Here is a 72,089-nt window from a genome sequence, read left to right on the forward strand (position 1 = left end):
GTTTTTTATTAAATACTACATAGGTATATATGCAAAATGTATAAATTCATAGATCTGATAATAAGTGATGATAAGTGATGATTTCAATAATCATCAGCCAATGTTGACGATGTTAATTAAAAGCAGATGTGCTTCAAATAAGAATAACCTCTATTACATAAAATTAATAATCGTACTCATGTTATAATAGATCAAAATCCTTAATTAATCGATTTTAATCTTGAACAAATTATGTTCAAAATAAAAAAAGAATTGCTTATATATTGCAACACAATCTTGTTTATAATAGAAACTTAGAGGTGCCCGCAAATGGAAGAGATACTATTAAATGTCAATTTTCTGTTAACAATCAAAGAATCTATAGTTCATAAATAGTTGATGTTAATTACACAAGCCTAAAAAGATGTACTTAGTTATACAAGGCAACTATTTGATATTGTTAATATAAGACGATATCAAGACCATATAAAGACCATATCTAATAAACAGATCTCTTATTATTGATAGTAATATATACAAAATGTGCAAAGATATTACAACTGCAATACATGATGGAGCTCAGGAAGTAAGATAATCTAGACTGATTTGATTATATCGTAGCTTTAGGAAACTGTTTCAAAGTATTACTGCATAAAGTAAAGTTATCCCCGTAAGCGTGCTTTATTTTGTTCGATATTGGCTGCAATAAGTTTTCGCTTAGAACTCGAGCCTCACATCTTGTACCTTGCTCGACGAAGAGATGAGTCTGCAGCTATATAACTGTTGGAAACATCTTTGACTTCAGCAGGTCATTGTCGTAGGCTAGAAAACTGAAACTAAATGTTCTTCTGTATACCAACTCATCACCACTTTTTTTCAACCTTTACATATGATATATAGTGTAGATAAACTGCAGAATTAGCTAAAGAATGTTGTTATCATTATGTATTGTTAGTTATAGTCTTTATATATTAAGATGATCTCACAAGACTCATTGCTTATTCGAATTTCACTATACAGGTTAGTACTAACATCCGCTTACTAAGTTTGGAAAATATATGAAATGCTTTCCTAATTGTCTATTTATATTTCACAGACAGAAATAATCAAGCATTTTCAAATGCTTGCTGCAGTAACAGAGTCCTGCCTCTTAAAGACACACACTCACTAGATGGGTTTGGCAACACACCTAAAGCAAAGAAACTTAGGTACACATGTTATGTACCTGCTCAGTTTTATGGAAAGCACGGTAAAAATGCTTTGGTATTGCATAGGGTCAACAGGAAATAGCTGAGCCAAAAACCGTACTGATCAAATTCACAAAAGACGTTATATATTTCAATATATATATATATATAGTGCAATTATATTATTAACCATTTCAACTCACTTACCCATACTAAAAACTTATCCCCAACACCTTTCAACTCAATCGATGAATTCAGGATCCACATGCTACCAAAAGAATAATCATGATAGCATATCGATATTGTCTGATTATAACAGAGTAAAGCGAGTCTAAACAAGTGTTAAAAGCGTTTAATGGCTGTTAAAGACCTAGGAATGAAAGAACACTATTAAGCAAATATTTTAACATGACCTATTTTTGCTAATGCTGTGTTATAATTGACCCCTTAGATATGTTCTGATTAACACATAATACAAAATTATTAGGTTTTATTTTTAAATAGCGCTGCATTTACCTTTTGATTTGTTACTTTTTTCAAGAACTGGAGAGTTTGAACTAATAAAAAATATATCTGAATTTTTCTGATGCGTATCGGAAGAATAACATTTTTCTTCATATTATTTAGATTTAAAATAAGTAGCTGGATACATTAATTCTTTTCTTTTTGTTTACCCAAATTATAGTAATAAATCCGTCAATATATTATGTATATGTGAGCACAAATATTCAGACACATGGATATATATATGTATATATATAAGAATTATTTTGTACTTTCGTGTAAATAAAAGATCTCATCGGTCGATAATAATGAATTAGGTAAACTAAACATATATGTAATAAAAATTTTATAGAATTTAAATATTTTCAATTAACTAGAATAAAACAAATTAGTCGGATTGTTTGAGAATAGTGTGAGGTGAGATATTGTGGGAGATGAATTGTTTCAAAGGTTCATTCAATCAGAATATTTTTATGGATATTTAAGAAGAAGAATTAAATAAATGTAAAGTTCACACATACACATTAGTTATATATATTAAAAATATAATAATTAAATATTACATATTTTGAAATTCATTTTCGGTATTGAACACAAACGAGATCTGTTTGCTTTGCTAGTGACTTAATTGAGTTCTAATAAATGCATTTGACCAATTTGGGGCGTTTAGATACTAACAAGTAGACAAACAATTACAGCTCTTACAACTATTAAATTATTGAAATATGTAGCAATTACGGCATTTAGCCAAAAGTTAGTTACTAACAACAGTAAATACACTTCGTAATTGGCAAATCGAGGCAAATCGAGGCAAACGACAGTAACCTAAAAAGGCGCTAGTAAACTACTTCAACATTCTAAAGAAATACACAGTCATTAAAATTTTAATCGATCAATGAAAATAAAAATCTGAATTAATAAAATGGCCAAATCATAAAAAAAATGCACATTTCGCAGTTTTTATTAAAAATAAAATACTACTTACTATGTTTTTTTTTATTGAAGTAAAATTTTTGGAGAAATTTTTTAACCAAAAATTTTGCTTGTCTATCTTTCAAAATTTACTTAAAGCATTTAAATTTCAACAATAATAAAATTGTTTTAACTTTTACATATTTAAAATCCACACAAAATCAACTGGATGTTTGTATACAGGGTTTTCTAACGAGGGATTAGGAAGGCAAGTAATTGATAATTGAGTGAAGCGAAAGAGTATCTACCGATCAGCCACGGCAGCCAATCAACCAGATATTTAAAATTGCTACAGACATGAGCCTTTATCTATCTAATTTATTAGTGTTCCAACCAATAAGTCATTTATCTGAAGCAATATTATCTATGACTAAGAATAACTAAAGCTTCCTATATAATTCATATAATTGGAGGAAGTGGTAAGTCTGAATGATTAAGAAATAATAAAAATTTTAATTATATTAAACTTATCGCAACCTGCAACATATATAAACTTGACATTGTCGCTAATTTGAAAGAATCTCAGCTCTGCGAGATCAGTAGAAGATATTCTTTATATTGTTTGAATTACAACTGACAGTATGATTACGATCACAGTAGATCTGTTCCACGAGCTACTCGTAGTAACTTTGAGTAACACTGCACTTGGTTTATTCCGTTCGTATCGAATTACATTTCGTTTTGGCTTAACTTGCTTAAGTTCTTATGGTACATACCGACTAACTGAGCTTTTACTCGTACATTTTATTTCAATCAGCCGTTATGTTTAGAATTAAAATTTTTGTATTGTTTATTTGCGTGGCACTAGTGTTCTCACCAGACTTTCCATAAAGCTGTTCCATGAATATCTGCACAAAGAGCATAATTTGGCACTTCATTTGTGTTACGTTCTCAGTTTGTACTTTACTTGTGTTTTACTCGAGTTTTACTATAAGTAGCTGGTGGAACAGACCTAGTATATATTTGATTTCGCCATATAATTAAGGCACTAAACACAGAGTAATTCTTTATAAAAATGTATTTGGAAACCTTATACGTTTTATTTTTCCGAAGATGACTAATTAAATAAAAGGAGTTGCACATCTCTAACTCTCTTATAATTATCTTTAACAATTGTTAACTGTGCACAATTTTTTGTTGTTTGATGCTAAATAAGCTATACCAATGGTACTAGTTCATATCGTATATAAGGTCGCCACTCCAATCTAAATATGCTTTATGGTAATTTGGTTATTCGCAGATCGCAAATTATATAATTAAGATACTGTGTGGTGACTACGTTTGCTTTTTATGCAACAAAAATCCTCTGCTCCTTATTTAAAACGTTCCATATATTTTAGTAAAGCAGAGTTTAACTGCTAACAATAAAGGTTAAATGCTAAATTAGCATTTACAAACTATCAGACTAATAATTAAAATATTTGATGGAAAAATAGATCAATTATATCTATTGCTAGAGGCACATCACTTTTAATCATACCGTCAAGGACCCAGTTAAGCATGATGAATGGATTATCCTTGTAATTTAGAAAAATGGAACATGCTGATTACACCGTCAATATTTTTTGACAGTTAATGGTGCACAATCTCCCCCCAAGTCTATAATTAAAAACTCTATCAATAGCAATTTTTTATATTAATTTTATTGCAGTTAAGTATTTATTGTCAATTATAGACATACATACATACATACATAGAATATATATCCATATCGACGTGAATGCAAATCGCTTCAGAAAATTTGCCAGTGAACATGGCCAGTGTTCTTGAACATGGCACCTGAGGCAATGCTGCGCTGTGAACTTGTTAGTCATCCATTATTCTTGACTTTGCATAAAATGTATATTAGTTTTGCGAAACATGGCAGTGGAAACATTGCATGAATAAAATTTAAAAATTGATTAATCGATTCATTCCGTTCGAAAATCGAATAGGTTTTCTTGTTCGATGATTTGTGCAAAGTGTGATGACTTTTGATCTAAATTTGATAGAAAATGTGTACGAGCTTGTTTTTAACACCTTTTCAATCTCAAATACTTTGTTTTGTGTTTTTGTTTTTATTTGTTTTTATTTGCACATTTATTTATTATTTTTTGTATAATTTTTCGATTCAAACGATATGCGAATGAAGTGTTGAACTCGACTCCAATCAGAAATTAATTTATTTTATTTCACGAAACAACCGTTTAATGTGTTCGAATGATGAATAGAGCAACGGTGCAATAAACGAAAAACGTGATTAAATCAATTATTCAGATTTTAAATAATTATTTCAATTCAATACCATACATACAATACTTCCGAAGTCCAAGGATAGAAGTTTTTGTGGAAACAAAACATTTGAAAAGTAGAAAAACATTTTGAAATCGATTATAGACAAAATAACGAAACGTCACTCTTAATCGTTGTATAGGTAGAAATAAAAACGTGTACAATCGATGGACATCTGTATTATGTGGAATGTGCATTGTTGAAACTATACCCAGTTTTTCATACACATTATATTCTTCTAATCAGATGGAATTGCTGCAGCCATCGGTGTTCACTCTACAGAACTTGCACTGTATTAAATATATTTCTTACGTAAAGTAAAGACTATAGGCAAGTTAAGAAGGTAGTGCTAATACAACTGCCATCACTTCGACTCGGAAACATTTATTGCTCATTGTGATCCTCTCAGAGTTGCAAAACAAATCAGTTATATTACTTACTTTATTTATCATCGGGTTTCGGCCTGATATAGCACTTCTCTCCAGACATCTCTAACATTCGGGCTACATTTTCATTTTACGTGATACGTGCTAAACTCTGTGAACTTTAATTGGTTAGGATGGGATTCACTGTAGGCACTATTAGTTCATTGCGAAGCGAGTGCTAGGTAACTATTCATTGATGTCACATGGAGGTTAAATGACAACTTGGATTCAGCACCATCAGTTAACATTTTACAAGTTAAATGTGATAAAACATATTGCCATGAATACTAGCTTCCAGCGGTTCGCAGAATCATTATTTATTATCATCACCATTATAAAATATTTGTCTAATCAATTGAGGGATGAATTTAGATATAAAGTAAAATTATTTCTGAGCACATATGTGGGAACTGCTGAGGAATAGGGAATTTAAATCCAATACACCTTTTTCTTATTGTGTTACACTAGTAGATAATATCAGAGCATATTATTATAAATCACCTAGGCATGAACTCAAACGTATATTAGGTCCTAGTAAAGGATAAATAAAAAAGAAAACCGTGAGTTGTATCTGTTGTTCTGATAATGGAGAATTTTTAAAAAAGAATTGTGTTTTTGTTTTTACCATGTTTTTATGGTAGTGAAAATATAGTTTACATTGTTCTTGTATTGGTACTAATGGTACGTGATGGTTTTTTCCACTATACGCTTGAATAGTCTTAAAATATATAGTAGATATCGTCATACGATGTCGCTTCACATTTTATAATTTTAGGTGTTCATGCAATCAATAAACCAATATAACCAATAAACAATAGAATATGGAATCAACAAATAGAGTCAACAAATTCGAAATAGTGTCAAAAAAAAATCCAGAAATCAAAAAGAAAACTTATTGCAACTAATGTGTCTAATTTTCTTTTCTGATTCTTAGCATTTTTTTTTCAATTTCAAATTAGTTGAGTGGAGATAGAAATTTCTGTTGCGGAGCCTGACCCTTTTAAGATTGAAGATACTGAAATTGATTTCCCGAAATATAATCCAAAAGTCAAATCGACCAAACAGGTGAAATCAGTTGTAAAGAAAAGACTTCCTAAAACAGCACCAAATTCAACAGCAGTCAAGTCAATTTCAACAGGAAATTCTCAATTCCCAACTCCTAAGCGGATCTCTACGCCTGAAAACATTCATACTAATGGTATTGTTTCTGACAATATAACGAATCGAAATCTTTTACAACCTGTAACCTCAAATAAGAAAGTAGGCAAAGTTGTACCTATTGTACTCCGTCGAACCAACACGTGGAACTCTTTAGTCAAGCAATTTTTAACAAGAAACATTAATTTTAGCGAGGCAAAGAAGGTCCGTTTGGGCATACAAATAACTCCTGCCACCATAGATGACCATCGCAAGATAACAAGATATCTAAATGAGATTAGTGAGCCATTTCACACCCACTTTCTTCCTGACGAAAAACACCTCAATATAATAATTAGAGGTTTAGAGGGTCAGAGTATAGATGATATTAAAGAAGATCTTGCAGGCCAAGGATTTAGTATCTTTGAATGCCATTTTTTGAAAACTAGACAAGCTGCCAGCAATTTAGTTAAAATCAGACTGCCAGCTGACCAGAAGAACATATATAATGTTTCCAGTATTTGTCATTTAAAGGTGATTATTGAAGCCCAGCGCCCTCTAAAAGGTCCCCCACAATGTCATAACTGTCAGCAGTTCGGGCATGTCGCTACTAACTGTAGAGCCACACCAAAGTGTGTTAAGTGTGAGGGCTCACACCATCACCAACAATGTACAAAACCACGCGATGTTGCCCCGATTTGTTCGAACTGTGGTGGTGGCCACCCAGCCAACTATAGAGGATGCCCTTGCGCTCCGCAAATGCTGAAGAAAAAGAATGTCTCCACACCAATTTCTACGGTCAGTTCTAAAGTGCAGCCTTCAATTTCTTATGCCGATGCTTTGAAGAAGGGAAGTACAGCTGAGCAAGTTTCGTCCAATTCCCACTTGCTAACCTCCCACATGGAGAAGCTTTTAAATAATATGCAGATACAACTTAGTACAATGATGAAAACTATGATGGAGTCCTTGTTACAAAGTTTAGTGCCAACCCTAGCTTCTTAATGAGTTTGTCATCATATCGACTTAAAATTGTGACGTGGAATGCCAATTCCATTATTAACAAGAAACATGAGGTCATCCAATTCCTGCATGATTTTGAAATTGACATTATGTTGATCCAAGAAACATTTCTGAAACCTGCTATCCATTTTAAAATTCCCAATTATGTTGTTTACAGATCAGACAGAAACTCAAGAAGAGGTGGTGGCACAGCCATCGTGATTAAATATGGCATTAAACATCATGCTACAATTTGCAACCAACAATCGCTCGAAACAACATCTGTACTGGTTGAAAGCCAACTTGGTAATATAAATTTTGTGTCAGCATACAGGCCACCGAGTTTGCAAATTCTCCCTAATGAACTTGAGGTTATCCTCAACAACGAGACACCTACTTTCTTAGCGGGCGATTTAAATGCATATCATAGCAGCTGGGGTGACAGAAATTCAAACAGAGCTGGCAGGGATATTGATGGGCTCGCCACTGAACACTTATGGCAGATTCATGCGCCAGGTGAACCGACACATTATGGCAGAATCACAGGCCACGTCATTGACTTCGGAATTTCAAATAACTTAGAATCGAATGTGCACGTAGAGGTCCTTGATGAACTGGACTCGGATCACAAACCAGTTCTTTTTATTCTTGAAAATTGTCCAGCAATCAACATGAATCTCACGTACATAACCACTAACTGGGACTCATTTAAGAATCAGGTTGATATTTCAAATATAAATAATTGGCCAGTAACTTCTGAGGATCTTGATGACTGTATCCAAAAACTCACTCTCAAGATTAAGGAGGCATTGGATAATAGCTCCACCACCAGGACCAGAAAACCAAGTAGCTACTTTTATCTGCCGCATTACATCAAACAAATTATTAGACAAAGGAATGCGATTCGAAAATTTGCTCAAATAACTGGAGATCCTATGAGAAGAAGAGAAGCCAATCGTCTCTCTAATGTAATCAGGAAAAAAATTGGCAAATATAATAATGATAAATGGTGCGAATTTCTTTCAGGAATTGATACAGGTAATAAAACCTTCTGGGCTTTGAACAAGTATTTTAGGCTTAAACGTAAACCGGTAGTGCCGCCTTTTTATGTAGCTACCGGCATGGCTTTCTCAGACATAGCCAAAGCTGAGGCCTTTGCAGATTCTTTGGAGCTGCAATTTCAGCCCAATACTGATAGTGACTATAATTCTCTGGTAGAAGAAAATATTGCCGAAGAGGCTGCTAATCTTAGGAACCTGATGTCAGATGAAAGCATCTCACAGTGTTCCAGAGATGAGATTAAATGTATTATTTCGAGTCTAAAGACCAGATCGGCACCCGGATATGATAATATCAGTAACAAATGCCTACGTAATCTTCCAGAAGATGCAATCCAATGCATTGTTAACATCATCAATTGCATGCTTAGGCTTGGCGAATTTCCAAAGGCCTGGAAGTTGGCCTCAGTCGTAGTGTTTCCTAAACCGGACAAGAATCCTTCATTTCCGCAGAACTGGCGTCCTATCAGTCTGCTCCCAACTATGGGGAAATTGGCAGAACGAGTAATCCTGACTAGGCTTAAAACAGCGGTAAATGCCCTAAATATACTTCCTGACGAACAATTCGGGTTTAGGGATAATCTCTCCACGGAATTACAACTAGCCAGAACTGCGCAGCTGATTCAAACCGCTCTAAGTAAACGGGAGTCAACCGGGATGATTATATTTGACATAGCCAAAGCTTTTGACAAGGTCTGGCATGATGGTCTAATAGTCAAATTAGCCCGTTTTGGGATCCCTAGTGGTTTGACTAAAATCATTGGTAGCTTCCTGCAAGAAAGGTCCTTCCGTACTAAAATTAATAGCACTCTTTCGTCCGCCCGATCAATTGTAGCAGGTGTACCTCAAGGGTCGCCTTTGTCTCCCACATTGTTTAATATATACACGGCAGACATCCCCACCTTAAGTCCCACATCAATGGCGCTTTACGCAGACGACACATGCTTGATCTACTCGGATCGGGATGCCTTAAATGTAAGCAACACGTTACAGGGAAATATAGACCTTATGGTGGAATACTTCCAAAAATGGAAGATTAAAATTAATAATGACAAAACCAAGGCTATATTTATAACTCGAAAAAGAAGACAGCATCCTCCAAGAGTGAGCGTTTGCGACACGGAGATACGTTGGGAGGATAACATAAAATATCTGGGGGTCACTTTTGACAAACGGTTCAATTGGCTTAAACATTTGAAATACAAACGGAATAGCTGCTCTAAGATTCTACATTTATTAAAGCCGCTATTTAATAATTATCACTTCAACTTTACAAACAGAAAGTTACTTTATACGCAAGTAATTAGGCCTGCACTTCTGTACGGATGTGTTACATATAGCAAAGCCTCAAATACCACCTTAAAGCAATTACAGATAGCTCAAAACCTGGCCTTAAGAAAACTGTTTAAGATTCCATGGTACATTAGATCTACGGACATACATAGAGATCTTAGGATTGACTCAGTGAAAAAATATATCAGAGACAGAGCTTTAAAATTATTCACTAAAGTTGATACGCTACTTAACCCCGCCATAACAATCCTCAAGTCCACTTCTGGACTCTCAGGAAGATATGCTGATTTAAGGTCCGTCATCAACTAAAAGACAAATAAATGATATGATTTTTTAGCCTAGTTAAAGCCTAGTGTGGGGTAGTGATTAACCCCCCAGTCATTATAGAGTAAAAGTGCGTAATAGCACTAACTCAAGAAGAAGAAGAAGAAGAAGAAATTAGTTGAGCACAATTTCAATTACAATAACTTATTTTTAATTTAATGTTGACAGCATAATTTTGAATTTATATTATTATGCCAAACTAATAAAATTTCAAATTTAAATTTTTTATTTTTTTTGATTTAGGTTTCATTAAAAATAATATATATTAGATGTTACATTTTTTTTAAACAACCAAAAACTAAAAATTAAAACTCCGAAATTCTAATATTTATTTGTTGAGTATAATTAATTAAAGTGAAAATAACGTGCTTTTGTTAATTTAAAAACATTTTTGCAACAAATAAAACTGACAAATACACTTACCATTTTTTTACAACAGGTGGCGCTTTAGTCATTAGAAACCATTTTTGCGAACTCACGCTGCTGACATATGTGCCGCTGTCAAATTGTATTAAGAAGTGTCACGCAATTCGTGCAGATTTCATTCGCTTAATGAAACTCTGCTTTTGCTAAATTAAATATTGTGAAGTTATACAAATTAGCTATAATCTAAAATGTCTGGAAGAGTTGCAGCTGTATTATTTGCTAGGAAAAGCCATTTTGTAGCAGCTTTGCCAAAAAACTTACACATTAACGAGTGAGTATGCCGCTGCGCCTAAACAAATAAAAAAATAATGTGACGTAATAATTTAACCAGCTTACATATAATTTTACATTGCTTTACATGACGCAAACTATATGTGTAAACATAAATAATAAATTTTTTTTAAAATAGAATTATGGCCAACGGTGTGCTGCCACATAAATCCATAGCCATGTGCAGACTTTACGGCTCTGAGACTTCCGCTGAAAAAACTAAAGTAGCACAAACAGAAGCAGCCCCACCAAATACCGGTAAAGTAGAAGCCGTGGACAAATTAGCACATGAGGTAGAACATATTACGAAAGAGCTCAATGAACTCAAAGCGAAAAATGATGATATCCTAGATAAGTACAAACGTGCACTTGCTGATGGTGAAAATTTACGTGTCCGGTTGACTAAACAAATTGCAGATGCAAAGGTTTTTGGTATTCAAAGTTTTTGTAAGGATCTGCTTGAAGTTGCTGATACGTTAGGACATGCTACCGCTGCCGTACCTAAAGATGCAGTAAGATCGCTTAAATTTACGAAATGCATTCGTTAATTTCTAAATTTTAGGTAAACGATAAAAACCCACATCTTAAAAGTTTATTTGAGGGTCTCAATATGACGCAAGCATCATTAATGCAGGTCTTTAAGAGACATGGACTTGAACCAATGGATCCCATTAATCAGAAATTTAACCCCAATTTTCATGAAGCTTTATTCCAAAAGGTGTGTACACCAAAGTTATTTATATAATTTATTATTTTCTACAACGCTATTCACTGCAGAATTCATAGTTTCTAATAAAAGCAAGACACAAGCATAAGTCATAAGCATAAGCCTTATCTAATGCGAGAATAATTTGGCATTATCAGCAGATAATTTCATAATTAATTCGGTAAATAAATTTTCTATAGCACAACTTGTGAGTTGATAATGAAACTGAAATTTTTTTGTTGAATGAAGTCTTTAAAAAAAAACTTCTACACAATTTCTTAATTATCACATTTCGTATATATAATATAATTCTGTATCACGACACTTAGAATTATATAAAATTCAAATGAAATATAAATTCATCAAAGATTGTTTGAGCATCTGTAACTTACAAATACTTTCTCTAGCAAATTTAAATCTTATCTTATTTCGACAAAGAAATTTTTGTCAAATATGTCGTCTAGTGATTACTTATATTAAAAAACATTTCCATTAAACAAGATCATACATTGTTATTAATATTTATTTTAAGCAGGGATATACGTTCTTCTGTTTTAAGTCAATGCGAATATAATTACTTTCAATATTTATATATGAGATATTTACAATGCTAAATAACGAGTTTGGTAACCTGATATACTTGTGTTGCTGATGCTTTGTTGTGCTCACGTTGTTGCACTGTTACCACTTCACTCGGCTACCGAGTTCGTTACTCACAATGGTGAATACACCCCCTGTACATGTATCTTATTTAACTCTTTTATCAAAAATAACTTAATATATATTATAAAATTTTTTAAAAAATAATTTAAAAATCATAATTAATAAACAAAAATATATTTTGATTTACCCACAGGTGGATACAACTGTTGAGCCGAACACTGTTGTGGAAGTGACCAAATTAGGTTATAAGCTGCACGAACGTTGCATACGACCTGCTCTTGTCGGTGTATCAAAACAATCATGAAATGGTTGTTGTTGATCTTAGTTTAGGACTAATATAGAAAATTAAATTCCTTTGTAAAAGAGAGCAAAACTTGTAGTGTTAACTCAAATATGTCGCTTGTATTATTTCGAGATTCTTCTTGCGACATAAATCGAAAAATGTAAGAAACGCATATTTTGACTTGATTTGTATTAAAAAAATTAAAAGTATGTTATGTTGTGGTGTATATATTTACTTCTATTTTATTATGTAGGCAATATAAATTAATGCTTTATACTTTTAATTACATATTAAAGCATTAAATCTTTGCTAACCAATGTACAAAGAATTTACTTTTACAAATTAAGAATTTATTGTTTATTAAATAGATTAAAATAATATAAAATATGTTTTATATTACGCATTCAAACGTTTGAATATGTAAAAATTTACAATTTATTTTTTGTTAGAATATTAGAAAAATTAACATGTCATTGAAACGCATTTGTCTCGCCAAGGAAAGCAATTAAGAAATATTTTGCACTTCATTTATAGTTTGTGTTGTTATATTAATATAATATATTGAAAGGTTTTGATTGTCGCAAGATACTACCGAAATTATTTCAATGTTTTCGCCGAATTCAATAATTTCTTTAAATCTTCATCTTGTCCAATTGCCTTCTCAACAGCAGCAATTAATTGCGCATCGATTTTTGTATCTCTGTCATGCGCTAGAGAAAAAGTGCTAACTCTTGTCGCCAATTCTGCTAATTTGGGTTTGCTTTGTAGAAATGTTTCCAATTTCTTTTGTGGTATTTTAGTTACTCTTGCCAGTTGTTGTATATGCGGCAGGAGTGCTTTTGGTGTCGCAATTTTAGATGAGTTCACATTTTCCACGACGGATACAGTTTGTGGACGCATTGGTATTGGGTAATGATAGGGTAAAGGATTACGTATCAGCATTGGTTTTTTACTAAAATTACCAACAACAACTGGCAGTGGTAGGTTTCGATATTGTGTAGCAAACCGCGTAATTATCTGAGGCAAAGGCTTTGTTTGTGTTACTGGAGGTTTTATTTGTGTTATTGGTGGTTTTATTTGTGTTGTTGGAGCAACATGAACTGTATCGTGGTGCGGTAATAAGTTGCTGAAATATTTTGACATGCGTTCCAAGAAACCCAGTTGTGGTGTTGGTGTGATTTTTTTGATGGGATCTGTTACTAGTACTAATTTTTTATCATTAGAAGTATCTTTACCATACACACTATCGGTTTCATTTTCATCATTTTCTACTGCTGTGCGAGCATTATCTGTATAGTCAGCGGACTCTAAGTACGCCTAGAAAAGTAAATGGATTTAATTAAGTAAATAATAATTTTTTTATTTTAAATATATTTACTTTCAGAAAAGCTATGCCCTTTTCTGTGGAAGTAAGTTGTCTGATTTGTTTTATAGTTTCTGTGGGACTTTTAGTGCCTAATAGTTCACCTAGAGCGGATATGGTGGGTACTTCATCCATAGATTTCAAACCCAATTTATTTTTGGCTATATCTAAAAGATCTTTTGGAAATTCATCTGGGTTAACTATGTTGCCAGGCAAAACAGTTGTAGAGGGAAATTGGCTCATAGCTGGTACAATTTCATACATTGGATATGGTTGCACAGCATGATAGTATGAAAGTAGATTTGAAGAGTTCTTCACCTCAATTGGTAACGGCGTTGAATTTACTGTATTCACCGAAATTGCACTATCATCATCAAAGAATTTAGGTATGAATGAGACGCGACATAATCCCAAGTTAAGAACCGTAAGCAAGTATATAAACTATTAAAGAAATGATTTAATTCAATTTTTAGATGGTTTAAAAAATATTTTACTTACTTTAAACCACATAACGAAAACACTGAAAATACTATAAACAAAAATAAAAAAACTTAAACGCTTGTGTACCCGCACTGACAACCAAAGGACAACTAATTGAGAATTCTTTGATATGTAATAGAAGCCACTTTCTGAAGCTGATGAAGCTAGCAAAAGGCAAAAGAAAACTCCGTGCAGGAAATACGTAAACAAATACCTGTCGTTCACTTCCACGAACTATCCCCGTAACATGAAAATGGTTAGCTGAAGTATTGAAGCATTGTTGAATTTTCTACCTGGTAGGTAGAACTCCTCATTGTTTGCTCCATGCTGTGTTTGTGAGGATCTAACAGCGCACACCTTTTTATAATTCTATACGTTTTTGCTATTTTTTATAATTCTTAAATTTTTCAAAGCAACAATTGAATTGTATATTTCTATAAGGAATCTTTCAAATGGTTTTGTGGAAAGATGTATGTACTTTTCACATTGTGTCACTCTCTTCTAGTCCCATAAAAGTAGTTAAATGGCAGGTAAAGATTTTGAATTTCAACCTAATTGTATATATCAAATATTTGCTTGTAAACAAAAATTTCTTAAAGAGCATCACAAACGATTTCATATGTTTTCCTGATACTTTATAATCCTCACAATTTTTATTCAAACCAGTCACTTAGGTAGACCAAAAACGAAATGGAGAAATGGTAACCATTCACCGAAATAGACAAAAAACGGAATGGTAAGGTAATGTTGTTGGCAATGGCAGAATCCTTAATATTATTAACTGAAGACGTTATCAGGTGTTCGATATTTTTTAACTGAAAAATTTTGTAATAGTTATAGCGCTTCTAATATAAATTCTAATCGATCGAAGTTTACTTTTATTAATTTAAATCAGCTATCTTAAAAGCTCGTATCTTGCATAAACTTTAGATGTTTGTGAATATTAAAATCTCAAGGAAATGACTTTACAATCGAAAAGAAAATTTTTAACGACCTATTTAGTTTATATGATCGTTATGGAATACATTCGAGAATCACTCAAAATGTATTTATAATTATATAAGTTACATGGTCCCTTCTGCTACACAAACTTAATGTACTCTTTGCGCAGAGTGTCTAGGGTATCGACCTTGCATACATAGCTACACACATAAGAAAATGAATGCGTCATTAGAGAAAGCACGTGTATTGCATTATACAAACTTGGGGTTTATGCAATTCTCTGAATAATTAACTATTCAATTTAGAGAAATTATGGTATGTTTACAGCTTTGAAACATATTTCGAGATGTTGTCAATAATTTAAAAGAACTTTGTGCAAACACCTCAAAACGTAAGGAATTTTAATCATCTATACGTTATTAAAATGCTTCATTTATCTATCGCCAAGTGCATAGGATATAACCTAAATTAATCGCGGCAAATCCTAAAAATTGGCGAATATTTTTACTATTTCCAATGACAATTGTTTTAGTAAATTTTTGGAAAAACAAAACCATTAACCGGAGTTGCTTCTTTATATTTGCTAAAATATTTTTATTCTTTGTCCTTGAAAAGCACTCAAATATTCAAAATCCAAATAAATGAGCGTGCATAGGACACAATTCTGGTCTAATTTAATCAAAATTAACATGTGGACTTTATAATTTAATCATATTTTAACTCCACTTAGTATTTCAAACGCACGCTGAGAAGGGCAAACTCAAAATGAATGTCGGGAAAATGACGAAAGCAATATCTGTTCCATTACTGGGTTGCCATGTGATATGAAAATGATTTCGAATATACATTTACAGTGATGCATGTTATAGTCGTGAAATATTTTCTAAACAAATATATATTAGGTGCTTTCGGCAGTTTTTAAGTGTGGCGAAAAACAATAAGTTGCTTATAGGCTATAGACACTTAGCGAGATATTGGCAACAATGTTGCAATCGGTTAAATGTTATGTTCTCGCATTATGTATAAAGAGCACTTTTTGTATAAAAATAAACAATAAAATTAAAACTAAAATTTAAAGTAAATAATTAAGTAAAAGTAATATTTACCATGCAGGAAATTTTGCACTTTCCTTTAATAACAAAATTAAAATAAGTTTACAATATTTATGTGTTAATAAGTGTAAGCTTGTTAGCAACTAATAAGTTAAATATTTTAAACCGCTTTTTAATTATAAAATTTTGTAAATATTTATGTGTATATTTATTTATTTTCCACAATTTTGCATATTTTTAAAATATTTCCTTTTCAAAATTTTTAAATTTGTGAAACTTTTTAATTTTACTTAAATTTTTGTTTCTAATCTTTGACAGAAGACTGGAATATTCGTTGAAATTTCGAATGAAGGTTCACAATAGTTCGCTTATTACGTTTGTAATATTTTGAAATGTTAAAGAGACTTTACTCCTACATTTCAAGCAAAATTTGTGTTGATGTGTGAATCAGCTGTTTTGGTTTGAATTTAAATTTTTGTATTGTTTGTGTGGCGGCAATGGTGTTCTCACCACATTTTACACAAAGCAGTTTGTACTTTACTTGTGTTTTACTTTACTTTTTCTACGAGTAGCTCATGGAACAGACCTATTATTTGCAATTCACAAATATGATAAAAAACCAACCTTTTATATTTCTTTGGAAGATGATTTCGACAAATATGTTGCCCTGTTCGAATAACCACAACTAATTAGTATCCTGCTGCGTTTTGTCAATATTTTATTGAATGTGTGAAAATTTTTAACAGTATATTTTTGCCTATGAAAGTAACATTTATTGATTAGTTGGGAATTCATAAGGAAATCATACTCTATTTTGTTCCATAATATTAAAAATTGCCTTTTAGAAGAAAAATGTTGGGGTAAGTTGAAGTCTTCAGATAATTATTGTGCGCAATCATTTGATATATACGAATACAGTATTATTTATTGTCATTTAAAATTGCACTCAGTTATTATTCATTATATATAAGAAAGGCAAGCAGATGTTTCACGATCATTAAACTATTATGTTATATGTTCACAGTATTAATTTTCAATTAAAAAATTTTAAAAGACAACACATTGTGGATGCTTCTGCACTCTTGCAACCTTTATGCTTCCGCTCTGCTGATTTCCTGATAGGTTGGCTGTTAATATTTTGATAATGTGCAAAAAAATTTGCAACCCTGAAAATTCAGTCACATCAATTTAAATGCGAATTTAAACGGCGTTTGATTTTTGCGATTTGAACAGGCGATCAAAGTAAGCAGGAGGTTTGTCCAATCTACTGTACTGGCATAAATGATTTAAAGAAGTTTCAAGGATGCATTTACCTAACATCTTGTGGTCAAATTCCAGCTGGAAAATAGTATTTCATTAAAGGCAAGAAACAGAGAACTGTGTGCATTCATGTTTGCATTGTCACAAAGTATGTTTATTTGGTAAAATGTGTACAATATATTTATTGTTTAGCAATGTTAAATACGTTGTAAATGGTAAGAGCAAGCGTTCTTTAAGAAAGATATTTGGCTTGGACGATATTGCTTCGATTGTTGGTAAGTAGATCTGTGCAGTATGTATGTAAACAAAGGCTTACTAATATGAGTATTTGTATATAATTTATTTAGAACTTATAAATGCATATTTATATTTTGACATTATTGTTATAATTGTCTGTATTATATTTTATTTCACGTAGGGGTTGTACAAGTCCAAATCCATTACCTTTACTTCGATTCTCCGAAAAGTGGATATGGTTAAGTTCTTCTTTAAAAGTAGTTTCGGCAAGTATGTTTTTTGTATTCACAGTACATTTATATTTGATTACCATTATGGAAACTTGATAAGGGACATTCAATTTTTAATACTGTTGTAAACAATCATATGAGGATTTATAAGTATAACGAAATTTTATATCCTTTATAAATTTATATTTCTCATCCTCGAACACTATTATAACAATAGTAACATGATATTTGTTGTCGCATTTACCTGCGGATTATTAATGTTTGATTTTATAAAAGCATAAATTCCTAGTAAAATCCCGTATTTTGAAAATATCCAATTAATATACTTTCCAATTATCACAAAAACAGATAATCCAGGCGGTTTCCCTTGTCACCTATCGCAGCTCATTGAAAATATGTTAAAAATGCAAGAAACTTCAAATGCTTCTAAATGTTTGCTGGGATTGTATCACACACTATTTTAAATTAATTTCTTTGCTTGCATTTAAGTTATAAAAAAAAGTGTTGTAAATTATTTCTTTTTGAGAATAATTGAACAATTCCAAAAAATTATTTAGAAAAGGGCAAGTAGATATGCCTTCACACTTCATCATATTAATCGTGATCACTGGGAATGCTTTTATAATATGTCTTTTATGTTACATTATATTAATAGTGTGTTCAATATATAGATAGTATGGACACATTCTGAGAAACTCCCACATATTTCCATTTTGAGCCCCCAAATAACAGGCGCGCAACAATATTAAAATGCATCTTGCAGTTTCATTTATAAACCACTTGCTGCTTATAAGCAAACTAAAGTATTTTTAAGTGAACTTAATTTGTTATAAATTATTTTATGCAGTGTATACGTGTCTATAAATGAAACTGTTCATGTCTTACAAAAAAGAGTTAAAAATTATTAATTTTTATTAGGTGAGCAGTTTGGACTGGCAGTGTCCAAACGAAATCTGTGTATACGCAACGAGTCTTTTATTGAAATAATTCTACGGTGGAGAATATTAAGAAAGCTTCTCTATTAAATTCCCTAGAAATATTGAGTTGCGTTTATTCGCTTTCTACTTGGAGTGTTCGCCTAATGTTTAGCAATATAAACTTCCTGGAAAGAAAACAATAATATAAGCCTTAGGCACAATTTTTTTATAACCCTAGAGAGAGAGAGAGAGACACAATTATTGTTATGTACTTTCTTTCCCATAATAATATTTGTTTAAAGTTCTTTTGAAAAATTAAATAAATCATACTTTTTAGTCAGTTAATTGGGGTAGGTCATTCATTTGTTTGCTTTTTCCTACTTAAAAATATATCAAAATTATAATTGAAAAAATCAATAAATTCATGTTTTCTACCAGGCGCAGAGCAATCACAGTTCACTGATGAAGTTCAAAAATGCAGTGAGAATATGGTTTTGTGTGCCTGTGAACATACCTGACCTATTCCAACTTTATATTCCGCTTTGTTTACTGTGAAATGATCGTGCGTCATGCTGGCTGCCGCAGTAAATTCGTTTTTGTATACAAACATGATTATATTGTGTATATTTGTATATATACCTATACATTTCTACATATATATGTATTCATATATGTATATTTATACTCAAAAGATAATAGTCTGTTCACTTGCATGCCAGCACAGCACAGCACTGCCTCTGCTTTTGTATTGACAAACAAAACTGAATAATAGCGATAAAAATACTAGAGGTCAACAAATAAAATAGTGCGTAGATCGGTTCTATAGACTTTACCGTTGCTGTACATACATATGTAGTAGACACATATATTGATAGTTATGGGCTATGCCAATAAAAAGTATTGGGCGAAAATACCGATTATTTTAATCGATTTATATTTTATTATTGGAAAAAGAATTTGTGTGTCCAAATAGGTCTTCACTTCCTAAGATATTACAAATTCCTGAGATATCTTTATTATTTTCTGCAATAATTAGGTTTCTGTTTTTGACCATCTTTATAACCCCTAATAAATTATATATTAAAATAAAAATATTGCAAGTTATGACCAAATAAAAAATTTCTATGTTAGTTAAGAGAATTAAATGCTGTTCTATTGTGTAGGGTAAATAAACGCATTACCAAATATATTTGTTAATAGTGCGTAAATGCCCACATCGTTTGAGTTTTAAAATATTTTGAAAAGGGCATGCCCTTCTCACAAACGCTGTGCACCTATTAGATTGTTACAGTTTGTTGTTTCTGATCTTTTATATCAAGGTTTTTGAAATAAATGTCTGAAGAGCAAACAAATAAATAATAGACATTTATTATTATAATTCCAAAGATTACCTAAATGCCACGTAGGTATATCCAAGATCCGTACTCTATTGAAATATTTTTTGTAAGGGGAAGTCGCGTCTTCGCGAACATTAGGTGAACAGCAAATTTGTAAGAAACTCAAGACGTACGCATATCTGATTATTTTATTTTGAAGAAAATAAGTTTTTGGTTTTATGTGCAGCGCCTCTTGCACATAGAAATGTGAAAATATATTTTTTATTTGAGTTTTATGCGTAGGTATGATATTATATGTATGTCTGGTTTACCCACAGCAGACAAAGTGACCTTTGCTCAGAGAGTATTTTTTTTTTGTTTTTTGAAATATAAATTTAATAGTCTGTATTTCATTAACATACTTATCACATTTTATGTTTTCTTAGTAAGTTTGAGATCTTACAAGTAGATTTAGCTTAGATCAAGTGGCTCAACTGAGTGTGACCCGCACATACAATGATTTAAGCATTATTATTGCTGTCGTGATGGCATGCAATTTAGCCAAATGATGTGATGAAGATCAGCTATAATTATATTTCAACACAATGCTCAGTCGCATCTTCATAGAGTTCAACGATGTGAAACGAACTGTAACATTTCAATAGGATCTCAGAAAACTCTATAGGCATACTATGGAGTCTGTGTGATCTGTTTTATCTGCTTTCTCACACAAAAAGAATTAAAGATTTTTGGTTTAAGGTAAGCAATGCCCTCTGCTCGTAGTAGTAAAACGTAGTGAATTGTGAGAATAACCTTTTTTGAACTTTATGAAGTTTGTATACAAAATATCAACTTGCTTTTTATGATAGTATGCAAACTGAATATAGTTCTAAGTGGAGCTGAAATAGTTTACAAAATATTTATTTTCTAAATACTTATTTTTATAGTTATTTAGGAGTATCTGTTAGAATGAGATATATAGATTTGTTAGATATATAGATTTGTAATTATCCAAGTTTAAACACTCTTCATATAAACTTATTAAGAACTTGCCAAATAAAGTTTGAGATAAATTCGTACGTTGTATAAAGATTTTCAACAATTATTAAAAATAAATTTAAAAATATAATATATCTACAAATGAATACATTTAAATCTTAAGGAAAACATATTAATGAATCAGAACATCCCAAAGCTTATATTGTAGATATACCAAATTTAAACGATCTTATAAATTTTCAGTATTAGTATATAACTATAATTAGTTGTCTGAATGCATAATAAAGCAAATTGTTACATATAGTTCAGTTAACTTCTGATATCTTCTTCCTTGAATATTGGCAGCTAGGCTTTCATTAATTTGTCAATGAACACATAAGGTCTAAAAGAGCAAAGTCAGACCGTTCATTCTTAAACATTTATTTTCTAATTGACATTTTAATATATATTAAATATAAAAGTATATGAAACTAAAAAATATATTAAATATAATTAAAATTTTGCATTATTAAACCGATATAGTTTCTACTTCAAAAGCTCGAAGGAAAGCAAGGTTCTCTAATTGTTAATAAGTAGGACTTATAAATGTAAACACACATAAGTTAATCGCCTCATTGTAAAAACGTTATGGAAACAATTTAAAAAGATTCATATCTAGCTTAAAATCATTTTAGCTTTATTTATATAGTTCAAAAATAAAATTAAATAAATAAATTAATGTTACTATAGTAGTCGATTCAACTAAAGCATGTAACGTCTAAAATATCTAAAGTAAAAAATTTATATTAATTTGTATAAAATCGCAAAATTTCGAGTTTTCTTACAAATGGAACAATTAGTTATTTTCTATATAAGTTCTTCATTTGGTTGAGTTTTCGTTCTAAAATAAAAAATTTTTAAAAATTAATTTAATTTTTATGTACAAAAATTCATTAAATTATAATATATAATTATAAAATTATAGATTCGCTTACATGTATTCCTAAGTTTTCATTAAAGTAATTCATTTTCTTAAAAATAAGAATTATAAAATGGATTATTTGTATGATATATTTATATCATATATAAAATATACCTTTAAAATCCTTTTAAAATTCCGCATATATTGATTCTTCAATTATTATTAATACATATTGTTGTTATTTTAACAGCATTAATCATATTTCTTATTAGTTGTGGTTTTTAGTTAATAGGAGAAAGAAATTCCTATAAGAAAGGGTTCAAATAACTTATTCTTCTATATAATCTTTATACTTACCAACAAATCGTGATGTTTTTTTAATATATCAAACGATCTGATCTAAAAAATTATATTGTATTTTTGAGACTAAGTAAGAGATCGATCATCTGATCTGAATATTATAATATGTAAAGCAACATTTTATCCGTAAGATTCTGAATATTATAAAATTCCAAGCAACATTTTAATTGTAAAAATCTGAATATTATAATATGCCAAGCAACATTTTAATTGTAAGAATCTGTAAAGATAATGAAAATTAACTTACTTAGTTCACATTGATTAAAAGTGTAAACTATATATAATATATTATATATATTATACTATAAAAAAATAAAGTATATACCTAAAAAGATCCTCGTCTATAAGTTTATATTTCATTTAAGTTTCTATAAGCTTTATTTTTAAAGCCTTATAAATGTAGATATATCATTTTGTTATTTTTTCTGAATTGATAATGTCGTATCCGTTAGGGTTTTTGATTAGCAATAAAAGTTTCTTCAAAAAAAGTCTACAAATAAATTTAAGATATCTTACAAATGAATTATATTTTTCAATACCTGGTACTTTATATCATATGTCACATCCATTAGGTTTTTCAACCAAGAAATAAAACAGTTGCTTCAAAAAAAACGTGAGAATAAATGAAATTGACGATATCTAACAAATAGTTATCCACTGTATTTTTACTTACCGAGTACTTTTTATTATTTGTCATGTCTATTAGGGATTTGATCCGTAAAAAGGAAAGTTTCCTTAAAAAGTCTAATAATATATTGAATTAAAGATATTCTATAAATAAATTCCACTTGTACCTACCTGGTACTTTTTATCATAAGTCACATCAGTTAGGGTTTTTAAACAAGAAAAAGAAAAATTTTCTTCACAAAAAGTCTAAAAATACATAAAATTGAAGATATCTAAAACCTGAACTGTATTTCTACTTACCTGGTACTTTTTATCAAATCACATACATTAGGGTTTTTAACCAACAAAAAGATAAAGTTTCCTCAAAAAACTAAAAATCTGTTAAATTAAAGACATCTAACAAATAGTTATCCACTGTATTTCTACTTACTGAGTACTTTTTATCATTTGTTACATCCGTTAGGATTTATAATCGGCAATTGAAGATCTCAAACAAACAGTTATCAACTGTATTTCTATTCATATATCCGTTAGGGTTTTTGATCAACAAAAAAAAAGGTTCCGAAAAAAAGGCTAGAAATACACAAATTAAAGATTTACTACAAATGAACTGTATTTCCATTTACTTTGCATTTTTTATCATGTCATATCCGGTAGGGTTTTTAATCTTCAAAAAGAAAAGTATCTTCAAAGTAACTGTAATCATTCATTGAATTGAAGATATCAAACAACTTTATATCGATTTACCTGGTATTTACTAACATTTGTCATATCCGTTAGGGTTAAGGAAAGCTTCCTCAAAGAAATTCTAAATGTTCCTTAAATTGAAGTTTAATAATAATTATTTTGAACTTTATTTCTTCTTACTCTGTATTTATTTACATAATAGGTATGTCATATATGTGGGAGGATATGTGTTTAAATACAAGGTAGCCAGCCTTTTTGACATAAAAATTTTGTAAATTATGATTTGAAATAATCAATATATAAAATCATTAAAATTATATGAAACCATTATTTGTGGTTCCCATCATAATCTATATCAGGGCTGTCCAGACCAGATGCGATCGCGGGCCAATATAAATCAATGTACAGATTGGAGGGACGCAGAAATCAACACATACGTTCATAGTGGTTTCCGACAAAAATAAAAATACGGTTGTAATGATAAATTCAGTTTTATCGAATCTCTGAAAGGTTACAGGCTCCTCGGGGAGGTATGCGGATCTGCGGTCAGTTATTGTTTAGTCTAATGAAGTGATAAACAATAATCCAGTCAAGGCGTAGAGAGGGGTTATGAAGAAACCTCGCAGTTAATAGAGAGTAAAAGTGCTCAACATAATTTTATTTGGTGTACCAAAAAAAAATGTGCGTAATTGTAGTAGATTAAAAACATGTCGCGGACCGCACAAACATTAGCCGCTGGCCGTGCTTTGGACAGCTCTGATCTATATTATAACGGAATAACAAATATACCTCAGATATCCATTTTATGAAATCACTTAATATAGTGTATAGTATAATGGAATAGCATATAACATATACCTTATATATCCATTTTCATAAAATTTTTAACTTTATATTCAGTGTTTATAACCGCGGCGATTCTCCTTGAGGACATAAATATTTTTTAATATGTAGACGGTAACATCTGAAATGGAAAAGATATTGTTAAAATTTTATGAGTATTAGTTCTAGGAGGATGACCTACCCTGTTATGGAATAACATGTATAATTAATTAATATTAATTTTTCAAGTATTACGTCATTGTTGATTCTTCTTTTTTATAGAAAGAGGAATAGGGTTTGCTTTTAAGAATTCTTCATATTCTTCATATTTTTTTATCAAACTTTTATTAGAAGCTTCTTTAAAAAAGTCTGAAATTAATTAAAGGCCGACATATGTTAAACGTTAAATTTATCAAATATTAATGGTCAAATTTTTTAATATCCACCGACCTGATATTTCATTTTATATTCTAATATTACAAATAAGGTTCCATAACCATGCTTGGTTATAGTTAACTGTAAGGCAATATTCGTTGGATTAGAAATTTACGAGATTAATTATTTTCTCACTTACCTTATTTTAGGAACTTTTTAAAACTCAACGTATTCGTAACGAATTTAACTAATATTATTTATTTATTATAATATCACATTTGCTATTATAACTGCTAATTGGTTTTTGCCGAAAAGTTATAAAAATTTGTCTACAAGAAATTTTGAAGTTAACGCTAGAATTTTGAGAAAACACAATAATTTTTAGTTTTTTTATTCTACATGTTATTTTTTTTTCAATTTCATTGTTTACTTAGATTATTATATTATTATTTTATTTTATTTAAATTAATTCTATTACATTTTTCATAGGGCTCTGACTTAATGTAATTGAAGGTTATCTTCTATTAATCTACGGTTTAAAAAGCTGGTTCTACACGAAAGAAAATTGTTACCTTTCTTTCTCCTTACCCCTCTTCTTACCTTTCTTTCTTCATAAAAGCTGTGATAGTATATATTACTGCCTTAAAGCCAATATTGATTAACTCTGGATTAAATTAGCTATTGGTACTAGATAATAACGTCGTGAAATTTATAATCAATTGGTATTCAGATAATTTATATGTATATAAACATAAAAGGCTCAACTCTCAAATTAAAGTAAATTATCCAGTTGATCGCACATATGGTATCCCATAATTATTTAAAAAATTGATATAAATATTTTATATCTTTAATACGTATAGAGTATTGTACTAAACAATCAATGATAAATAAATGTTCACTAAATCAGATTAAGATGTTTCAAATACAGAAAGTGAAAATGAAGATGAATTATTCAAAAGTGAATGTGCAGCACTAGACGAGAAATGAGGACAGAAAGTAAAAGATGCTCACTGAAATGTAACGAAATATCACAGAAGCGCAGAAATGCAGTAAGGTCAAAGTATCCGTATCCTTTTCAGATAGCAAATGTCCTCTAAAGATTGTGATAAAAAAATGTAAGTCACTGAAGTGATAACGTGTTTAGTGACTCGAATTATTAAGGCATTACACTTACAACGGTTGATGGAAGAGATTTCCTGTACATTTACAGGCACTTGAGTGGGTGTTTACTCAATCAGAACATTTGGAATAGGATAACAGAAACTGAAAATGGTGAACTTCTGCCTTTTATTTGGACTCTTCTTTTTTTCCATTTTCTTGATTTGCACCGCAGGAGTCAAACTGTTGTTTTGGGAATTTGAAATCAAACTAAAATTCTGTGATATACTCGCATAATGTGCTACGTAATCTTATACACTCAATTGCATTTATTGCACGAGGGCCACTACATAAGTTTAACAAGGCATTGAAGCTTAACATAAGAGAATGTTTAATAAAGCAATATTTGTTGATCTGCCCAAAAATAAGTTAATCATCAAATAAGATGCCTTTGGATAATAGCATTCAATTGTTGAAAATACTGCTTAGTCAGATATTCTTCAATATTTCACAGATAGTGAAACTTTGTATTTGCGTTCGATACTTTTATAGTACCCTCGTACAAATTTTCATTTGTGCATTTTCCACATGAGATATTTATTTCTATTCGTTTAATTTTGTGGGCGTTCATTGGTGTGAAACATTATCACAGGATACCATAAGTTAAAATAGACTTTAAAAATAATTTTTGATCTCAAGAACTATTTGATTTGACTTGAAATAAAGATGTGAGTTTATGACATTATAGAATATTCAGGCATTGCGTGCACTGTGGACATACATATACTACATGTGAAATGATCTATTAAAGTTGACGTTTTCCACATCTCTGGTGCATGACCTGTTTGTAATTTTTCAACTTCAGTCATATACTGTTGGGTTTTGAAGTTTATGAGTACCTATTCAAAAATCTGTAACTATTTACATAAAAATAGCAAAGCTGCTGTTAATCAGTATGTCATGTCTGCTCACTTCCGGATAATCTCATTCGGAGTCTGTACTGTATTGGCGATTAATTTTTTGCGAAAATTGTGAAATTTAAAATTAATTTGAATAAGTGTAACATTTAAGCAGGCGAACAGAAGCCGCTGCAGTTTAACTGCTCTTTCAAAGATCACACTTCTGAAAGGTCATGGTGCATATCCCCGAGAATGCAGCGTGTACAAATATGTGGGATATACGTATGCGTGTATTTGTATCGAAAAATCTTTAAGAGTCATTCAACATCATTTTTTGTTTGTTTATTTTTCATGTAAACTGGGCATATGACGAGAGAATCACTTAAAGAGCCAAGTAAGTAAATACGTTTTGAAGCCTTAGGCACAGAATGTGTATTAATAAACAATGCACATTCTGAACACAAATATATATTTTATATAAGGAACCCTTTGCGTGTAAATGTGAATGAGTCAGATTTTTGTTGCCCACAGGTAGAATTTCTTACATCGAATACATGAGAATGTTCATGCTAATGTAAATAATACAATAAATGTTGACACTTTGTGGATGCTTGGCACTTTACAAACCTACTTCCACGCAGATAATTGAAATATGGAAAAGAAATCTTTTATTTATGTCTACTTCAGGACTAGTGCATGTATGTATAGTCACACACATTGTGGTTTCGAGTGATAAATTGTAGAAACCGCAAAAGACTGCCTTCAAGCGTGACCAACTGTAACATTACAACAGGAGAACAGAAAGTTCGATAGTGTAAATCTTCGCAGTCAGCATCAGCTGCACCAACTGGAAAATTAATGCAGCGGGTGGGAATAACGAACGTGAGATTCACAGATAGAGATTCATGCATGCGAACGTTGTGATGTATTCAACCATGACACTGCTTATTTTTTTCAGATATACTGAAACCATTTACACAATTATTAATGCCTCAACTTAGTTTATGGTAAACAGATTTTAATGGATTCGGTACGTTAAAGATAACCTTGACATAATTATATCAGAAATGTACTTATTATTTTGTGAACAATTGAAATATATAAAGAAAAATGTAAATCATCTGTTTTTAGTGTTAATAAACGATTTCTTAGATTGATATAAAATGACTATACTTTCAAAGAATTTTAAAGAATATTCTTTCAAACGTGGTCAAGATCCCCATAAGTGGTTTTTTAACAATTTAATCGCAATCTTTAATTTAATGAATATCTGCAATTTATTTACATGTCAATATATATAACTATTCTTGTGTTATATCCAATTATATAATATTAGTATGTTTTTTGTTTCAATTGTTGTATATCATCTTTAAAATTCAAATATCTACAAGGAAAATAAAGATTAATCATTTTCATTTTTGTATTGGAATGAACTTCTTACCATCATTAGATTTGTGCGCCTGTAAAAAATATTTAAAGATAAATATTTTGATTAATGTATCAGTTTTGAAACATAAATCCGTCGAAAACATAGAAATGTTTGATAGAAATAAAAATTGCTAACATAAAAATAATTTTTTTTAAATGAAAGTTAAGTTTTTAAATAAATCTAAGCAGTATTTTCCATTTCAGGACACACATTATTTATTAGTTTATTAGTCATTAGAAAAATAAAGACAACCATTGCAATCTCCTGTTGAAATTTTAAAAAATGAAATGTTATTTGGTGGCACTAAATTATTGTGATTATTTGAGTAGTAAAACATAAAAATCCTTGTTGTTCTCCATTTAAAAGAAGTCTCATTCATTCTTTAGAAAATCGATTAAAGAGTTAATTAACCACCAAATTTTAACAGGAACTCAGAAAAGTTATTAAGATATAATAATTCTAAAATTCATAAAATCTATTCAAAAAAATCCCTAACAGCAGGTAAACAATCTCTGCTTTAGAAATTGAGATTAAATAAAATTCTCAAATACTTCGAAGTTCGAATCCACATTCTTAACATAAAAGAATTTTATGAAGACAAACAAGGGTTGACTCATGCCATGCCACGTCATGTGTAAAGTAGAATAATAAATAAAAATAAATCCATTATTGTGAAATATAAGAACATATGCTCAGGATCGTTTTTCCTGTTATCCTGGTAATTGAAGAATAGAAAATCAATATTTCAATTGATATTGATATTTTTTATTCAAGAAATGCAAAAAATTGAAGACAGTTTTCATAATTTCAATAGAATTTAATAATAATTATAATTGTAAATTTTAATGCAGATTTGCAAAGTTAGTAAATGTGGGTTTTTTTTTGAAGTTTTTAAATTGTTTTGTGACAACAGAAATTTACAACAGTATTTAAAATTATTGAAATATAAAAGCATCTAACATTCCACCTAAAAACTGCACTATATTTGTATGCATTATGCTGTCCTCTTTCTGCTCCAAATGACGTTTGGCATCTTGTTTTCCAATATTTTTCAAAGCTAATTCCTCTAATGACATTTTCTCCTCATCTTGCAGAGCCTTATTATAGTCCTTTAGCAGATTGAAAATACCGTTAACATCCTCATTATTACGGGTTTCATTGAGATTGTAGTCATTAAGTTTAAGTGATTCGCTCCAACATTTCTTATGTAGATTTGACAAGATTTTTGTTTCCAAATCATTTTTCCTATAGTTAATATTTATTGAGTAGTAGTGTCTATTTAAGCCATGTATTAACGCCTGTACAGATGGTTTTTGCAAGTGACCTAAATTTGATGTAGTTTGCCTGGGTTCTTGGCTCAAGACCATCGTATTTGGATTAATAAGACGAAATGCATCAGCAACCACTTTACCCTTCACTGATTGTATTGGATCAACAACTACTGCTACAGCACGTTCCGATAACGCTTCAAAAGATTGCTGCGTATTTATATCTACACCAGATAACCAACAGCCAAATCCTGGATGAGAGTGATACCAGCCTACAACCATTTCAGGCCGCCCAACTTGTTTTAGCATTTCTAGCATTTTAGCTTGAAACACTGGATCGACTGCTTCAACTGATACGCCTGTACCAGTTTGAGGCATAGCGAAGACATCAGACACACGGACTGTATAATCATCTACAAATTCCCCAAGCATGAGACCCATAACTTCCATTGGCACACCAGCGCGACCATGCTTTAACATTTTAAGTAGTGCCAATGACGAAATAGAGACTTGTTCGGCTGTATCTACAATGTGGATGTCTTGCGGTGGTTGGTGTGCATGCGGGCGACTAAGGCGAAGTAGACGATCCATGGTAATAAACGGCACTACACGAAATTAAAGACAATTTTCACTAGATTATACTGCTTTTAATATATTTAATTAAAATTGAACTTACACAGTCCTTTTTACCTCTAGTGCTTAATAAATTTGATGCTGTCCAAACGACACACTTTCGCAGCCGGGCAATTTTTCAAATGACAGTGCAAATTTGCTGCAGTTGCTACAGAAAAAGGTATTGCCAGTAAGCAAATATGTAAATTGATTATAAATAAAGTCTGGTTGTCATATAAAAAAATATATATTTACTTACATGATTTAGTAGGTTGTGCTAGCTTTTATGTTAAGAGTTTTTGCCAATTGCAAAAATTAATATATTTATCACAAACTAAACAGTTTTTGCAACTGTTATAAAAGTTTTGTTATAACAGTGATGAGAAATTTTCTTAACAAAAAAACGATTTAGAAAGATTTATAGAAATATTAAAAAACTATTTTAAATTAATGTTTTTGACATGTGCGTTGTTTAGATTATATTTTATGGTAGATTTTATTATTTTATAAAGAACTAAAAGTGATACGAAAAAATGGCAACATAAATGCTATATATTAAATTATATACTGAAATAAATACATTTTATGCGTTGTAATAAATAAATATAATTCCTAAAAGAGTGTCTCGAAATTTCTTTTAAAGCTATGTAATAAAACTTATAGTAAACACATTTGGAATAATAGCGACAGTTACCTTAATGATAACAATCAGTGGCACTCTGATTATCCCAAGAGTATATGTATTTCCCAAGGATTCATTGTGATGACTTTTTTATTTTTTTATTAATTTATTTTCTATTTAACTCAATATTATTGATTATATGAAATTCTCAATTTAAGTACTTACTTGAAACTAATGAAAATAGCATATATATAAACAGCGACATAACTTAAAACTGTTGTATTTAGTGTTTGGGTCTTAAACTAAAATCAATTAAGCAAATTTACTAAGTAAAATGCTTAGTGTACATTACACATATACCTAATGTAATTCCTTTTTTGATTCTTTTATCTTCTTTCTTTTTTTTTTCTTCAGGTATAAAATCGATTCTTCTGTTAAGATCACAAATTTTTCTTTTTGATATTTTATTTAACAAAAAGGAAGTTGGGCAAACGTTTGCATTGCCGTATGTGTTTGCACAGTAAAGATCTTTCATTTATTTTTAGTCATCTTCCTACTTTCTATTTTTGCTGTCACCTTGGTCGATCTTAAGACGTACACATTATTTTTCGCTTTCTTTGAAGAATTGGTTTTTATATTTATTTTTACTTAAAAACTGTGTACGCTTTATTCAGACTTAATTAATTAAATACGCACGTGTAAGAATGTCACCTAAATTTTTTGTTAATTAAAGTAGGAACTATAGCAATGGAATAGAGAAGCAGAAAGTTTAGTAGGAAACATTACTAACCACATGTTTCTACCAGTGTGTTCCTTGAGAACATAAATAAACAACATATTACGTATGTATATATATATATATATATATATAATGTATGCATATTCTGCATGTGTCAATTGTGTTAGATCAGTTCGGTAAACGCATGATTATTTTTAATACTTGAAAATTTCCCTTGTTGTATTTAATGAACGCCTGTTAAAAAACAAGAAATTATCGTGACAAAATCAATAAAACAACAAAACAAACAAATTACCTATCAACCGAAGAATACTACAAATTGGTGATAGATCGAGTTACAAACAAAATTGCCGCAACCCAAAACTGATCTGTATATGTGTGAAAAAAAAAATAACAAGGGATCTCTATCTTCTTTTTTCACAGAAATTTTAAAATAAATATTAATTTGGGAGTCCAGAAAATTATTTAAATTGACCTAGGCATACAGCATATAACGGTAGGTGAATAAAAACCCAAACCAGATGCATTGTGAGTCATACACAAATCATATTTTGTTGAATTATTTATATAGGCTCTGAGTAGATAATTTCTTCCAGTGTGCTGTGAACTTTGTCACTAATTCGTGGTTCTACACTTAACTATAAATTATTGATTATATATAATGTTAAGTAATAGGCGCCCATCCATCACAATAAGATGTTTTTGTCGTTCAAAAAGCAAGAATCGTTGAAAATATGTTTGAAGTTAAAGAAAAATGATCATTATTTATTTTTCACACAAATTGCTTATGCTTGTGCCATAACAAACTCTTTGTGAACACTTAGGGGTAATTTGATTCTATTTGCGTACCGCATAAGATGTTAAATGTGCAGCTCGAAAGAAGCCCTATATTTCTTTTTACGGAGTATTTCTTTCTTTTTATATCAGTTTTTTTGTTTCTTAAGGAATATGTGTTTCGTGGGAATATTATTTAAAAATATAACGAAGATCTTGTATGTAATAGGGGACCAGTTTTTTCATTTTTAAGATGAAGTAAAAGTTTTTTCTTGATGCGATATTATTCTACATTGAATATCGTGAGTCAGAATACACTGCTAACACTCACTGTATGTGGTAAGGTTCTTGTATAAAGTACATAAGTACATAAATAAATATAAGTATTCGTATGCCTTCGTCATTGTGTTTTATATAAATCTTAACACAAAGATTTATATACACAAAGATTTAAATTCCGAATGTGATCTACTTTTATTTTTAAGGACACTTTATTTTGTTTAAAACATTGTTGATTTAAAAAATGTTTTTAACATGGATATTAGGACTTTGATTCTGATTAGAACCGAAACTATTCCAAAAATATATAATTAATGAAATATAGAGATTTATTTTATTTTATAATAAAAACCTCTTGTCAAAGAGAATCTATTGTATTTACTTTTTCTTATTATATATAAAAAACGTGCGTTCACGTTCTTTAGTTTTTTTACATATATTTGTATAAGAAACTCCAATATTTCAGTTTTCTCATAAAAACTTTACATACAAATTCTGCTGTCCTAGTAACATTTATCACGCCTTCGACAGGATCATTTAAATAAAATTGAAGGAACAAATGAAAGAAAATATATTATAAGAAATAAAATAAGAAATTAATTTGAATAGAAAATGATATTTGTTTGGCTAATTGATTTTCACCAGGCCAGCATAATTGACGAGCAACAAACAAATCAGTTTTCAAAAAGGAAGAAATGGAAAGCCACATCGTGCCTTAAAAGAATTTCAAATTCCAAGCAATTATGGACTATGAAATATCATTGAAAATTGTTTTTTCTTTATTTGTGTTAAACGCAGTTTTTTTCCCCTTGTATCCTGTAACACCATCCTACACATGTTCTACGGATCTAGCAAAGATTGTGAATTAATGAGAAATCTTAATTGTATTTAATTTAATGACATTTTGTAATAACTGCTATTGTCAAAATTAGTTTATGATATAATTTATTAGAATAAAATTCTAAACGAATATTTACTTATTATTTTTATTATAAATTATGTAGGATGGTGTAAAAGGAGAAGAATCATGTGAAGAGTATTACTTTCGTTGGTTTTCAAATGATTTCATTGTTGTTATATATATTTATAGCAACTATTTTCAATTGCATCAAAAGATCAGAGATGACTACAAAATATATTTTTATGCAATAATTCACGAGAAGGAAATTTCAATAAATCGGGGTAATTTGTTTGTTTTGCTAATTAGTTTTCATTAGGTGAACAGAACATAAAGGAGCATAAAAATGATGTTCAGATAAAAAAGTTATCTTAGAGTTTGTCCAAGAATGCACTCACTCATCTTTTGTTTGTATTTTAGAATGTTACACAAATGTTTGTAATTTGATACCATAAGCATATGAAAATAGGAAATTTGTGAGAAATTTATTTTCTAAATATGTATGTATGATATTTTTTTCATATACTGAGCACAGTGTTACCATCAGCGCGCTTTGATACAACGTTTAAGACTGTTTGATTTACTGTTCATATTGCGAAAAGAAAAAACAGACAACAAAAGTATTATTACATATTTTTTTAATAATTTTGCTTGGTTAAAATTGTCGACAGAAGTTTTAAAATTAACACAAAAAATATGTGTTGTAAAAATATAATTCTTGATCATATGGTTTGAATATTTAACTGATTTGTTGAGTTAGTGACAATGCACTCTACTCTCAGCATTAGAAGTAACTGCAGTTACTCGCTTATAGGCTCATGTTATATGGAGTGTCCCTGGCATGTCAAAATCAAAATTGTTTCTGCTTTCAATGTAAACTAAAAAAAGGGGATTGAGAGAAAAAAAACCAATGTCGGTTTAAATTTGGTCATGAGAGCCGAGGCTATCTGTGCCTTGTCACTCAAGACAAAACCGTGTTTTATGTATGTATATATATATATTTTCTTTAAAATTTATGCACAACTAAAAAGTAAAAAAATCAGAGAAAAAATACGAAATTGACAAACTAATTTTTTTCAGACGCCAATTATACGTGCTCGTGACACTCTGCATAACATGGGCAATCGAGAATAAATACCAGCTGATTTGGTGTAGAATGTGATATTTCATTTGTAACTTCACAGCAAACAGTCAAAAAGGAAATAAAAAACGCAAACTAAATAACGAAAAGTTGGTGCAGATTCTACAGCTATCGCAATAAAAGAGTCGGCTTGCTATTCTTCACAGATTTCAGAATTATCTTAAGCCTTTAGAAATATTTGATGAATATCACATAGTGTATGCATAAAATGCACCACTGTTTGTGAACGTGTCGTACTGGTTTCGAATCATCCAAACTATACATTTTTTACGATATTGTGAAAGATGCGAAAATCTTCGACTGACCATCATCGCTCTGGTAAAGTCTAAAATTGTTAAAATCTAATGTCACAGAACATAATTGCTGATTAACTGGTCTTAATTGGTATGACTGCATCACATATATCAAACAAAATTCGTAGATAAACGAAGAAATCAGTTAATAGGTGTCTCAAATTTCAACTGAAGTTTAATATTTTCTTCATAAATTTAAAAATATAGACTTCATGACTATTAATAACATTTTAACAGGTGATAAAAGTTAGTTTAGTCGTTAGTATGTAGTGGCAATAGAAGTCAGCGGTAACTGCTACAAGAACAAGAGGAACTACGTCGATATTTCAACACGATAACGGGCCAATTCACACTGCTGTAACATTAATAACTTCATAACGGTCTTAAGAATTAAAGAAATTTTTCTAACACTATGATTTTTGGTTGTCTAGAAGGGTCATCGGTAATAATAGAGAGATTAAATAGTGCAGTAAATCTTCAAATCTGATTCAAATCTGAAAATGTCAGCTAAACAAACTTTTGTTAGTCCCCTCGTACATTAAATCAATTGAGGTAATTTGTTTGTTTTTTCAAAAAATAGGTTGTAAGGTTGGTAGACCCCGCATTATCTATCTCCGTTAAACAGAGTTTGAAATTAAGTCGCTTGTTTAAAAATAGCTCAGAAGTATGAATATAAAGAAATTGATTTCTGGTGTACTATAATAATAAACCTTTCATTCGTAACTTACTGAGCATATTATAAAGACTTGATTTTCGGAATAATATTTTCCTGTATCAAATGCATTAATAAATATATGTCACATAATTCCATGAGCTTGTATGTAACACTATGCAGTTACTACAGTTGTCGTTAAATAGTTCAAACCTTATGTCAATCACATAGCAAAATCATGAGCAAAGTACAAAATCAATTATTTTCGAAAATACCTACACGTACTTGAAATATTAAATTACAGCAAAATTTAAACATATTTCACTTCTGTTATCCTGGTTTAAATGTTCTGTGTGAGTGAACACCCATTCAAACTATCTTTGACATAAGCTATAGGATTCATTAGTAATTCGTTTTACTATCGCATGAGTGACTTATGTTTGTTTTGTGTTCTCTATGTTGTATGGGATGTACTCGTACTGGAAGGATATTTTAGCTCCTATATATTTCTGCGCTACTGTGATATTTCGCTACATTTCAGTGAGCATCATTTCTTTCCCCTTCTTCCGTTTTGACAATTAAGTATGAAATAAAACTGTATGTATATCTCATCTGTAAAAAAATTCTGTATATATTAAGGATTTATTTCCTAGGATGTTTTATGTACGGACACAAAATAAATGGATAATATACTATGTCAGAGCTGTGTTGTTAAATTTGCAGTTGCAGCCATCATTCGTGATATCTCTGCCTATATAATATGGCCTTTATATTTACTAATAAATACAAGTTCTTCTTTTTAGAGAATAATATCCACGAAAATTGGAATCATGCCTGTTTTTGATATAAAAATTCATAATTATTAAGTTCTATATAAACTCTTTGAAAAATGCTTATCAAGTTTCCCTGAACTAGTTTAACAGAATATCAATAATAGGCATATGTTTCGTTTTTACATTCATAGGACAGATGGCCACTGTCCTTATTTCTTGTGCCAGTCTGTGATGCTGTTACACCTGACTGATCACGATAAATAATTTACATTCGTATAGGAATGGAATCTGATCAATTTGAATCATGTTAAGCAGAATTTTCGGAATCATGCAATCATATATGCAGCTGTTAGCATTACTTCTGTTATCCTGTGATTCAGTAACACATGACTGATCACAGTAATCTCTAACACTTAAAAGATATCACGTTAAGGATTTAGATATTTTTACATTTGTATTATCATTGTGATATCCTACTATAATAAGAAACTAATGTGAACCAAGTTAAATCGAATTTCAAATACTAATAAAGTAATCTAGAGTTGGCAACGAATAGTTCTGTTGTCCTGCGATTCTGTAAAACTTGGCTGACTACATAACTCTAATATATCATGCTATATCTAATATAGCATTACTGTTTTATGGTACAGTTTTTTTTTTATTTAGTGATCATTGAGATCTAGTACAATATACTTCTCTTTTATTATTGTAGAAATTATTTATGAATGGGAGTTTTTCTTGTTATGAATGGGAGTTGTTTTTAAACTTCAAAAATATATTTTGCTATTTCCGCTTGAAAAGGATTATTTAAATAATAGAAAACTCTACAACAGGGTACCAGAATTGGATTAGAAGTCACACTTTCGTGACTTTTTGCTCTTAATTGCCTTATTCATTGACTTTTAAATTTTTTTAAATATTTTTAATGAGATTTCTTCTGTATATTTGTACAGCAGGTAGAAAATATAGGTATTGTTTGTGTTTGATTATGTAAACACTTAACAAATCTTCCGTCGAATTGGATGGTGTAATTTTTTTTCTTTAACTCTCAAAACACAATACGAAACATGTGACTTTTCAAAACTGTAGAATGTATAAAGCACTATAACGATGTAAGGTGAAGAGATTTTAATAATTTTTCTTTTTTACTTCTTTTTCGTAACTGAAAATGGAACCCAATAAGTCAATTTTAATCTTATACACATAAATGTGACTTCTGTTATCCTGTGATTTGGTTACACCTAATTGACCACAGTATCTCTAAGATCTTTTTAATACCATTAATTGAATAAATAAATTTCCAAGTATAAGTAAAATATCAATTAATGTGTAGAATATGTATCTACTATATATCTATAACTTCTGTTATCCTATGATTCGGAAACACCTGGTTGACCATAGTGAGCTGTTAAACCTTACTGACACCATCAGCTGCGTTAAGCTGCGTCCTTACTCACCAATTATTAAAACTAAAATATGTACTTCTAAATATGACTTCTGTGATTCGGTAACACCTGACTGACCGCAACATCTTTAACATCTTATTAGTATCATTATCAAAACTCAAAAATATGTACCTGTAAATCAGTAAGGTATCAGCAAGGTAAACGAATCTCGAATAATTAAAAGTTAAACATGCACCTGCGAATAGGAATTCTGTTATCCTGTGATCACGTAACCCCTGACTGACCACAATAATCTGTAATATCACACTTTTTTGTACGTGAATATATTAGAGATATTATGTATTGCTTAAGTAAATATCTAACGATGAAACCACTTAGGCATAATCTTGATATACAATGGGATATAAGCCTGCCTTTGCTAATAATAATTCTGTTTTCCTGTGATTCCGTAACACCTGACTGACCACATTATGATAATATGTCACGTAACTTTTGCGTTGCAATATATAAGCCGACTATACTGTCATATAACTTTATACTACATTAGGAAATTATTGAGAATTCATTGCTAATCTTTTTTTCTTCAAATATTGCGAATCCTAACAAAAATGTATTGCAAATTATATATTTTTAATACAAAGAAATTAATTGACGTAATAGAGGTTATCTTTAAAACAGGTAATCAGAACAAATAGCAATAGTTCTAATTCAATATTGATCTCTTTTTAATATTACTTGAGTGAATTTTCACACCTGCTTAATATTTATTCTTTCCAATATTGTTTTCATAACATATATATCTACGGTTAATATGAGTAAAAGAACTGCTTCTTGCCGCTTTATTCGTTTTCTAAATCAAATTCTAATGAGATCTTTCTACCTGTTTGTCTATTTGGTTATCGATACTACTTTGTTATACAAATACTGACCCTCAGTTCAAGTATTTCACTTTAATTAAATTAAATTAATTCGAAACTAAAGGCCTGGCCTTTCTTTTTATATTCAATCTAATGAATTTATTGGATGTTTACTTTACTGTTTCAGACATCTACAGATACTGACAAAACTGATTGCTGCTAGTGTTTCTTTTTTTCAGTATGAAACTACATATATATAAAGTCAATAAATTGTTTAAAGTTAAAGTTTTTATTTACATCACTTCGCAGTTTACATCATTACTTATGTTATCCTGTGATAAAATCACACTTGACTAACCACACTATTTACTTTATAATTTATAGACCAGTTTTACAAAACTTTAGAGAAATCTTCTGCTGCGTAATAAATGTCCAATGTCCTTCTTTATATTCGTTCAATAACTTTGAACCTCTCAATTATAATTCCGACAACCTACCATGGTACACATCTGAGTGATCCTACAAATCGTTTACATACTATACAATAATACAACAATTAACAATATTTGTCCGGTTATAAAAACCCTTTCTACATATCATGAGTTATGAGTCGTATATGCAATTTTTATATTGATGTATCTATGTATATGCAAATGTGAATGCTCTATTTTTGAGTATTTTTGCAAACTGAAAAGGGTTTATTTAAATAATAGCTCAATAATAATAGGTGAACAGAAACAGAACACAGTTAATGTGCAAAATTTCCTTACTTAGTAGTTTCAATTCATGGTCCCTCAAACCTGGTTTACATGTTTCAATTTCAAAATTTTTCTTCACAAAACCCGCATTAAAAAGACCTTTTTTGCTTACCAAATAAAGAAAGCCGACGATCGTATGTATCTTATGTATCTACCATAATAGAAAAGAACAATTTTCCGAATACTATTATTGTAAAGAAGATAGAAATTCTATGTATGCGTGAGGTATACTTTGAAATCTCTACCTGTACCTGCTTCTTTAGTTTTCCTTCCACTAATCATATACAATCTCCATCACTGGTTTAGGTTTCTAGCCATTTGCTATCATATCTGCTATCCTATTGATATGATACACTTCTCTCTCTTATTAATAACATCAATTTTATATTTTCTTTGTGTAATAAATATATCATCCATGATCAGCATATATGTGGTATATAAAAGGTATTTCACATTTTGACCTCCCAGGACGACGTACATGCATATTTCTAGTTTAAAATCTTAATTTGGTTTTTTGATAATTTATTTGTTTTGCTAATTGGTTTTCATTAGGTGAGCAGAATATGTTGCAAATGGAATAGGTATCTTCAACACATAGATAGTCTTCAGCTAATAATATTCTTCTTAAATAGATGTAGATGAATAACAAATGAAGTTTAATAGAAGATTTTTTAGGATTCTTTAAATAGAATAGATCATTGTACGAGTACTGTTTGACTCGCTTAAAAAGGATTCCTTGTACATATAATTGTTTCGGTCGTTCATGAGGAGATAAAATGTAACATATACTTTTAGTATTCATTTTCCAATACTACTTCAAATATTAAATTTTATTGAAAGATACACATATATGAATAACATGTAAGCTTAGACAGTGGCTTCTTCGACCTGCTGTGGAGGTTGTGCGCCTGTTCAGTAAATCGCAGATATTCTCCAGAAAATTGAAATATTCTCACGTTGCATGCATTTATTAATGCATAATGTAAATGGGTAAAGGGATTTTTTTATACTTAGGAAGCCTTATTTGGATATTAAATTGAACTCATTGAAGTCATTGAAGTGCTATGCCATGTGTTTACTGTTTTTTGTTTATTAAAATTTAGATGTCTTTAAACCTCTAACAGATTTTGTTACAAACTTTAAGGTACAGTACATTATGCGAATATTAAAAAAATCAAGCTGCTTTTAAATATGATGATCTTTATATTTGATAATGTAGCAATGAAAGTTAATTGCTAACATAAAAATAAGGCATTTGACTTCCATTATTGTTAGTTTTTAAGAATAGTTTGTTTTATATTTGTTTTATATTGTAATGAATTTATTGTGTTCTCTGTTAATATTGTTATTAATAAATTAAGTACTGAACTTGTCGTTTAAGTGTACCTACATTATAGTTTTTGGTAAATGGTTGTATATTCTCTTATTTCCGGCAGACGGCGAAAATGCCATAGGTGTAAGCCCTATGTATATAATATAATTGTTATAAATTTCTATGTAATACTATGCTATACTACTACTACTATTACTACTAATATTCTCTTAGTCTAAGTTTATTTTCATAATATTTCACTTATGTATTTCATTTTTATTACTTTTTATTTATTCTCAAAGAAGAAAGATTTTAATTTTATTTGTATATTTTAGTAACGACTTTCAGATACCAACTTTCTGCAGTAGCACTTTTTTTTCAAGATTTAAATTAAACCTAAATATATAACCATACTAAGACAATGTATTTATAACTTCATGTCTTCTTTGATTTGTTATCTAAATATTGTTATTCTATTATATTTCATAAAATAAGTAATAATTTTTGAATAATTTCTCACACTAAAATGCATGAAATAAATTTTCCGACCTTACCCCTTATGTTAATAGGTTGTATGTTAACGCCCAATGTCCTTTCAAAAATACTTTTTCCAAAACAGCATTCCAATTTTTTTTTTCTTTTTTGAATAACAATTTTACGCACTTTCCCACGTTTTTACGTTGTCTTTATTATCCTTTAACATAGAAAAATAAAATCTTTCTTTGGCACTTGCCAACATTTTTATGACACTTGCTTATTTTGTTGGTTGCCTGTTCCAGCACAGCAGGAAATTCTGCAATTTTACTTAAAATTCTCACGGCTACATTTTGTGGCTGGCTGCCTTGGGTAGCCTCTGGCTGCTTTAAAGGGCCCCTGAACTTAATTATCCCTTAACCGACAACAAGTGTCAGAAACAGTCGTTGATCGTTTTGGTTAACGATTTTCTCACGCTGCATATTTTGTACGTTTTGTACGTTAAAAAATCGTTACTTTTTCCCACCACACGCATATCCTTACAGTCTGAAGTAAACCTCATATTTCTGTCTTCTGTCTGCCTGCGTTCGGAGCTGTGCGCCTGGTTTCTCTTGGCAAAGTTCCTACCAAATTTAGATAAAAATTCTCACGCTTTATTGCCAAGGCCCAGCAACAAGTGGAAGAGTGTGTACTCTTGCCCTAGTTTCTTAATTGGTGTGTATAACATTTTGCACTGACTTTGGTGGTTGAACTCATGTGTCAGGGACGCACGTGCCTTGGCACACTTTCTTTTTATGCACATATGTTGCTTTATAAGGATTCACAGGATATGGCAATATGGCAACATTTTTGCTTTCCTTGCAGTTTGTGAACGTGATGAAGTGTTGATTATGCGAAATCAAATTAGGTTTGCATGATGTCACTGTACTTATCTCGCATTTGCAAATTATTTCATCACTTCAAGGTGAGTAATGTTTATCTATTAAGAATAGATATGAAGTACTGAAAATGTTTTCTGGAATAAAGTAATTTTAATTATTGTTTGAATTATGTTTTATATTTGAGGCTGGTTATTAGTCTTGCTATCCGAATCAGAAGGGATACACTACTACATATTATAATTAAATTTCGACAGTGATTAAGACTATTAATAAACACTACAATATCCTTTAGTGCCTATTTTCAAAACTATTTTACTTTAATGAAAGCCAATTGATAGCATAGGATTTTATTTTTAGGTTAAGTTTGGTTAGTTTGGCGAAGCCTAAAATATTATTTAATGTTAGGTTTAGTAATTGGTAAAGATCTTCAATAAAGGGGGCTCCTAAAGTATTGAGTCGCTGCCGTGCATGAGCGGAGCAAATACATAGCGACAGGCAATCTCATGTACTATCTTTGTTGATCTGAACAAAAAGATTTTGTATTTGGTCTTCTTTATTTTTAGAATATATATTTCCTATGTGCTATAGTTCAGAACTCATTGAGTTTTCTAATATCGCAGACAAATTATATATATTCTTAAATTTCGGTTTTATTGTTTGTATTGTCAAATCCGATGAACTGGTTGCAGTACTAGAGATAAAAGTGATGGATCATATTGTTTTCATTTTATTTAAGATAACGAAAAAGAAAAGTTTTATAAGTGATAAGCATAAAGAGCTTTATATTGTCACTATTATCTGCCCTTTGGGCATAGCTATACAAGACCTATCTATGCTGAGGTAGTTGTCCAAAGGCCGGAGATTTTGAACAGCTTGAATCATTTTAACAAGATTAATTTTTAACCACTGTCAAGTTTGTAGCAGTCTCTGATTTTCTACATTTACGTAGACTTCTGAAACAGGTTCCATTCCATTGAGGACTGTATGCTCAGTCTAGAAGGACAAAAGTATATCATAATTATCATATTCTCAAGTATCAATTAAACTTATGGAATAATAACGTAAGATTAAAAAGATTTGCCAGTAATAAACTATTGAATTTGTTATTAATAAAGAGTAAAGAATTACTAAATGTACATACGACAATGTAATAATGTATATAATATATTGTGAGACGTTGGGACAGCACACTGGCTAACAAGTGGCCCCACTGAAGTGAAGGATTAGCCAAAATAGACAACGAACGACTTGGGTCCTTTTTCGTTCTTCAATTCACGAATGTCCTTATTGAGTTAAAGCTAGAGTGGCTTTCGTTTGCATAACTACGTCGCTTGTTAATGCAAGCAGCTCATTTAGCTTGAGGTTGCTTGCCAAGTCATCACCAACCCAATGGTGTCCCAAAACAGTCTTTCTCCTGTTTGCCAGTGTTGGATGTTGCCACAATATATATACCGCTGTCTTCTTTCCTTCTAGACATAGTATCTTCCTCAGCAAGTATCTTCATCAGCAAGAGATATCTTTTTGAGGCGATACTTTAAGTTTCCATGTCCCGTAATCAATGAGGTCAGCTATCTTAGGGCTGACAATTGACAATGACAATATATTATGTAGTTAAGCTAGTATTAGCAACTAGTATTATACATGATTATGCAAGTCAATTCAGTAGTTCAGAAGTAATCACTGATCTTAGTGATGCTGAAATGTAAAGTTCTAATAATACTCTTGAGCGATTAAGTATTAAGCCCTTGGTTATAATGTAATTATTGTTATCTAAAAAATTTAGCTGTGAAATATGTTTTCATGCTTTGAACTCTGATTTCAAAATCTTACTGTTTAAAGTATACACATGAAAATTCTATCTCTATTCGATTGTATATTTCTTAAACTTTTGCTAGATATTTTATTCATAAAGTTGGTGTACTCTTCTCTTTCTCCTTACATACCTTTTTTCTGTAGATGCTTGCAAAGGTTTTTATCTATTTTTCTTCTTACTGAAATAGCTTCGTCGGTTGACTTTTTATGCATCTGCATATTTGATGACGTTTCACATAAGAATTTCTTCTTATTTAGGTTTCATGTGCATAAAATCGTTTTTAATGTTTCTGTTCATCTTTACTAGATTTGATGCTATCCTGTTAGCATCGTTTCAGTTTATCAGAAAATTTTTTAAAAATTCACACGCTGCAATTTTCCCAAACCCACATAAATTGGCTTCTTTGTATTTAATTCAATGAGTTTTTTTTTTGTATCTCAACGTCTCAACGCATGCATAGGAAAACCAGATGCCGTCATTTATTTTCAGTTTGAACAACTTCCGGCGTAAACCTAAAGGTGCAATTTCTACCTAATAACACATTGCGTATGAAGGGATTTACTGGCGTGGCGCATGTTCTTCCGGTAGACAAAACGAATTATTTAAATTTGTGTTATTACAATTTAGAGAGTTTTACAATACAGGGTGTTATATTATATATAAACAGTATATAACACTTTATGAAGAAACACTTTATGAAGAATAATTTGGAATTAAATTCGTGAACTATATGTGTTTTTTGTTGTTTCTTTTAAAAGAAAGTGAAGTAAATTGTTGTTGTTTCATTTTATATCAGTATCCATTTTTGCCCAGTAGTAATCTTAAGATTTTTGGGGGTCTGTTCCTAATTGACCTAAGAGAGCTTTTATTTTTCTAAATCAGAAACATACCCAACATCGAGTTGGTTTTTTTTTACTTAAACGGGGAAGTCGTGCCTCTTTCGATCCTTATAATCTCTAACCTATTCTGACGGTCTTCTTAGTCGCTTTTAACCATGATACCACAACCGGCCATGAAATGTGCTTAACTAGACAAAACTGCCACTCCAAAGTTACCTTACCTTATTCTTGCTTGATGCAATGCGTTTTTGATATCATTGATATAAGTAGTGTCAAAAGTATCTAATAAAATTTGAAGAGGAAGCTAAAACTAATTAAAACAATTGATATAAATAAAAAAATATGCTTTTACGTCTGCTTTTTTCTTTCCGGTAGGTAAAAAACACCAAAAACGGCAGTGTAAAGAGTTTAATCCATTAAAACCAAATCTTTAGATTAGGGCTGTCCGAAGCACGACCCGCGGGTTAAATTCGACCTGGGACATGTATTTAATCTACCACAATTACGTAAATTTTCTTTTTGTGTACTGATAAAACTGCATTATTATTATTATTTTAAATAAATTTCAATTAATGAATTAATAATATGAATGTTAATATGAATGTATGTATTTGCTTCGGTGGTCCTCCAATCTGTAAAGTGATTTGTATTGGCCCGCGATCGCATTTGTCCTGGACAGCCCTGCTTTAGATAATGATAACAAAAGGCGAAAAGGCCAAGTTGTAGAGAATTTCATTCCAGTTTTCAGGTTAAAGGGTGAATAAACTCAGAACTTAGAAACTTAAGTTTATCTAAATTAGATACAATGACAATAATTAAGAGAGAAAACAGGTTAATGATAAAGTCTGTAGCCATTAAAGCAGCTTAATACAATTCATTGCAATATAATAAAAAATATTGGGACAGTTATTGGAAAGGTTTATCGCGCATGCACGGTTACTTGCAGACTCTATAATAGTCATTGTAAAAACTGCAGTTATAGAGAGGAATGATGAAAGCACCTAAATGCAATTGATTGAAATATAACAAAAAAATATTGGGAAAGTTTAAACCCCACGATAGATACTAAATCATGTGGTAGGATGATAGGTTGTAGATAGATCAAGTAGTTTGATGTTTTGCATTCTGGGGAGTGTCAGTAGGTAATTGTCAATGTAAGTGATTTGGGCAGAACATAGTGTTTGACTAGTACTGTTTGACTAGTAAACAGACGGGTGGTTTCCTTTATAACAGAACTGATTGCTGGCCAAATAGTAAAGACTCTTTCCCGTTTGTTATATTCAAAAACAGTATAGTGGAAAGTGTGGTTTAACGGCAATATAATTATAAATAAAGTCAATATTTTAAAATATTACATAGACAGTAAAATGAGAATTAAATAATTTGACTTCTAAAGTCAATGTGAATGAAAATCATCTATCAAAATTAATTTTAAAAGAATTTCGATGTTTTTCCTAATATATAAATCATAACATAGAATAATAATTATTTTATAAAATCAGAATATTAACTTTAATTTGTATTATTTAAGATAATGTTATTTAATATAATGTTATTTTCATTCAAACATTATCTACAGTGTCAGTCGCCTAAACACCCTGTATAAAACCTGTAATGTGATATTCCCAACCTTAATGACTTCCGTTTCTTGCTGTTTGCATTTTAACGCTTCATTATTTATACGCTTCTTTATCTTAAGTATTTTAACCTGCGCTTAGCGATGTGCTACAAGAATTCTCGAACCAGCAGACGGTGTGCACTGGCTTCTCCTTACCTGCCTAACTGCTCATCAAGCAAATAGGTATGTTATTTTCGGTTTGTTTGCTTTAGCACCGTCTGTGTTTCTTTTATCAGATATAAAGCTGCAAACTCGTGTTTGGTTATACACAAGGGTTTTGCGTCAGAAGAATGTGTATGAAGTAATCCTGAGATTGTTGGCTCACTCATAACCATTTATGCACATGTCGCATCGTTGTTGGGTTGTTACATATGCTGATCTCCTGGTCACGCTGAAGTTGCTTACTCATCTTCTTTACAAAATATTCTCACGTTAGCGTTTTCTTTTTGTACGGCTTATCTTTTTCTGGCTTCCTCCAGATTCCCACGATCTTTTTTACACTGTTCGCTGTTTTTTAAGTTATGAAAAAATTTTGTATGTATCTTTAATGTGGCCGACTTAAGTTGAACTTAAGAATATAAAATCTACCTAAAAAGGCCACAAAAAAATGAACACATTTTAATCGGTTTTGTGTTCAGCGAGCAGCTCAAGTCGTTAGAGCATCCTTGACGCTACTTAACTGACTGAGTAAATCACTTGCTATAAAGACTGTGAACCTGTTTCGGAGTAAGACAAAATAGGCATAATTCTAAAAATATTCTCACGTAGGATTTTGACATGCTACCAAGCAAACACAATTAATATTGTATTTCCAAGAAAAAGGGTACCAGCATTTTTTTAAACTATCATACATTGAGCCTATATCATAAAACTATAATTTTAATCTTAAAACCTTAATAGGTAATAGGATCAATTCATTGAAATGTCGAAGCAGGAATGCTTTCACTAAACCCACATCATTTTTTTCATGTCGACACAAAATGTTCTCACGGTTAATTTTTTTTTTTAATTTAAATATATTTTCATGGATACAAAGCAAGAACCTTTTTTTAATTATAAAAAATTGTGCTGCAATATTAAAATGCGTTAGTTAACTTCACTAAAATGCTGTTGTCCTGTTGCATCTCCCAAAAGTATCGACAACTCTGAAACACTTTCTCACGCTTTATAGCCAGTCACATTCAAATAAACCAAGACATTTTTTTTCTATCAGTAATAAGTTTTCTGGAAACGCCCTACGTTCTTTATTTTCAATTTTTATTGTATGTTATCCTGAAATTTGTCTTTGATTTTGTCTAATGTTTGATTAAGAATCTTACACATTTTCCCACGTTTCTAATTCTATCTGCCTTTTCCATGATTTTCATAAACAAGATTTTTCTTTGGCACTTGCCAACATTTTTATGACACTTGCTTATTTTGTTGGTTGCCTGTTCCAGCACAGCAGGAAATTCTGCAATTTTACTTAAAATTCTCACGGCTACATTTTGTGGCTGGCTGCCTTGGGTAGCCTCTGGCTGCTTTAAAGGGCCCCTGAACTTAATTATCCCTTAACCGACAACAAGTGTCAGAAACAGTCGTTGATCGTTTTGGTTAACGATTTTCTCACGCTGCATATTTTGTACGTATCTGATTGTACGTTAAAAAATCGTTACTTTTTCCCACCACACGCATATCCTTACAGTCTGAAGTAAACCTCATATTTCAGTCTTCTGTCTGCCTGCGTTCGAAGCTGTGCGCCTGGTTTCTCTTGGCAAAGTTCCTACCAAATTTAGATAAAAATTCTCACGCTTTATTACCGTTCATGCAACAAGTGGAAAAGACCTCTCTATGCTTCTGTAGATTTCCCACGTTTGGACGTGTTGCTGCTAATGAGCAAGCTACGTTTGGTGGTTGATGTCGACATGTGAGGAGGAAGTGCACGTGCCTTTGCAAATAGCAACTGCCAACTACATTTGAACTGCTTGATGAAAAATAATCCTTGTAATTTATTGGCGGAATAAGTTATGAAGTTCATTATGGTATAGTGAGATTATACGAGTATGTAGGGCTATGATAGTTTGACATGCGAATGCTTTAGCTGAAGTTGAATGCGTTATAGCGGAAGAAGTGCTCTTGGATAAAACTTGATGGTAGTTACAAATAAGCATACAATAGATATTCCTCGTTTATGGTGTTAATCATTATGCGGAACAGTTTCAACCTTTCCACAAGTAGTGACATTCATATGTAAACAGAGTTCTCACCAATAAAATTATAGGTCAAAAGTACGCTCTTCAATTTGTAAGGTCACTTTAACTTGAGTTTCAAGCGTGTAAGTGATTACTATTAATTATTGATATTTTATAAAATTGAAGGAGTTGTTTTATTAACATAATTTCCTCTACATATACTACATTCCAAAAGTAAGAGGACACGTTTTTTGTTCTTACTTCAGTAATCATTTTATTAATTAATAAACCATTTCGGATATATAATACTGTATATATTTTTTTTATTCTTATTTTATAAAATAAATACATAAATATATAATTTTAAAGTTTTATTAAAATTAAATAAATATAATTCAAAAATTTCATTAGAAAAAGTTCGCTAAACAGAAGTTGTTGACATTCATCATTTTGCAATTAAATGGCATCCTCACAATGAAATATTGGGCAGTGACAGTTTCGCTCTCTTAAACATAGCTCTTTAAATATGCTTTTCCTTTTAACTTGATCATCTGCTCTCACGATATGACCACGTTAGTGAAATATCTGGGTGTTAACTATGTGAATGATGTCAATGTCGTCGCCAATTTTTGGAGGACAAACACTTTCAGTGCTGATTCATTATTCTGTGATTGCATTCTACTACAAGTAAAATAAGACATTAATAGAGCGAAAGTTTTATTTATCGAGACAGGTTCACATCTCAATTGTCTATATATACTTTGGCAATTCTTTATCTGATCTTTAGTCTATCCTTATTGTTAGACGCGGCGGTGCCAGGATGAATGAAATCGTTAATAGTTTCTAAGTATAGTCTTTAGTCACTAGCTCAGTGTCGAAACGACAACTATTTCTGTCCATAGTCGACATATGTATACTTTTTTGCTTTCATTCAACGTTAAGCCCATTTTAAGGGATTCATATTCGATAGCCTCAAAGACACCAGTAACATTATGCTTCCTGCAGCCAATGATGTCAATATCGTCATCGTAGGCAAGGATCTAGACACTTTTGTAAACGATTGAGCCATTACGATCAACACTTGTTTTGCGTATTATCAAACCCATGACGAAATTAAAGAGATTAAAATAATTATCTTGTCTGAAGCCTCGCACGGTATCAATGGTATAAGAGGGATTAACCCTTCCTTGACGGAGTTTCCGACTCTTCTCAACGTCATTTTGCATTAGTTTGTTAGCCTTGCAGGTATACTCAGCTCTTATATTGCGGCGTAAACACGATTCATTATGGGGCTATTGAAAACTACTTTTTATTCGACAAGAAGATGATCAGTAAAGACGTATTCAATTGAACATTGAATACTCATAGTTCTAGGTTTATTATAAGAATAACAATTTTAGATGCAAACTAATCGTATTTTGCTAGCTATATTGAAATAACGTTTCAGCTCAATTTAAAATACATTATTTAAAACATCATAAATAGTAGAAAATTTCAATACATGTGGTACAAAAATGTTTAAATAATTAATCAAAACTTTAACTATTTATTAAGGCAATTATTTTTTAAAGTGGTTTTTCGCACAGTAGTGAATACAACAATAAAAATTCATTTTATATTATTTTAATTAATCGAATTTTTATCTGACTATGCAGCTGTTTTGAGTATTGCCAAATACTCATCAGTGGTCTTAGAAATAATTCTTGTATTTAATTATTCGTAAATAATTATTTTTGAGACTGGAAGTACCAGGATTCGAACTCGGGTTCTGCCGAGTTCTATGTAATAAATATTATTATGGTAATATTAATAAAAACTAAAAAGTTGGTCACAAAATATTGATGATTTTTATCTTTAAAGCATTTACCACTTGTATATAAAATAATACCTTAGTATTTACTTACATTCGTACTTATACGTACATACTTATAACCTTCGTATCACAAACTCCCTGTAACCTCTTTCATCTTCAAGTGCCAACATTTGCTGTACTAAGTAAATACTTCAAACTCTATAAAATCGATTAATGAATATTGCTTTAGTTTATTCAGCGGTTTCTCACGCCTTTATTATTTATATTTAGTTGTGTATTTAATACATAAATCCTTTCCAAGTGCATTACAAATGAAAATATAATTCAATTAAATTCTTTTTTTTAACGTCTGCCATAGACGTTATTTATTTTCCCTTTGCAACAAGTGTGCGTAAAAGGGTCTCGGCACATATTTTTCTCTTCAACAAGAAACATTTTCCCACAGTGAGCGCTACGAGTGATAAGCATTGCTGTGATATGATAAGGTTTATACAGTCACAGGATAAAAAAAAATTATTTTAGTTTTATAGCGATTATTGTATAACTAAAATAGCTGGAAGCCTGTTAGAAACATTGACAAAATCGATAATCTGAAACAAAATTTCTCACGCATGTAGAGGAATCCAAAAAATGTATTAAAAAAAAGAGTATAAAGACAATGTGTGAACCATTTTTTAATGCATTTTTTATATTAGTTTAAAAACCGAAGAGATTTTATTTCATTAACGCCCAAAAAAATTATGTAAATCACCGCATACCTGCCAAGCAACAAGTGGGTAGGTATCGAGTTTCTTAAGTTCAAAAACCCGATAACGAAATATTTTGAACATTTCTCACGCTTGACAAAATCATATGCAACAAAATTTTTCTTCAATTTCTTGAGCTCTGAACTTCGAACTGAACTGACACTGAGGCGACTGATATTTTTACTATCAATATTGGTTGCCTGGAGGTCTTCGCTAACTAATAAAACTGCAAGCCTGCTACTGTAGTTATCCAATTACGTAAATAATCAATAATATTTCTCACGACTTTACATGAAAACACTTTCCCGTATATTTAAAGAAGATCAGGTTTAAATGCTTATGAGATCTATTTTTTTAGATACAATTTTATGTAAAATATTCCATGAAACCGTGAGAAAAATATTCAGACTTGTTTAACGAAACACACATACAAAATTTATAGAATAGAAATTCAAAAACGATAATATCCACGACATAATTGAAAGGTTTTTGTGATCCTCTTCAATATCCATTATTAAAAGTTCAGGTAACTCAATGTAAACTACCAGCACATCTAACTTTGTTGCAACTCAGGTAATTTTCTTGCATTCATTTTCACATACTCATTCATCCTCACAAACACACTCATATAAAATGTTAGCAATAATTTTCCTCATCCTGCGCACATTTTCCATACACACCTCAATTTTCCTGCTTTTCTGATGTCTTGTTCATTTTTCGGAAAATTTGACTTTTTCTAAATCGCAAACCCTTATCGACTAGTTCGACTCTTCTGTCCACTTGTTATCTATTTTCATTGTGTGAGTAAATGAAAACATCTATTCTATTCCATCTACTTATCTATTAATGGAGAGATAAGTACACATTAATCTATTTAAATAGTGTCTTTATTTAATTTCTGTCTATATTTTGTTTCTATAATTATTCAACCATGTTATTTTGAAAAGAAATTCTCTTCATGTTATGTATTTACATTTTATATCTTAGTTGCATCTAAATGGGACTTGCATGCAATGACTCTTGAGTATTAATTAGGATTTCAAACATAGGTTATCTCTTCATCAGATTTATTTGCTAGCCTTAATAGCAGTGTCAACTACAGAGAGATAACTGCCTAAAGCTCTAATTAAGACTTTAATTGGATACTGCAAAACTTTGGCTGCAATCTGAAAATACAATTGCGTGTGCAAATAAACAGAGGCGTATCAAGATTTGTGGAAATGGGATTTTACTTATACTCGTATGTAATGTGTTCATATAAAAAGTTGTAATTTTAGTACAATATGAGAAGAGCTAAATGAAATAAGTACATTTAATATTTTCTTATTATTTATATATTACGAAAAATTTCATGCCAATTGGCTTACTGGTGTCTTTGACATATCTAGTGTTGTGCCACCTACTACTTTTGTAGAGTTCCGCAGATATTTATAAGTGCAACGGTAATTTTTGTTCGTTTATTTGTCACATATCCGTTGTGTTTGGTGCCGTTAGCAAGCAGTTTCGCTCGCTAATGGCGCTAATGGTTCGTCTTTGATATTTGTTCAAGACACTCTTTGAGGTTTACCGCAAAGTCCACTACAGCTCAAATAATGGCTCTTTGATAATGATACCACGGATTAGTATTATTTGTGGTGTTATCTAACATTTTTGCAGTTTTTTGATGCTGTTAGCTAGCACTTGTGTTGGTTTTTCTGCTGTAACTATGAAATTTTCTTGATGACGTATTTGATATTTGTTTTAATAGTATTTGTTGTCTTTATAGAAATTGTGGGCAACATTTGGCTGTCGATGATAAATATCTCTAGAGCGAGGTGTTCGCTCTATTATATATTATAGCATATTATTATATGCTATTTATCGATCTGATATACAAAGATCAGCAATTAACTTTATTTTACTTACACGATTATTTTAGTTGACTAGTATGTGGCTGTTTAAAGCGATGCATAGCTCATTATTGTTATTGTTAAAAGCTAGAAAGCAATGTGAACTTAATCGATGTATTGCATATAGCCTTTAGGCTATTTAAAAATTTGGATTTGTTGCAAAACCCAGTTGTTTCACAGCTTGTGGCTTGTTCCATAAAAATACCTCCTAAGTGGTACAGCTTTTTTCTGCCAAAAGCTGGACATTCACAAAGAATGTGCTCTGAGCTTTTAATGCGCATTTCACAAAAAACGACAGTTGTTGTCTGAAGATTAAAAAAAAATTATTTAAGTGATACTACAGAAAACAATCACCTGTATAGTAAACAGATGGAGTTCTTAAGAGTTCCCTTCGCTGAGATAATATATCATTTGCTTAATACTGACCTACAACCTCAATTCTGTTCTGCTGAAGAAGGATACCTTACCATAATTGTAGGGATGAACCAGCTCTTTAGCCTGGCGGTTACATGTTAATAAGTATTCAATATATTATTGAAATATTAATAAGAATATTTTATTGGAATAAAGGTTATATTATTATTCTTAACAAGGTATGTATTTCCCATTGTAAGAAAGGTGTTAATAAATCAAATTCCTCCATAAATTTTTTATGTCCTTCTCTGCTGCACGTGTGAACTATTTGTCATTTGTTACCGGCGAAATTTTCAATGTAAAATTCCATTTCATTTAATTAATACCAAAAATTTTGTTCCATGTTTTTCGTATTTTCACAAAAGAACTCTGATTGGTAACCTTTTGTTCCCTAAACTAACCTTCAATCACAGAATAAAAATTTAACACACATATCTCCACATCTGGCATAGTTTTTACTATTCTACTATTCTGGTTCTGTTATCCTGGTTCTGTCAAGGATGTAAGTGTTGCAAAAAACAAAAAAAAAACACAAACAACGAGCCAGAACGAGCGAGCAGTGTGCGTTCCGCTTTCATTTCACAAGTTTATTTTGCTAATTTACAGCACAAAAGCAACGTTTTGCCAATTTAAAAATAAAAAGTTTTCTTCAACGAGTCCGCATTGTAGGATGCTATCTGTAATTAAATACTCGTTAGCATGTTCGCTGGAGATTTCTGGCGTCTAATGCACGTTTTCTGTTCGCTGGGTAAAAATCGACGTTAATTAATTTAATTGAGTGACACTATCAAAATAATACTAATGAATAAATACCCATGTTGGCTCGTTAAGATCTTTTCAAAAGATCTTTAATTGCAACAGCATAAAGCAGCCCGACACAAAAATATCTCACATGACTTACTCTACTCTAATTTATGAAGCCTTTTAAATCTTTGTTAACAGCTTGTGTTGTGTTGTGTTGTGCTGTACTGTGCTGTACTGTGCTGTGCTGTGCTGTACTGTGTTGTGTCTATGTGCAAATGTTTGTATATGTTTAATGGCTTTACGGGTCGTAGCAGTAACTTTGCCAATTAGCAATAAAAATGGTAACGAAAACAACAGCAATCACATATTAAATTAATGTGTATGTCGGTTAGTCGGTTGTCGGTTGCCGGTTGTTCGGTCGATTTATCTTGCTTGTCCGTCTATACGAAATATTTAAAAAAAATAACTGTGTAGGTACTTCCCATACCACAAAATGTGGCATGCATGCACGTACTTATCCATACCGACCATACTCAACCTTCTTCATCTATCTCTACCTGCCTGCGCTGCTGCCCATTTGCTAACAGTTCGGTGATATAATAGTCTGTCTTCTACCCTCCACTTTACCATTGAGAATTTCATCTAATAAACTTCTTCAATGTTTGCTGCTGTTGTGTGCTGTGCGCCTATTCGAAATGCCAACTAATTGCTTATTTTTAACCCATTCAAATTATTGTTGTGCTCGTTATTATATTTAATTTTACTTAATGAACAAAAACTACAACAACAAATAGCGATAACAATAACAACAACTTATCCAAGTATTGTCCCATTCATTAGTGTTCATTAGTGCAACAAAATGCTCATTTCCCTGTTGCCAATTAAATTTCCACTTATGCCAAGTTAACTCACTTCGTTAATTGTTGTGGCTTTTTAATTGGGCCCTTTTCACAAATTGAATTGAATAAAAACAACAACAACAACAACGACGACGACAACAACAACAACAACCATCATCATCAACTACCACCATAAATTGCATTAATGGGCTTAGCATAGTACTAAGAGCGGGCCACACTGACGAATACAACTGCAAAAAAGAGTTCCTCTGGCTTAAGTTTGTTAATGAAATGAAAATTCACGTACCCCAAATCGTACGTGTCGTGCCGTTTGCTGGAAACTGCTCGCTGTCCCGCTTGCTTTTTCGACTATCGCATGGGCAGAGTGTAAGTGTTGCCAGCCCATTTCATGAGACTACGATTACTTTAAATAAATTTTTAAGCAACTAAGATTAAAACATTTAAATCTATAAACAGTAATAGATGAAAAAATGATTCCAAAAATGTAGCACAGTACCAGTATACTACTACAATGGATCTATTTTTAGGCTCGTCTCATATAAGAGATATTGACGCCATGCTATAGCTACTGGCAAGCCAAAACCTGTGAGTACTTCACTAAATTTAGTTGGAACTGACAACAATAGATGCGCGGATAATCTTATAAGAACCGGTTTATTTAAACGATTCTGTCGACCGGAAATATTTGATCAAGAATAAGTCTCTAATGAATAATTGGGTGAAAATAAAATAAAAACACTACTGAGACAAGACTTTAGATAAGTGCCATGTTATATAGCTGGTTCACTGTTGTTACTACAACGAGACTGGTAGAAATAGCTGATAGAATTACTAACGGATAATCTTAATCCATATAAGATGTCCTACTAAGAAGTACCAAGATGTGTATTTTATGTCGGATGCAGAAGTCAGACTCTGTAAAATAGCTTTAATATTTCATGTTGAGCTTGAAGAAATAATCCAAGTCATGAAGGGAGCACAATTGATGTTTAAGTTGCAAAATCCGTCAACAAAATTACAATAATAATTATCTTAACTTTCATTACTATTTTAACAAGCGAGGTTTATCTGATGTAGATGTGTCGCCTACCTAAAAGAGCACGACGTTTTAAAATACAACAGATAGTCTGCTGACCTCAATAGCATTTACTACAAAGTGAGTTTTTTACTTTAATGTTAAGATCTAACAAATTTTAAGACGTTTTAAAATAAAAAATGAAAAGGAAGGCGGATGTTATCTAGACTGTTCTTAAAAAAGGAACGAACCGACACTTGTTAATAGTTACTATACTTCACTTTAGATTTATCGAATATACTTTCATATGGCAACAGACTGTTCAGGATGGCTGTTCTAACTTTTCTATTCCGAATTTGAAACAGGATCTAATATCTAATCTAATATCTCTAATAGTGCCGAAGTAATAGTTAAGGTACTCTCTGAAGTACCATCGCCTTTTAACATGGAAAAAGGTTTTTTGCAGGATTTCGAAATAAATATTTCCATTTTTTTTATAGGTTTTACTATATTTGCTATTTTTTCACATATTGTATCTTTCTCTTACCTTCTTATCTTCCTGTAGTTTTTTGTCTTTTTCTTCAACTGCTTGATGTTAAAAATAGCAATAAAACATGTTGGCATTCGAACAGATGCTCTGTGGTTACATATGTGTAAGTTTGCATATTTATAGGCGCAAGTAATATGGAATAAAAAATACTTGTTTGCATAAAACAATATTTGATTGTTAAAAGAATTACTTTCACTAATCATCACAATAGATCAGGTATTACTGTAATTTATGCTGATAATTAAGTTTTATTAGGTCCTGTATGAAAGAGCAGAGGAGGAAATTTAATTTTATGGGTGAGTAAGTAGCTTAAAATCTCTAGGGGAACTCATCTGCAACAACAGTAGTAAACAACAAAATACAAATATTTTTATCTTAATATCTCCAAAACTTGGATTATAACGAGAATCTACAAAATACGGTGATTAGACTGATATCAATCGGTTTTATGCTGAAATAACGGGAGTCCCAGTTGTGAATATTTGACATTAAGATTGGATTAAATAGCAAACGTGTTAACAATGAAGTAAAGAAGTACAACCAAGTATACCAGATACAGAGGATGTTTAAAAATACAACTAATTGATGATATCGATTAATAGTTGAGAGCTATAAGCAGAAAAATTGTAATGTTTGTAATGTGAAACCAATGGGTAATGGATCAAGAAAGTAGAGAGAGTTAAAGCCCGGGCCTGGTTGAACCGCTAAATGATATTAATTAGAGTCAGAAATAAGTACTCAATTTCTTTTCTTTTCTCTTATAATTAAGCAAATGGTTTACATATCATACGTAAATAATAAAATTGGCTTATATGGGTTATAGATTATGAATATATTTGGAATGCTATATATTTTCTTTGTTTCGTGATTATCCAACAGTATTGTAGAATTTATTCTTCATTTACATCCCATTATGTATTATTAAAAGTTTAGACGTGAAATCGCCCAGAAGAATCCTATTGTACCAATTTCACTATTGATACAAAAAGCCCCATAGAGCTTTGTGATCAAAGTCCAGAACTAAATCTAGAGAAGAGTTCTTAATCTGTTCTGAGGACAGAAATTCCATATGAAACAAATATCTACTGTGCGTTATTAAAGCTGGACAGTCACAAGATATCATTTGCATCCTTTATATAAATATTAATTTATATTTATTGTATATTGAATGTATTCCCATATGTTGTATAAGGAGAGTAGTCTTCCTTGGAAAGAGGATCTCTTTTAAAATTCGTTCGTAAAAATTACATTTAAAATAAACAAACGTGGCAACTCTGCAAGACATTAGATACCAAGCCGAAATACTGCAATAAATATAAAAGTTTAATTGAAAAAAACCCTAATTAAAATGCATTTTCATTGTGGTATTCCATAGAAGAACGAGAACGACTACTCATACTGCTATGAGGCGGAGAAGGAGCGGCAGCACAGTCAAAACTGTTAACTACAACACAGCACAAAACACAGTTTTTCATTCAAAAGCCATTTAAACTTCTTGCGTGTGGCATGAGTACGCGTGTTCGTGTGTATGTGTTGCAATGGCTGCGGGCATATTTAATTACAAAAGCTGCTAATTAGGATGCACACACCCACGTTAATTTGTTTGCAAACCAATTAACTCGGCGCATAGTATCAGGCGCGCAGAATTCACAACAACACAACACAACACAAATTAAATACAATATCGCACGTTGTCTCACTAAATGTGTACATATGCACGGCGGTACTAAAGCAGCTACCAAGCTAGTCAACCAGTCAACCAGTCAACCAGTCAACCAGCCAACCAGCCCACTAAAAGCCAGGAACCAACCAAAAAACGTGAGCGGCGCGGCGGCAAAAACTTTTCTCAGCGGGAAAAGCAAGAAGGCTGGCTGCTGCCAACAGAACTGAAATTGAAAACGAAATGAAATAAAATTTAATTAAAATAACAAAAACAACAAAAACAACACCAACAACAAAAGCAGAAATAATGAAAAGCTTAACAGAAAGCGGTGCGTGCTAATGAACTAAGTAATTAACTCAATCCACAGAATGTGGGAAGGATGAGAGGACTCGGGTGCGAAAAGCGATGTAGACGAGTGTAGGGGTCGGAGAGAGAGAGAGAGAGAAAGATAAAGTGGGGCGGCACGGTGACACGCCAAAAGACAGACACGACAGACTCACAGACTAGTTTTTGACAGCAGACAGAAGTAAGAAAGACGCGGACGCAGCCAGCACAAGATGTCCTTACGTACACGTAAAACACAGCGTTACGTCATGTGCCGCATTTTCGTTAGGTTACGTTGCGGTAATTTGAGAGGTTTTATTTATTGCGGCGCGTCGGTTTGCAAGTGATTAATTAGTGCGCTGCTAATTGGGTTTGTCATGTTCGCAAGCCACAAGGCGGCAAGGCGGCAAGACGGCAAGAGGTAGCAGTCATCTGGCATTAGGCATCGGGCAACGGGCAACGGGGGGCGATGCTGTTATCTAGGCATGTATCTGGCATGCCTGTCTGTAGGAAGCTGTTAATAGCAAAAAAACTAATTTGTTCAAAAGTTAAAATTAAATGCAGAACTCACTGCTAATGAGTTTGCATGTCCCTGAAACTCGCATCGCACAGCACCACCATCAGCAGCAGCAAAGTGTGAATGTGAATGTGAGCGTGTGGTTCTACTTAGTTACATTGATAAAGTTTTAATAATAATTTATGTTACAAAACATTTCCATTAATTAAATTTAAAATTGTTACTGGTTTTTTCACGGAGAAGCATAAATAGCAGTTGTCACCGGAGTGCTCACGCAGTCCGCAATGAGACTCAGTCGTCGTTCCACGCTTGTGTCTACAATATTTTGAGTCAAAGTAATTTGGAACGACTACAAAAACAAAGAAACTATTTAACCGAGAAGAAGAAGACCAAATTAAGACCATCAGTTAAGGCATGGAAAATATGGAATGTAGAGGAACTTTCCTTTCTTTCGAAATATGTGCTTACTAAGCAGATAAGAAGACATTTTGACCGCACATCTAATGGTTAAGAATGAGAAATTTGAAAATCAGATATTCTTAACGTTCGTATTTCTCAGAAAAATTATAAAGACAAAATCTAAGGATAAGAAACTTATCAGTTTTAATATCAATTGCCACCAAACGAATCGTTAATGTTATGAGATACTTCCACTTGTCGTAAACGTGCCCAATCTAAGCAATTCTATAATTTGTGCAAATATATAAATTGTGTATATTGTGTACATTGTGTAAAAGTGTGTAAAATATACCTGATATAATTGAAGATAGAAATTTATACATGAGTGAAGGTATTTCATTGTTTTTGTATTTCATTATACGAGACAATGACAGACTACAACTTATAAGATCTATTGTCCTATTGTTCATTGTAGTTGTAAAAGCATGTTATGAGACTTCATGTGTTAAAACCTTATTTAGAAAATAAATCTCAAATTCATCAAAATATGATAATGAATGGGCAACATTTTCAGATACTGCCTATATCTGTTTATCTAAAAATTGTCTTTACCCATTTATACAAATTCAGCTACCGATAAAGTCTTTTGTAGTTATAAGCTAAAGGTTATTTCAGTTTTTTATTGCAGCTTTTCACAATCCCTTATTATATATATCAATTCAATATGTTAAGTGTGTTCTAGCGACTAGAGTAAATCTTGAATTTAAATTAAATTTTGAATTTGGAACTTCAATAACAGAAATCTACCGCATAGTCTAGTATATTTATCATTGTGTACACTGTCTCCTATTATTATTATATTTCGTAAAGTTGCACAGTGAACTAGAGATCTATTGTGCTCCTTCATGGACATCGAGAATTTTTTCAATATCAACTACATTTATAAACTGTTGTATTGAACCTTACAGAGTTTTATTTCTTTATCTCTTATAGGAAGCTCACCTAGGTACTTTTTTCGCTTGTTTGGCCAACTTCTGACGTTTGTTTTAAAGTTTTATGATAGTTTAATCTACTATCACTTTATGATAGTTTAATCAATTTTAATAATTCCATAGTTACTCTTCTTGTCTGTTTTGTTCTGACAACTTTCCTTGATGGTTTGGTTAATAGATTTTTGTGTTTCCTTAGGTTGCCATAGTATATATGGCTTGGACTAAGTGCGATATCATGATTAGACAAACAGCTAAAATGAATCTTATAAACTATGTGTCAAACTTTATAATTAAAATTATTTCCTATATAAATATTCTTTTGAATCAGCTAGTCTTATTTGTTTTTAAAAGTTGTAAATTGTAAGTCTTTTAAAATTCTATTGATTTACTTCAAATTAATTGATAACGGTTTTTCTAACGTAAAGTTGAAGTTAGCTGAACTGATATAATGAATTCAGTTGGAACCCTCAGTAAGTTTCAAGGATACCGTGCCCCTTTACATTCTGTATTAAAGAACGTTAATCGAATTTACTGATATAATTATCAATTGAGTAAATAAGAATTTTTAATAATATACAATATTTTTTTTTCCTATAAATTATATGCATTATTCAACTCAGAACAATGGCAAGAACAGGGTTAAGATTTTCTGGTATTGCAGAATACATTTTTTAATAGCTTTTAATAATGTCAAGGTGGAATTGATATTATTGTAACAGCCAATGCATCAAAAAAATTAAAATTATATTTTCACATAAAAATAATTAAACTATTTTATTTTGTATAATAATAAATTTAATAAACTCTAAAAAAAATCTGCAACGGAACCCTCAAAGTATCTAATAAACATTTTTCGGTAGTTGTTTACAAACCACATATGATAATGTATGTGCACGTACCAAAAGGGAACAACAGACGGAAAGGTAAACGACCATTAAATAATGAAGCATTCGTATTCAAAACCTAACAACAACACGTATCGCACCGACCAATACGACCAATAACTGAATCAACTTATTAGGTAGGGCCATTCTTTTATTTAGATTAGATTGAAGAGTTGGAAACGTGTGTGCATAGACTGTTGCCATGCTGCCATGCTCAAGAATCTGTTGCGCTTTTTGAGTTGCTGCGTTCCTGTTCTTTTGACAAATAATCGATCGGAAAAATTTATTGATTTTTGATTGATGGAGGCAGTTTGGGCTCGTTAAAATCGCCATAAACCAGATTGTGTGTGAAAATGATTTCAAAAGTATAAAATATCAAATATTTTTTTAAAAAATAAACTTTACTCTTAAAGCTTATTTTTGGCATTGTTCAACAATCAGATTGTAAAAAATATTTTAAAAAAAACATACTGTGTACTTCCCCAAAATGTTTTTGTTCGGTTTGTTGGGGCGGATTAGTTAGCTTTAAATGCGCGGCAAGCAGCAAATGCAACAAGTTCAGCGACTTGTTCTTTATTAAAAATTATTTCAATTTTTCTCTTACCAAATACTTCACTCCTCTAAACTCATACTGGTTCCCCACAAATATGCTAGTTGTTGAAAAGTCGTAGGCATACCACACATAAAAAAAACAATATCGCATGGAGTAAACGAGAATATTTTGGGGATCGCACTGCACTCTGAGGGTCAATAGCTGCGCTGTGTAAACAATAGCAGCAGAAGAACGTGAAATACGTATGTAAATATTGGAGTAAAAAAGCCGCTGCATGTGGGCCCAAATGAACAACAAAGCCACAGCTGTACTTGATAAGAAGAATGTAGAGAATACTGATTCGAAAATGACAATGCTTTATTAAAATAAAAATTTCATGAAAATATTATTTGTATTTTAAAAAAGAACTTCATCCGAAATCGACTCTGTGTATATTGTATGGTACAAAACTGGCATGATTAACACATTTTTAAGATTTTGTAGGAATGTTGATTCTTGTGCAGAACTCTACAAAACCTTCCTTCGTATTACTAAATTACTAAAGATGTTAAAATATTCTAGCAGTTCCTATTATATTACCATACTATTACAAGGAATAACGTTGATAAAGAGATATGAAGATGAAAATTGTACTTTATTTTAACTTAAACACAAATTGAGGTTATTTGATCCAAATTTTCATGACTCTTTCTAGATGAAACTCAGGCGAAGGTACTGAACTTATTTTGTAATAATCACAACACATGAGCCAGGAAGATGCATAAATATTTTACCTTTTATTTGACCAACCTAAGGAGTGTGGTAGTTAATAAAAAAATTTATAATTAGGAAACCCAATAATTAATCTGAGCACAGATCTAGGTTAGGTTAAATCAAAAACGCGAATTTTATAGCTTAGGATGAGTTTGGATTTAGTGATTTTCCAGAAATTATTCAATAAAGATTTTAATGGATTACTTAATTTTCAATAGAATGTTTTCGCTCAAGTTATTGCTTATTACTTTTGTTTATTAGTTATTGCAAGGGTATTGGACATTGAAATTATAGTGTAGTTAGTCGTTATAATAAGAATATATACGTAATTTATCTAAAATCGAAATTAAACATTAAAGACAACTGCACTTTTTATAACAGATACGGTAGCGTACAACAGTCGTCAATAGAGAGAATTATTCGATTCTTTTTTATTTTATATAATACTTATAGGTCAATTAGAATATTAAAATGATAATATTTTAAAATCAAATTTTTTTATTAATTAATAAAAAAAACAATTTAGAATATTCTAAACACTCACGAACAAGAACAACAACAATGAAAAAGTCGCCACAAGGCAGTGTGGCCGAGCGGTCTAAGGCGCTGGTTTTAGGCACCAGTCCGAAAGGGCGTGGGTTCGAATCCCACCACTGTCACAGTTTTTTATTTATTTTTTATTTATTTTTATTTTATTAAATTTACTGGTTTATTTTAAAATAAAAATATATTTAGAACAATGAATGCAATTGAGTATAAAATACACTATTTTGTGCCATTTGCTATTTCCACTAATTTCTATCAATTCATTAGCAAATATAACACATAATTGATATTAGATTATTGAAAATTAGACTTTTGAAGTAAATCATTTAACTTTCTTAAAAATTTACTGAATTCATTAAAAAACATAGTTCCTCTTTCGAATTTAATTTGATTTTATTGTTTATAAATTTTGTTGTATATTAATATATTTTTCATGTTATCACTTCTACGCAAAATTATAATGAAAATCAAATGAAAACGATTATTTGATTCATAGTAAATAAGTCAAAAATAAATAACATCCTGATTATGGAAACTTAACTTCTATTTAAGTTTTTTCCACTATTTAGAAACCTTTCGCTATGCTTTTGAATCTGTTGCGAACAAAAAATTTATACTTATATAAAGTACATCATTGATATATAAAACTAAGGCTCTTACTCTCATTAGTTCCTAAACAATTGCACCCATAACAGTGACAATGCAAACCATTGTCTTGTTCTCCCAACGAACAACTTTTATGTCATCGGTTTCATTATTCCAATAACATGCGCAAGCGCATTGTAAACCAGCTCCACATTTCTGCATTATCTTGACACCGAGAATGTATTTATATTGTTTTTGTTCCTTGAACAGTGCAGCCATACATTGGTCCAAAATCAATTCTGTCCACTGCTTTATTTTATTGTGTTCATAGAGGACTCCCTCTAAAATTTTTTCAACAACATCCCTAACTAGTTTATTAATTTCATCTTTATTGAATTGATTTTCATCGATCAGATCATCCATTTTGCTAACAATAAAAATTAAAAATTGGTTAGCAATATGTTGTTATATGCAAATTTTTCTTGATACCCACAGAGAAAAACTACCCAAAAATATAAATAAATTTGAAAATTTTAACTGATGTCATTTCAAGAAATTTTTCAACGTTACTAAGCTTGCTGCGATAGACTGTACAGTTATATATATATTCAGAAATAGTTAAAATGCTCTATATGCTATATTAGAGATTTTCTTTTGTCAATTAAAAGCATAGAAAATACAGGATAGGATTTTAATTCGCTAAAACCACACCTTATTAATGATTTGCAAAAAGATACACAGCATTATACTGTGAATTTCATTCCGATATTTAACAAAAATTGTCAGCTTTTAAGAAAGTGGAGAACTTTTGGAAGAGGTTAGCTGACTTTTGAGCCACATACAAAGCCAGTCATTGAAAATAATATTAAAACTTTTTCTATACTTATTATTAGTTTTAGTAATCTAGTTCTAAAATACACAAGTAGCATGGTTCTGATGAGCCTGTAAATTTTTAATAATTTATAGTTAATGTAACAAATTGAAGTATTTAAACATATTGAACATTTATTATTTTATATAATATTTAAATATGCAAAATGATATCGGAATAACTTTAAGACGAAGAAATTTAGAATATATGTATATATTTCCATTTTAAAATTTTTCATTTTTTCCTATTCGATTTACTGCTTTTTTGAATGAGAATAAATAGAAAAATATATAAAAAGAAAAGCCTGACTGTAAACTGTAATAAACGAATTATTATTTTCAGAAGAATATAACACAATTAAAGCAAACATCTTATTCAAATATATTATTTCAACATATTAAATTAATATTTACAAAAATAAAAGTATAAAATATATTCTTTATAAAGTAACATATAGCGAAACAGAAATAATTTTTCATAAGAAAAACTTTACCTTAGGGAAAATTACTACTTCACCACAAATAAAATAATAGAATTATTAATCAGAAATATAAGTAAAAATTGTTAAATCTAATACTATGTTTACACTTACAATTAACGAAGCTCATTTTCATTTTTTATATAGATTTTGTATGCTAAATAACACATATTGCTGCACATTTGTAGAGTTGATCGCAATAGTTAAATGTATACCGACACAGTGTAGACTTTATACACGTAAATATAGTAAAATAAGTTTTTAATTAAACTGATTTATTTAAGTATATTAAAAATATACATAGCACATAACTATATAAAAAACTATATATATCGTTGAAAATCTTATTTTATGACGATTTAAATTAAGAACCACCCAAAAAATATTTGTTCAGCAAAAAAAATGTATTTTGTTTGATTAGTTTATTAGAATAAATAAATGATTTTATAAATAACATTTAAATATATATGCATATATATGTACATATCTACTTACGCACTGAGCGCTTTATTCTATATTATATATTATAAAAATCTTTTTAAGATCCGTTAGACTATAACTTTTGTTCATTTAATGAATAACTACACTTTTCTAATATAACTTCAGTTATTTTAAATATTAATTTTCAATTTAATTTAATTAATAACAGTATTGTTAAGAATTTTTATGTATATTAATAAAATGCCCTAAATAAAACGTGATACTTAAGTGCATTTTTGTTAAATTAAATTTATACATTTAGTCATTATTAACCTTAACAGAAATGCGTATAAATATAACTTTAAAAGTCGCATTTCATTCTCTCAATAATAATTTGAATATATTTGATTTATTTAATATAAATAATGCAAATTTAAAAAAGTGCAATCATTTTAAAAAAAATTCCGATTTGCTTGGACTACATATCATATAAGGAATATAAAATATTCTTATGAATTGATTATGATTAATAATTAATTTGTTTAGTTGGTTTTTTTATAAAGTTAGTACAATTATTTTAATATTTTAATATATATAAATATATATATATATATATATATAGACTGTTATATTACAGTTTTTTATTTTGAATATTTTTCATTTAATTATACCAAATTTGTTAAGCATTCTTAAATGCATTTTTGTTTGACTCATAACACTTAATCGATGAGTGGATATAATAATATATTTATGTATGTTTATATACGTATAATATTTATAAAATGAATAATATATTTAAGTATCTCTTAATGTATTTAGTACAAAGAACTATGCAATATGCAAATATGCTTCAATAAGTAGATTTAATATTCTTCTTAAAACCATATTGTACAGTAATTTTATAAAAACATTTTTAATATTTTCATTTTTTTTTTTCGTTTAAAAGTGTTGATTTCTGTTTTATAACTTTTACTAGGAAAACTACAGATGTATGATATTTATAAAATAACCGTTGTAATATCATTACATAGAAAAATTCCAATATATAAATTTTATCATTATTCTTAACCATATAACCACTATCGTATAAAATCTTTTAATCTATAAAATGTTAAATTGATTTTGTAAAAATTATAAACTAACACTAGTTATTATTAATAGTTATAAAAATACTTGTAAATAAAAACAATATATTAACATGCACTAAACTATTAAGTAAAATCATTGTAAAAAAAATCTGTAAACATATTAAATTACGTAAAAATGTCACAAAATATTGTATATAACAAAAAGAAATTAAATTAAATTTAACAAAAAACCCTGTGCACCAAAGTAGTATAAAAAGAAATTCGTTTAATTATAAAAATCGTTAACTCCAAAAACAGAACCAGTACTTCATTTCCTGGTGCTCTTACGCCGAAAATAGTAACGCGTTGTAGCGGTTATACGCTTTTCAATAAAGCGTTTAGGCCAATTCTATGATTCGTAGAGCAAACGTTGATAGTGTGGTAACACTTCGTGCAATGGTACATGCAGACTGAATTCCAGTGCCACTAGCACAGCAAATTCTGAAGCAATCAACTCCTTACGATTTACACGAAATATGTTTTCCGTTTTCTATAATTAAAAAAGAGATTAATTAGTAAGAATATTGAGTTGAATGATTTGAAATAATCTTACCTCAATTAAACTCTTTAATGATTCACCTTTCACATCATTCATTTTGGCACTCAACAAGAGACAAGCTCCGGCACACAGTTTTCGATTGTCTTTGTTGATTAAATTAGCCAAAATCAATTTCTCAAAGTAAACGTATGCTTGAGATATAGTAACCAAATCAATACGATTATCGATTTTATTGATACGCCGCATTTCACGTTTGATACTGTAATTAAAAATATGTTAATTATCGAAATATATATGTGTGTATATATTCATATAAATATAAATAATGGAAAAATGCATTATATACTTTATTCGAAAAATTCAATATATATGTTAATATTTTTTTTTTTGCTTTAATATGTGGCACTATGTGTTTTAATTGACAATAAATAGTAATTCGGATAAACTATTCTATAAACTTTAACTGACTAAATTTCTTCATTTAAATTGAAAAGAAAGTTTCTTATTATTGTTGTAATCTGCATCGCTCTACCTTACTTTCAGAAACTAAAACTTAAATGAAAGGAATGGTAAGTAGATTTCATCTTCGTAAACGGATGGCTTCGAAACGTAAGCTTGGCATTTCGCAAATCGAAAATCAAATCGACGACCTACATATGGATTTAATATCGATTTCTAGATCACGTATATATTATAACCTCACGTCAAGAAGTAACGATCTAATTAAGGTGACAGCTTTCTTATACTTTGAATCAGTCTAGGTTTTATGCTCTCCCACAACTATATATTAATAAATTCTCTTCCATCTCTTCACGCTATATTGAAATTAATTATTGCTTACTTCCTCTTTCCTTTCTCTTAGTGTTGTCTTGTGACTCTTATTCGTCACATATTTAGCAGATATAAAGGTGGTGCAACTGCCTAGGTTGCAACCTCCGCGCTTTACTTTTAACATATACACTTTATTGTTATTACTGTAATCGTAAATGCTATCATACCTTCTTAGTTTACTTAAAGTCAACTGTATATGCGGAAATTTCTCTCGAAACTTATCATTAAGTTCCTTTTTCAAGTCCGAAGGACGCACGTAATCAATAACCGAAGTCATGTAAGAAGTGAATGTCAATAAAGTGCGATGCTTGCCAGCAATCAATTCGGGATCATCCAGTATATTAGCCGAATATTGTTGATACTATGAAAAAAAAAAAATGTTAAGTTCACGATTATCAGTTATTATTTGCAATATGCTCACAGATAAACCACGCCCAGCATCACTGCCTCCTATAAGCAGATTTTCATCCAAGTCTAATTTGATGTCAGGTGATGGACTGGATGCACTGTTACGATTTGTAGTGTCGTATGTGAAACACCTATTTTCATTCAAAAAAAAAAAAAAAAAAAAAGTGAAATACATAAATGTTAATAAAAAAAATATTAAGTTCAGCAGAAGGTATGTATGAAAATATTATTTGGATAGCGTTAATATTTGCATGCATATAGTTATTACTTAATGTTATTAAATATCGAATAATATTCAAACACCGATTAGTTCAGTATAATTTTAAAATAATTTTATGTGTGTTAATGTTGTTTAAATGTTGTACGTGCATCCAGTTGGAAGCTATTCATAGTCAAACAAAACCATAGTTTCGAATATAATTTCTTTGAATTTGTTATTTACATACTATACATACTCTTAGATATGCATATTTATATATAGAGTTATCTATAATAGTGAATAGTGAAAAAGAATAGATACTTGTGATTTAAGTATTTATTTTTTGTTTGATTTGAATTGCTTACAATTGGATAATTGCAGATGTTTAGTATATGTGATGTTATTCATAAAGGTCAGTAGGGATTTTAGTTGTTAGAAGTAACTTCATATATTGTTTTAAAAATATGCCCAACACACTTTAAGATAATTGTTAGTTATTTTTTTTTTTTTGTAAATATTTAGTTAAAAACTAAACTAAACAGAATTTAAAGTTACAATAATAAATATCAACTAAACACATAACTAACAGTAACTTCAAACTACATTTTGTTTTATTTTTTATGTATAAAATTACCATTTGCCTTTCTGCCGCGATATAACTTTGGTCCTGTAAAATCGAGCAGAGTTTTTGTTTATAAGTATTATCGTGTATATATCGTATTTAAAGAATTGCAAAATAATAACATAAAATACATTTCAGTGTACCTGATTATTCAATAAAAGGCAAATCATATGTATTAATATAGGCAAAGAAAGTGTAAACACTGTGTGCAAATCTCAGTATAGAGTAGGGGACATGCGGTGGCGTACATATATATTGATGTACTATTATATATTGTAAAAATAATAATAAAAAAAAATTGACAGCGGTGGGATTCGAACCCACGCCCTTTCGGACTGGTGCCTAAAACCAGCGCCTTAGACCGCTCGGCCACGCTGCCTATTACGGAATCTATGACAAAGTTCTAACAAGTTTTTATTTTAAAATAGATAAGATAATGCCAATACTAGACTATGCCATATAAACAGAGAATGACGTTATATTCTACGTTCAACAGAAGAAACCGGAAACCACTATCTTCTTATTACAAATATTAAAAATTTAAATAATCTATATACAGATCTGAACTCCTTTAATTTAGTATGAATTTCCTTTATGTAAAACTGAATCATTTATGATATATTCTCAAATGCTACTACATGATCGTAAAGACAACGATTTTTTTATCGTTTGAGGTTCCATAACCATTGTAAAAATAATTTTAAACAGTTTCAATGAACACAGTTAAAAGTTCCAACAGTTGTAGCTCTGTGATGTAGTTCAAATAATAAAATAATAGGTTCTAAGCCCTTACGCAATAGATTTAATTATCTTAAAAGCTTGAAATATTGATTGTCAATATCTTTTTTAATGCCTTTGTTAATGGTAAAATTCTAACGTGGTTAGCGAAACTTGGTCTTTGTAGACAAATGGCTTCGGGACTTAAACTCAGCAGCTTCTGGAACCCTAATATGCATGACAACTTTACATACATATGACAAATTTTTTAATAAAATAAACTGACTGTTGCATTTAATGAAATATTATAAAAATCTAGGACTAAATATTTTAAGCTTTGTCTAATAAATATATACATTTCTTAAATTCTTAAATTTTAAAATTTAAATTTCTTAAATTTTGGAGCTTATGGAAATTATATCCTGCATATCCTGATTCTTAAGCTAAATGCTTTTTTATTTATATTACAACAACAACATTATATCCTTAATATTTAGGTTCACATTAACAAATAAGCGAAATCAAGAAAATTGTTTACACTAGAAGCATTAGTTGATGGTAGCTTTACAGTGTGAATGTGTGTTAAGACTCATCCACAAGGGAAATCTTAGTAAATCATTTTGCGCAAAAACTGCCAGAAGTTAAATCTCTTTTTGATATGGAAAATGAATGAAAAAGCTATAAACATGGCGCTATGCGAAACGAGTACATGAAAAAATATGGGGAAATGCATGAGAGATTTATGTATATGGTATGTACGGATAAATGTGTTCAGAGGACGAAAAACTGAAAATCGATAATGAAAATTAATTTGGATTTTATTTGTAGCTGTTTGCTTGGAGACTGATGGATTAGAGCGTGAGTTGCAGTTAAAAATTAATATCCTATTTCTTTTCACGTTCAAGGACGCACACGTACCTAGCCACACCATGATTTTTAAGTGCTGCCACACTTGTGAGCTCCATTTGATTTTCCAATAACGCAGCTGTGGTGGCGTTAGTGTTGTGCTTCTTGTTGTCCTTGCTATAGTAACGTGAGGGTACCAGCAGGTGTCCATACGAAATGTCCTGAAAAATGTAATTCGATTTAATAATATAAGTGCAAACAATTAATTAAATTAAACAATAAATATAGCAAAGTAATTGTAAGTGTATTTGTAACACATGACATTTATATTAATATTTTAAATGCAATATAAATCGATATTTAATAGAACCTACCTGCCCACTTTCACCCTTTTCAATGCCCAACAAATCGAATGGATCAAAAGGTGCATCATTTATAGATGACAATGGTCTAGAACCAGATGTATGACGACGTCTGCCCTCTTTACGTAATTCGGCTCTATAAAATAAGAAATTTGCTATAGACTCAAAATCTTCAAAAATAAATAATGAACAATAAAATTTACCTGCCGTTTTTGCCTTTATAGTAAGGTAAAGCGGAAAATATGAAAAATGGTACTTTTCCCGACACCAATACAATTCGCTCATCTTTACATTGATGTTTTTTCTGCGCTTGTGAGTTAAGAAAGCGTAAGTCCTTTGCATCATTGATTTGTACGCTTTTACTAATACTACCACGTACGCTAAAACTACCTGGAAAGCTACCAGGCGTTAAACTTTCTGTACTACTGTCATCTGTTATGTGTGAAACAGTGGAACCACCAATAATATTGTACGGACGTTTCGTGCCAGTACCATACGTAATACCAATACTGCCTGCTCCACGCATACCTGGTGCGGTGTTAAGACGTGCACGTCTTTCCGGTATAATATTTGTGGCATCACTGGCACCATTGCTAAAGGTTCTATAAAAGATAAAGATAAAGAAGATTGGTTCAATTTATTATTCAAATAAAGCATATTAAAATAAAATCATGTTATACTTCTAGACAAAGTTCTAAAATAGTTTGTGATTTAATAATGTATATATAATGTATATAAAATATTATACTGAAGACAAGAAGAAATAAACATTTTTAAACTTCATATAT

At 30.6% G+C, this 72,089-nt stretch overlaps 4 protein-coding genes, 3 long non-coding RNA genes and 2 other non-coding genes across 12 annotated transcripts in view; 2 read left to right on the forward strand and 7 right to left on the reverse strand.

Moving 5' to 3' along the window:
* Window positions 1-2,741: 2,741 nt before the first annotated feature.
* LOC119679251 (grpE protein homolog, mitochondrial-like) lies at window positions 2,742-12,711 on the forward strand. 2 transcript variants are annotated; one of them, XM_038091495.1, is made up of 5 exons: window positions 2,742-3,061; window positions 10,589-10,846; window positions 10,985-11,357; window positions 11,408-11,563; window positions 12,408-12,711. In XM_038091495.1, exons 2-5 carry the CDS (start codon window positions 10,764-10,766, stop codon window positions 12,516-12,518), a joined length of 723 nt encoding a protein of 240 aa, XP_037947423.1. In that variant the 5' UTR covers window positions 2,742-3,061; window positions 10,589-10,763; the 3' UTR covers window positions 12,519-12,711. The 2 variants fall into 2 exon arrangements, with proteins under 2 accessions (XP_037947423.1, XP_037947424.1); XM_038091496.1 differs by lacking the exon at window positions 2,742-3,061 and adding an exon at window positions 10,466-10,483.
* Window positions 12,712-12,980: 269 nt separating this feature from the next.
* LOC119684567 lies at window positions 12,981-14,740 on the reverse strand. The gene is made up of 3 exons (XM_038098630.1): window positions 14,359-14,740; window positions 13,876-14,301; window positions 12,981-13,814 (listed from the first exon to the last, which is right to left on the reverse strand). The coding sequence occupies exons 1-3, from the start codon at window positions 14,368-14,370 to the stop codon at window positions 13,095-13,097; spliced, it is 1,158 nt and encodes a 385-aa protein (XP_037954558.1). The 5' UTR covers window positions 14,371-14,740; the 3' UTR covers window positions 12,981-13,094.
* Window positions 14,741-21,975: 7,235 nt separating this feature from the next.
* LOC119680789 lies at window positions 21,976-22,292 on the reverse strand. Its single transcript, XR_005252487.1, has 3 exons — window positions 22,268-22,292; window positions 22,118-22,173; window positions 21,976-22,059 (listed from the first exon to the last, which is right to left on the reverse strand). It is a non-coding gene; the product is annotated as an uncharacterized LOC119680789 (long non-coding RNA).
* Window positions 22,293-22,904: 612 nt separating this feature from the next.
* Window positions 22,905-25,433, reverse strand: LOC119686239. Of its 3 annotated transcripts, none has more exons than XR_005252899.1 (12): window positions 25,265-25,433; window positions 25,141-25,206; window positions 24,893-25,059; window positions 24,727-24,832; window positions 23,929-23,999; window positions 23,808-23,877; window positions 23,612-23,754; window positions 23,482-23,551; window positions 23,353-23,427; window positions 23,228-23,298; window positions 23,094-23,154; window positions 22,905-23,031 (listed from the first exon to the last, which is right to left on the reverse strand). It is a non-coding gene; the product is annotated as an uncharacterized LOC119686239 (long non-coding RNA). The 3 variants fall into 3 exon arrangements; XR_005252898.1 differs by having other exon boundaries at window positions 22,905-23,044; XR_005252900.1 differs by lacking the exon at window positions 23,353-23,427 and having other exon boundaries at window positions 22,905-23,044.
* Window positions 25,434-29,338: 3,905 nt separating this feature from the next.
* Window positions 29,339-30,767, reverse strand: LOC119684647 (26S proteasome non-ATPase regulatory subunit 14-like). The gene is made up of 3 exons (XM_038098727.1): window positions 30,634-30,767; window positions 30,439-30,543; window positions 29,339-30,367 (listed from the first exon to the last, which is right to left on the reverse strand). The coding sequence occupies exon 3, from the start codon at window positions 30,351-30,353 to the stop codon at window positions 29,430-29,432; it is 924 nt and encodes a 307-aa protein (XP_037954655.1). The 5' UTR covers window positions 30,354-30,367; window positions 30,439-30,543; window positions 30,634-30,767; the 3' UTR covers window positions 29,339-29,429.
* A 32,602-nt stretch (window positions 30,768-63,369) lies between these two features.
* Window positions 63,370-63,449, forward strand: Trnal-uag. Its single transcript has one exon. It is a non-coding gene; the product is annotated as a tRNA-Leu (tRNA).
* Window positions 63,450-63,894: 445 nt separating this feature from the next.
* LOC119684834 lies at window positions 63,895-64,419 on the reverse strand. Its single transcript, XR_005252760.1, has 2 exons — window positions 63,997-64,419; window positions 63,895-63,929 (listed from the first exon to the last, which is right to left on the reverse strand). It is a non-coding gene; the product is annotated as an uncharacterized LOC119684834 (long non-coding RNA).
* A 2,013-nt stretch (window positions 64,420-66,432) lies between these two features.
* Window positions 66,433-72,089, reverse strand: part of LOC119684575 (CDK5 and ABL1 enzyme substrate 1-like) — a 39,888-nt gene continuing 34,231 nt past the window's right edge. The window contains exons 2-9 of the mRNA XM_038098643.1: window positions 71,505-71,903; window positions 71,314-71,437; window positions 71,012-71,160; window positions 69,389-69,421; window positions 68,569-68,686; window positions 68,315-68,508; window positions 67,371-67,575; window positions 66,433-67,307 (exon numbers count right to left, since the gene is read on the reverse strand). Coding sequence (XP_037954571.1) covers window positions 67,167-67,307; window positions 67,371-67,575; window positions 68,315-68,508; window positions 68,569-68,686; window positions 69,389-69,421; window positions 71,012-71,160; window positions 71,314-71,437; window positions 71,505-71,903 — 1,363 coding nt within the window. The 3' untranslated portion in view covers window positions 66,433-67,166. The remainder of the gene's footprint in view (window positions 67,308-67,370; window positions 67,576-68,314; window positions 68,509-68,568; window positions 68,687-69,388; window positions 69,422-71,011; window positions 71,161-71,313; window positions 71,438-71,504; window positions 71,904-72,089) is intronic.
* Window positions 69,676-69,755, reverse strand: Trnal-uag. Its single transcript has one exon. It is a non-coding gene; the product is annotated as a tRNA-Leu (tRNA).

This window comes from Teleopsis dalmanni, chromosome 2, assembly GCF_002237135.1.
Source record: "Teleopsis dalmanni isolate 2A chromosome 2, ASM223713v2, whole genome shotgun sequence".
Lineage (NCBI taxonomy): Eukaryota > Metazoa > Arthropoda > Insecta > Diptera > Diopsidae > Teleopsis > Teleopsis dalmanni.

Bases quoted from the DNA above. Each gene is read 5' to 3' on its own strand.
- LOC119684647 (XM_038098727.1), bottom strand. From the start codon at position 30,353: ATGGATCGTCTACTTCGCCTTAGTCGCCCGCATGCACACCAACCACCG.
- LOC119684567 (XM_038098630.1), bottom strand. The intron at 13,815-13,875 runs GTAAATATATTT...TTACTTTTCTAG, and splicing joins AGGGCATAGCTTTTCTGAAA to GCGTACTTAGAGTCCGCTGA.
- LOC119679251 (XM_038091495.1), top strand. From the start codon at position 10,764: ATGTCTGGAAGAGTTGCAGCTGTATTATTTGCTAGGAAAAGCCATTTT. The intron at 10,847-10,984 runs GTGAGTATGCCG...TTTTTAAAATAG, and splicing joins AAAAACTTACACATTAACGA to AATTATGGCCAACGGTGTGC. The intron at 11,358-11,407 runs GTAAGATCGCTT...TCTAAATTTTAG, and splicing joins CTGCCGTACCTAAAGATGCA to GTAAACGATAAAAACCCACA.